The 63404-nt window shown below is 31.0% G+C and overlaps 2 protein-coding genes across 5 annotated transcripts; both read left to right on the forward strand.

Moving 5' to 3' along the window:
* The first annotated feature begins 898 nt into the window (after nt 1–898).
* LOC121120615 (uncharacterized) lies at nt 899–23863 on the forward strand. 3 transcript variants are annotated; one of them, XM_071889530.1, is made up of 4 exons: nt 899–1134; nt 23130–23231; nt 23302–23387; nt 23450–23863. In XM_071889530.1, exons 1-4 carry the CDS (start codon nt 925–927, stop codon nt 23478–23480), a joined length of 429 nt encoding a protein of 142 aa, XP_071745631.1. In that variant the 5' UTR covers nt 899–924; the 3' UTR covers nt 23481–23863. The 3 variants fall into 3 exon arrangements, 2 of the variants coding, with proteins under 2 accessions (XP_071745631.1, XP_040571424.1); XR_011780860.1 differs by having other exon boundaries at nt 23130–23243; nt 23302–23863; XM_040715490.2 differs by having other exon boundaries at nt 23302–23863.
* A 16351-nt stretch (nt 23864–40214) lies between these two features.
* On the forward strand, nt 40215–47258 carry LOC121120412 (actin-binding protein WASF2). Of its 2 annotated transcripts, XM_040715275.2 has the most exons (6): nt 40215–40487; nt 41618–41703; nt 42386–42760; nt 43173–43553; nt 43631–43720; nt 46475–47258. In XM_040715275.2, the coding sequence occupies exons 1-6, from the start codon at nt 40319–40321 to the stop codon at nt 46619–46621; spliced, it is 1248 nt and encodes a 415-aa protein (XP_040571209.1). In that variant the 5' UTR covers nt 40215–40318; the 3' UTR covers nt 46622–47258. The 2 variants fall into 2 exon arrangements, with proteins under 2 accessions (XP_040571209.1, XP_040571210.1); XM_040715276.2 differs by lacking the exon at nt 41618–41703 and having other exon boundaries at nt 40238–40487.
* The last annotated feature ends 16146 nt before the right edge of the window (nt 47259–63404 follow it).

Consider the following 63404-nt stretch of genomic DNA (forward strand, 5'->3'; position numbering starts at 1 on the left):
CAAAAGTTATATTTGTATCCCATCTCTAAAAGTGAAAAAAATGTCGGAGCAGCAACAAAAAACAACGAAAAGGCTATAAAAACCTTTGGTATTTCCATCCGGACTACCTACAACATCAAGAAGTCAGTTATAGGCCTATGCAGCCAAAGAAGAACCAAAACGTCTGCAGGAACAATATGACTGATTTCTGGCCTGCCTTCATGTGGCCCTCCTACAGCACTGACATCAACCCTCTGGACTTTGCAGTTTAGTGGATCTTGGACAAGAATACCAGCAACCCTTGTCATCCAAATTTGGATTCGCTCCGAGCTCCTATTATGCCAGATTGATACACCATGGACACAACATTCATCCTCAAGATATCCCACTCTGTTTGCTCTGATGTTTTTATTCTTTGTGGAGGAGGACATATTGAATACAAGAAATAGCAAAATATAATATTCAAACAATTCAAAAATTGGTTTTGGGTTGTCTTTGATTGAATTCATAGAAATCTCGTTTTTCTAAATTTAGTCATACTACGGCAGGTTTTGGGTACCCACTCTGAACATATATTGTTACTTATATTTTTTGCACTAAATCCTTTTCATGTTGTCTTACATATTAGTTTAACATCCCTGTATGCTCATTGATAAAGGTAGATGGAGATACAATAGCATTAACTACCGGTTACTCACTTATTATTACAATAATTATATTATCTACTTAATTAATGCCTCCCTGCGTTTTCATCAACCACTTGCTCTTGAGAGAAGAATATTACTATTTTGATGATATAAAGAAGAAGGAGAACAGAAAGAGAGACCGTAAATAATGATATCAAAACTTTTAAGACGCACGCTCTACCCCCTTTTGAAAAAAAACACAATAATAATATGATGTTTTGTAAGGAGTTCACTTGATCATGAACAACCATCCCGGTGCATGATATCTCACTCTCTTAATATATCTATAATTGTGATTCCTCAGGGCAAAAACATGGCGAGGAGTATTGTAGTTTGGATAATGTGTTTGTCATGTTTTGGATCTGTGTCTGTTGGGGATCCTGGAAGAGTTCTTCGCAAAAAAGTACCTGTTTACCGTAGAGCTTCGTCTTTTTCGGATCTTGTATTTGGGAATAAGGTTATCGATAAGGTAAGGCCTAAATTTAGTGTATGTGCTCATTTTTATTCAACGCACTATAACATTAACATCAAAAATGTAACAAGAGGAGACTGAGGACGCTTGCAATAGGCCCTTTTTCTCAAATATAAGAAAAGCAAGAGTTACATAATTTGTATCACAAATATATACTAACATGAAGATTATTGTGGCGAAAAAACAATAATTTTTGTCGACTAATCTAGTAGATACGAGATAAAAACTGAGTTGGAGGTAGGTAGAAATAATTTTTAGGGGGCAATATTTTTGTATTAATGGTGCAGTTAGTTTTTTTTTTTTAAATAAAATTAATAATCATTCACAAAGTATTAACTTTTTTGAAAAAAAATGTCATAACTGCATAGCCTTTCTCAAAAAATGCATTGGGGGGAAGAACTATGTATAAAATTCACAATTATTCACAAAAAAAAAATATTTTTAGGTAACAAATTTTGAAAAGTAATTTCTTTTTTTTTAAATACATTGCTAATCTCAAGAAATTAATCAGAGCTACTGATAAAAAATAATTTTTTTTGGAATTAAGTGAGGGTGGGGTGTTCAGCACACCTCCTTGATTTATAATCAGCTTTTGATTTCAACACTCTTGTTTTTTGTATTTTAATATTAGATCTTGTTACCTCAATTCAACATCAAAAATTAAATTCATTTCAATTTTAGACCGATTAATTCATCGACGTCATTAATTACATGTATAAATTTAACACAAGTAGGTACATTCAGTTGTATTTTTGATGTGATTACCATTAATATCTGTAGGATGGTGCATATTTACTACATACACTTTTAATAAGTAAACAACGTATTTCAAAGTATCTCATTGGTCAACTTGTATAAAATTTTCACCAAATAATAAAAAACTTAATGTGATGTTCGGACATGGATTTGTATAAAGTTTTTGTTGTAATTCAGCTAGATTTTTCTGGCATTTTGTAAGAACTAGTTAACTGATAGTAATGTAGGGCAATAGAAACCTGTAGCCATATAAATAGGATGATCACCTCCACAGTTGTTTAGAAAAATTTACATTACAATTTTTTACACCCCTCCTCTCCAATTTTTTCTAGGAAATTGCAGCAACGCCCAATTAGGAAATACGTTTTACTAGCCTCGATATTTCTTTTTTTGTAATAACCAGAGTTTTTTTCATATATTTTGAAATACTGAAAACATTTTAAAGGATATAACAACAAGATAATTAAAACATATAAATACACACAAATATTTATAAAAAATTGAATACTTTATCCTAATTGTATTTAAAATGACAATATATTTAAAAAATATATTTATTACTCCCTAGTCAAGCATGGAGGCGGATGTCTTCATATTATGGATGTAGAATTGAACTTTGAAGATCATTGCGTGATGATATAATATATATTTGGAAGCTAGTGTGAAAAACCCATTTTTGTTAATCGAGTCTCCAATTTGTTTCTCGGCCAGGTTGACCAAAGCGGTGTAATCAGGTTTTAAAACTTGACACTCCAAGAGAGGGTGTGAAGTTTTCTCTCTTGCTGAACTTCAGAAATAAAAATAAGGATTATTCTGATACCTCCAGTATTCCTATCACAACTCTATACACGAACCATTTCTCGAATTGTTTAAGGCGATGATTTGCGTAGCCAAAAGAGCGGAGAAATTGAAGTTTCTGGAATTTAATACTGATTTTACCACATCAAATGACGAAAGGTACCATAATCTTGGAATTGATTTAATATTTATATTTTTTACCTGACTTCTGAATAGGAGATCATTTAAAAATTATAGTTTGTATCTGTTTTCCTCTGAATGCAAAAACTTCCACAGCATTTCTCAAACCGAAGGATCCATTTCTGTAAATGCATCAACTAGAAGTGGCCATAATAGATAAGTTTTTGATAAATTTTTGCAAATAAAAAGTTAGGGAATGTATAAAGTAGTGCCTTTATCTACTATCAAAAGTGCATCATTATTGAACAAATTGTTGCTATAATAAAAATTTGTTTGTATTATCGGTACTTCGATATTTTTTCTACTAAAATATGAAACGTTAAAGCCATACACCTACGAGGGTATCCTTCAGATTTTGATGATAGGGAAGTGGGTCCTTACCTCTTTTCTTTGAGAACACCAACTTATAAAAGAGTATTTGTTAAAAACCTGAAAAATTTGGGGCTATGTCCTACATTTTTATAACGTATTATTTCTGCAAACATCAGTTCCATTGACTAAATGTGTCAGAACTCGGAAAAACCCGTCCTATGGACAATCTTTGCAAAATGACGTCATCATATATATCTACCAGTGATGCCATCATATGTTAATCTTCTATCACTTAAAAAAAGCCTAATTTCGACTTAAATTATGACTAAATTAAGAATAATGGAAAATATTTAAGTATTTTAAATATACTTTATGTTTTACTAAATTAATTCAAATGGTAAACTGAGATACTTTACTTAATATTAGTTAAAAAGACAGTTTATTAAGGGTGCTTTAAAATTTCGAATACTTTTTAAGGATTAATAACAGGGATATGACCGTACTGTAGTATTTGTGGGACGGGATGAATTTTAAATCCCATAATAAGAACCGATAAAACCCTGTTGGTAACCTTATAATACCGATATATAGTAAACAGTACCTCAGCTGCTGTAATAATTATTATATAATTTTTGAGGAGTGAAACCTCCTTCTATACTACATTCAAATTATCATTGATATATAGAAAACCGGATTAAACATTTGCGTGTGCACATAAAAGATGGCTTTAAAGTATATTTAAGGATTCATATAATAATTTAATCATTACAGCTGCTTGTAGCTGATATAATAAAAAAAACATAATTACAGCTAAGCGGCTCTCAACAATGACATTCTTCAAATTGTCATTTTACCATTTCAATTATTGTTTTTTTTTTTAATATTCATCATTCTACGTAACTTTACTGACCATTAGTTTATAATAATTGTTACACAACTATATCACAATTACACGCTGAAAAGTGTTCTTAGTACTAGATATTCGTGATTAAAATGATATAGGTAGAGATTGTTCTATGTAGGTATGTATGAACGAGAAGGAACTAATTGACATATCTCGTAAATTTATTGTAATTTATGATAAAGCCCTAAAGGGTGTGACTTAAGGGGAACTAAATACATCACTAAGTACTATTGTTGCTATTTAAAACCATATTCAATAATAATAAATGTGGTGTTTTTTTCCGCTCCTCTTTCACAAAAGAATACTCTTATTAATATTATTGAACCTCTTAGATCGATAGACAAGTTATGTCTATAAAGAAATTAGTATATTGTATACAATTTTTGCAAGTATTTGTTGGGTGTGGTTTTTAATTGTCAAGGAAGGAGGTTCTTTGAGGGGAGTAGTTATTATTGACAACACGTCTTGAGTGATAAAACATTATTTAAACGCTTATATGCATCGCAGTGTTACTCTACTAATATAATAATTTACAATGCATTTATTTGTTTAGCTGTCAATTCCTTCGTCTTACTCCATACGCAATGACTATTCTTTTTGATAAATAAATATATGTAATACGATTTTATTCTATATTTATAATCTGTTTTTAAAAAAACAGGGATATAATTCATTGTTGATCGAGTTGATACCTTTATTTTATCTTGGAACCTACTTCCAAAAGATGGATAAAATTAATCTTTTTTTTTTTTAAGATTGTCAATCTCTTCTTAAATATGGAATTATTATTCCATTTAAATTATTCATTGCTTAACAAGACCTAATTTACATTCAACTAATCAAAGTTCAGACTAGGGCCAAGAGTGTAGAAGAAAACAATTTGACAGCTGATAACAAAATACATTGCTAATTTCTGTGTTACTGAAATTCCGTTCTGTGATCCCTCGGCAAAAACATATGATAATGTATATTTGTCATATTATTGATTATTAATCATATTAATAAAGCAGAATTTGGGTGTATGTATGTATGCAAGTGAGTCACCGGGTGTGATGTATATAGTGCTCCATGATGTATATAATAAACATATTTTGATCTAAGAAATAACAATGTAAAATGTTATTACATACTAAAGATTTTAATCATTTCTTTATTGCTCCTTATTATAGAGAAATTCCTTCTATTATCAATTAAGTTTCAAAAGTTCAGGGGATCTTATATAAATTCAGACCCACTCGAACTCGCCTGATAATTATGTTTAAATTATCGATAGATTTTTATAAGAATGTCTTTTTTTCTTTTTATGTTTTTGTTGTTCATTTACCTCTCCTCATAATAAGCAATTCATGATATAAAAAAGTAAAATTATACTTCAGTATCAAAAATAATAATATTAATATCAAACAAAAATGAATATTATAGTTTTTGTTACGAAACAAACAGATTTTCTCTCAGAAAATGCTCTCTGTAATACGGAGTTTTAGGAGTATCACTTTCGGGAAAGTCATAAGAGGAATATTTCTGTTAAAAAAGATAAAAGAGACACATAAAAATCGAAAAAATATGATGAATATATTTCAATTATATCAAAGATAAGTCTAATATTATATAATAAAATCTTTTCTATTAATGCTGTTTTCCTAGTTTTTATCAGTCATTATTTATATTTTGATAAATTATCTCATTTATCAAAAAGTTTTTGAAATATCAAAATTTCGAAAAAATAAATTGATTTATTTAATGCACGTTGCTATGTTTGTATTTGTCTATTTTTGTTCTTCCATCCTTTGCTAGTGTATCTATTCTGTACTTTGAAAATCCTTTTTTTGAAATTAAATTACATTGAATGGGCGATGACGATCCTCAATTCTACTCCGATTCTAAGAAGGACATTCATTTACAAATTACAGTCTGCTACAAATCATCAGTGTTACTTTTAATCTTTCACAATTAGTGATTATTTTATATTTATTGTTCTCTCTTCAAGAATTAAACAATAATGATGACAGCGTTGACGAATAAAAAAATATTTTCAGATGGCAATTACAGAAAGAACACAATCTTTAAATTACATATTTTTTTAACCTCCGAAGATGAAAATTCTTGTCATTTTAGGGACGTTAAAGAAAACAACACCCGAAAATCAATATGGTACCCCCGAAACAGAGTAATTCCTGACATGTCCTTTCTTTCGACGGAGTGGGACTTTTGTCTATTTATTTTCTCTGATAGTCAATCACAGCTAATCTCAAAAAATGTCATGACAACAACTATGATTTACAACCCTATTTTTAACTCTCCAACTAATCCTGAGCATATTCCGTCTTTTATGAACGATAGTAATGGCTTTTATTAGATACTCCCTCGTCAATAATGATAACAGATTTGAAAAAATAAATAAAAAAACAATCCTTGTCATATTGCCAGCTAAAAAAAAAAGGACTTTTGAAAGTCAATTTTTGTGCAACAATAATTTTTATCATGGAAACGATCTTAAAATTTCCTATTTCTTTAACCCCTGACAATCCCTTTAATACACAGGGATAAATTTTGTTATTTTATATTTGATCAGGGTCTGTGCAAAAGGAATGACGACATCGTCATTACCCCTTATATATTTTTTTGAGAATTTACAATGATCATCCAGGTAACGTGTCCATATTTTGATTTTTTTAATATAAAATATGGACCAATTAGTTTCTATTTTAGGGGGCGAGGGAGTGAGAGGTTAAATATTTTCAAATTAGAGATAGGATTTTAATTTTTCTTTATTGTTTGATTTTAATTTTTTTTTATTTACGGAAAATCCCTATTGATATTAAATTAGGGAGCTCAACTCTCCTCTATGTACGACCTGAAAAACAACTTAACCCATAAAAACTTTGGGTAATTTAATGAATCTATAAAAAACTCTCTGGACGCGCTGTACAGGTTGTAAAAATGAGGATCTGTCCCATCATATGAAGACAGTTGGTCGTTCACCCAAGATATAGTAGCAAACAAGGCTAATAGAATTACAATGTTAGACCATCATGTAATCGGGCTTACTAGAATTTCCAATCTGATGTATTGTACCGCCTGCTGGCAATACATGCACATTTTGACAAAACGTACAACCACTCAGATTTTGACGCAACCTTTATTCCCTCTTGTACCAGGTAGGCCACCTGTGCTGTTTGGTCACAGAGTTCTTTCGAAACAAAAAATCAAAATCCACTACTGTTTACAAAAAAAAGACGCCGTAATCCCACTAAGACCCCGTGACCTATTTTCCCATAAATGCCTTTGATATACTTCTTGAAATCTATCTCAGAAAAAACTCCACACCGCTGTTTTACTATTTTCTTTTTCATACCATGTCGTTTTCCAGAGAGTATCTCCACATATAACTTCTCAGCTTCTTCCACGTTAATTTTTTCCGATAGATTATGTAAGTGGCTTATCTGTCCAAGGCGATTTATATATTTTCTAAAAGAGAGTCTCCGATATTCAAATATAATTTTTTGTGTCAGCTTGATTTGTTGAGTGTATGATTCCGTGGATTGAAGCTGAGTTTTTAATTTTCTAATCTTGCCTTCCCTTTGGCTTCTTTCACACTCTATATCTTCTATTGAAATTCTTTTAACTCCCTTAAACAAGGACTGTTTGCGTTGTTTGGATTATTTTTTAGTCTATCTATATCTTTTAACCTTCTTCGGGAGAACCCATCTCCTTTTTTGTCGTCTAAGTGAGAGTCTTAAAGGGAGTGCTTTATGGTCCGTTATTCACTATTTTTTTGGCGAATTCAATATCATATTCTTCTGATCTTGGTGCTTGATAGTAAGCCTCAACTTCTTCACTGAAGTTACTTCTTCCGGGTTAGTGATCCTTTCTGCATTTGGAATTATAAACGTTCTTTTCTTCAATCCTGTTGTAGCCTTGATGTGCTCATCATCTTTTACTCCAGCAACGATCCCTTTCATTCTTTTTCTTGTGAAAACATTTGATCGTAAGACAGTTTTCTTTTTCATAAACTTTTTCTACTGTTTCATGAAGATAGTTCCCTAGTTCCAGTAGTGATTCTTGTTGACAACCCCAATCTTAGCGTCCTGTAAAACTAATATAGCATGTATCATGCCAAAAATATCCTGAAAGGCCACAACCTTTGCCATAGTGATTTGTTTTATTTTCTACAGTAGAAAAGGTTTGTGTGCAGTGAAAAAAAAAAACCTCCAAAAATAAGACACTCGAATATGTAATACATATAAAAGACATGTGTTTTTCAACCTTTTTTTATTAGTTTTTTTTTTCACAAAAATAAACTTCCGCCCATACCATTATCAAATGATATATTGCATTTAATAGAGCTTGTTGCCATGTTTTCGAACAAACTTTTAAAAGACAGAACAAACATCAATATATACCCAACCACATCCCCTTTAAATATTAAATATATATTAAAAACGTGCTTAATTAGGCAAGGTAATATTTCTTGGAAACGGCAAAAAAAAGGATCATGTATTTTTACAATATGTGGTCTGTCTACGATAATGCCAGCACGAATAATTTTTCTTACAATTGAGATTGTATTCTTCAACTACATTGATCTGTACTTAAGAATTACTCTGATCAATCTTTTCGGGGCACTGCAAATTGCAAAAATGTATCTTCAAAATTAAAAAAACTAATTAAAAATTGATAAATTACGTTTAATTTGCCATATCGGGGTGAAATAAAATTTTATAAAGCAAACAATGGTTTAATTCATCCCAAAAATTTGAATGCGGTTTTTACCTAAAAATGTTCAAAATTTGTCTAAGAAATATTAAATGGCATATTTCGTATATGAAGTAAAAGATAAGTTGGAATTTTTTTATTTCCTTGCTTTGGTTTCAAGATTGTTTTTGCCTTAGCCCACCACATACTAATATTTTACATTCATTACCTTAATAATTAATTGCACTCCTTTTTTTTTTTTTTTTAATGTCCATACAATAAGTTTTTTTCTGTTTTGTAGTGTGAATCTAACATTTTCATTCATATTTGTGAGATGCAACTTTTCTGGATACATAAAGAGGAGGAAAATAAATAAATAATGATAAAAGCTTTGGAAAATAAAAAAGCCTGTTCATATTTCTAACTAGGAAAAACCTCTCCCCTCTTCTAGGAACTATTTTATGCACTTCTGACACTTAGTATATTTTTTTTACTGTCTCCTGTTTGTTTCTCTAATTAAAAAAAAAAAAAAAACCGGCCTGGCTTAATAGGATATTGAAAAAAAAAAAAAAACTACTTATAAGTGTCATTTTAGCATGTTTTTTTCTATTTTATCAATTATGACATGAACATGGTATCAACGTCATGGAAACAGGAATTCAATTCCTTATTCAAAACTTGCTCTAATTGAATATTTTACACCCTTTATACTTATGTATATACAACAATCCATAAATAGAAGATTCAGGTGTTGCAAAAAATCAAGATCTTTGATGATTTCCTCAAAATATCCGTTCCTATTTATATATATATCGTTATTCGCTTCAAAGTCATTAATAATAAAAATAACAAAAAAAAAAAAAAAAATAGGTGCCATTTAGAGATTAGGATAAAAGGCTTACCTATATCATACACAAATGAACAATTTAGATCATTTTTGTTGTTGTTTACTTTTTCATTTGAAATAGATTTCAAGACATATCTAAAAATGGAATTGAATGGTAGGAAGTAGATAGATTCGTAAATGTGTTTTGTCATCACTATAAAGATTAATAATATACGTAGTTAATAATAGTTTTATAATAATAAAAATACCACGCCTGTATACTATAAATCATTTTGATATGTACATAGTGTCTTAATTTCAACGGCTACTCTTCATGTTATGTTATGTATAGAGATGGAATTTTCGTAAAAGCGCGAAAAGAAGTTAAGAGCCACACATATTGTACTGCTGAATTATGATCTTTGCTAATATTAGCTCCCTGTTATGTAATTTTGTGGGGAGAATATGAATTACTGCTATAAAGAGGATTACTTCTAAATTTGAAATAGACCCCCGTAGATAGAAAAAATTGTAATAATTTTGAAATTCATATAAATTTATTGTATTATGCATTTTAAAACAATTTACATCAAATATATGCAAAAATAGTTACTTCAAATGGAGAAGTTAACACCACGAGAACCAATTAATTGAGATGAGTAATTTTTAATGAAGAAACTACCTTTACACACTGGAAAACGAAAAACGATCGTTGTATATGCTCTTTTTTTTCATTAATCATTAGGTTGAGCTTAGATTTGTGTACGCTTGTGGGGAGAAGGTAGAAGCGTTTCATATCTGTATTTCTGAATTACGACACTAGTTAATATCAGCTTCTTGTTATATGATTATGGGAAGAGAAAATGAATTACAGCTATAAAAAGCAGTTGTTTGTGGTCCTTCTGAACTAAGCATTATCGCTGATCTATGATGTACATTATTTTAAAAATGCATAATAGAATATAAATATATATGAATTTAAATATAATTATAATATTTTCTCTGCACTAATGTTATTTTAAATCTAGAAAGTTCTTCCCTTTATAGCAGTAAATTTTTTTCTCCCCAAAAAATCGTATAACAGGCAGCTGATATTAGCAAGGGTATTAATTCAGTTGTAACATATGTATAGCTCTCTCATTCTCCTGACGCTCTTTTTTTTATTACAAACTACTCAACTCTACCTATTAAATAATGACAAAAAAAGAAGGAGCACAAGCAACAACCGTCTTTCCTTTTCTAATTGCTTCTTTAGTTATGTATTGTACAACCACATGATCGTAGCAGTAAAAAAAAAGACTTATATTTGTAGAGAGTGTTGGACACAGTCAGTCACGTAGTCATACCAGTGGTGAAGGAATCTCAGGGCCTGGATTTAGAATGGGCCTTGGGATAAAGTGTCGAGGACCAATTTTGATTCTGGCAATGAGTAGAATTTTAAATATATACACGCAAAGTTTACCTTTCACATTTGATTTTGGAACTATTACTAATGCGTGACACCATTCAATGGACGTGTGCCCTACTTTACTAATCAAACCCATTTTCTCCACATGATCAATTTCCTTCTTTACTTCACCTCTATAGGCAAATGTGTTTTCCGGAAGGAATTGCATTATGTATATAACTATCCTTTAATATTATTTTCATTGCTTCTAACTTTTGTCCATTATAAAAACCATAATCAAATTCCCTCATCAATGACTATTTAACGATGACGACTCATAATTATTTTATGTACATAAATATATTAAATTATATATTAATGATATAATTCATTATATACACAACTTCATGGTCATCCCCATATTAATAATGAATCTTTTATCAAGTACATTCTGTTAGAAAGAGCCACGTTTCAACCTTTTTATTGAACTACTAAGAACCTTAAAGATAAAATTTGAACAATAATCGATTTTGAGGTAGTCTCCAAAATAAAATCCTTCACAGAATTGAAGTCTCTAACCTAACTCAAAATGCGTCTTATTTTTTTTAAGAAACGTTTCTTTTCATTTTTAATTTTAAAATGAGGAAACCCTATTATTTTATCATCTATTAATAATAGACTCTAGTAAATAATCATATTTTTGTTATTTCTAAGCATAATTATAAAAAAAGAAGTATTGTAATTGTAAGTTCCGGGGTGATCTTGATAAATAATTTGTCAATAACATCGCATTGCAATATTTATAGATAACTCAATTACTTATGAGGCAGTACATTTTTCTTTCTGCGTTGACTAAATTGATATGGCATTTTTATTTATACACTCAATTGCAATTTTTTAATAATCTTTTTAAAACTTGAAACTATTTAACTATTACCTTTTTTATACAGAGATAATTTATTTGACATTAATTATATTATTACACTACTTAGTAGTCACAGGTCTAGGGCCCATTAAAAATATATACGATTATTTAGAACAATAATCCATTATGTAGTTTGTCTACAGTTTAAGTAGAATAAAATTTATATTATGTATATATTTCAATTGATGGAGGTGCACAATGTAATAATTACAAATTACCCCCTGTAATTACAAATCAAGTTTGACACGTTCCTCTGAATAAGTAATTAATTACTATTTTTGTTACTAGTAAGCAATTACCGCATAAGGAAATACAATTTATTACAAAATAAATAAATTTTCGTTATTTTAGTATATTTGTGTTGCGTTGCGTTACTAATTCGAAGGAATGTAAATATTTGAATTGAGTAAAACAGATTTATAGTTTGATTTAAAAAAAAAAATTCTAAGAAGTCCAATATAGAAATTGTAATTACGAATGAGCTAATCTAAAATTTCATTTTCTTTAGTTTACTTTATGACTTAACCTTCAATATATTTATTAAAGGACACCTCAGATTTAGCTCTGAAGTCTGTACATTGTAGTGCACTCGGCATATTCTAAAACTAATGTTGTTTAAATTATTAAAAAAATATTTACAATGATTCGAAAACAGGATTGTAATGAATTTAGACCGATACTTAATATCAAAGCAAATTTTTTATCAAAATTACGTAATTGTCAATTTGATTATCTCCAAATTGGGGAAAGTTTCCTATATTGCAAGTTGAAGTAGATTCTGAAATCTTTAGTATGAAATTTCTAGTCGCTGCTAACAAGTCATCATCCTTATATCCTTCAATATGAGACCTCAGATTTTTTTTAAGGCTCATAATTTTTGATTATCGTTCGGCAGGTAACATTTATAATGGGAAAGCAGGATAATTTTTTTTTTTCATGATTTCTTTTCTAAAAAAGCTAAGGGCGTTTGGCATTATAATTTTAAGAAAATATAAGATCCTACAGACACACCCGCTTTCCTTGAGTCTAGACTTGATCAAATTAGTAATATTAAATTAAAAGATATGGACACCGCCGACCATTTATTAATATGCAGCGTATGACCATTCATCGATTCTATTTTCTACTCATTATCACTCGAATTGCAGCTATTTTTTTAATTTATAAAAATGGTCATTTGAATATAACTTTTATTATGCCCAATAAAAAAATTGAAATGAGTTGGGGAAAATTTGTTAAAGAAAATCAAATCAAGTCTCAAGTAATAGTTTTTGAGTCCAAGTCCTTTATTGAGCTTTCAAAATATGGAATTGAATCCTAGTCCAGTATCACGTCTCGAGTCCAAGTTTCCACCTCTGGGCATGTCCGTATTCTATATTTTGTGGAGTATTCGACATTACTCGGACTTATTTGATAAATTATAAACCAAAGTTGTTCAATGTCTTCCTTACAATCATTCATCATGAAGTCAATTTGAAAAATGTCACTTTTTTGTATATGGGTATGAATAATTATGGTCAAGTTTAAATTTAAGCATGTATTTCAGAAATATTTTATAGGAAATTCAAAAAATAAATGAATTTAATTAAAACAAAGATAGGAAAGACTTTTATTTTTTCCGACTTTGGTCTTATGGAGTGATATTTGTGTTTATACAATTCCTTTCATAGCTACTGCGTATTATTTATCAAATAAATAGTCATGAGAGGTAAGCTGCTCTCTCCCAAGACGTCTTTTAAATTGTAAGAGTAACAATGTTAATTGTCAGGTTTTTTTAACGTACCGAAAGTGCTTAAAATAACTGAGAAGATTCACATCAATGTATTTACTGTCCTATCCTTAATTGAGATATATCAATTATCTAAAAATATCAATTAATTGATTGCAGAATTTGTTAATTTTAATTTACAGTCACACTATATTGTAGAAATTTGATTTTTTGATATACAAAGTGGTGGTACTACCCGACATTACTGGGAGTTATTAGACTTTGTTAAACATACAATGTTTATTTAAAAAAATTATAAGAGAACTACCGATAAAAATTCAGTCTTACTCACCCTTTTCCATGAGCAAACCCCCATCTAGTTACTAAATTCATAGATGTTATACGTTCTCTCCACAAAAATGAAAAAATAATAATAGCTTGAGAAAAAAATAACATTAATAGGACGTTATGGTTATGAGACAAGGAGTGCAGTAGTCTTAATAGCACCACCTAGAAGTGTAGCTACACACGCTCGATGCTAATTGTGAAATGGCTGCCTGATTTTATTTACAAGACTACATTGTTATTTCTAAGATCAAAAATATGTGTATGATATACATTAAGGAACACTATACACAGTTTACCCTACATATATACGTTCAAAACTCATTGGAGATTTCATTATTATGACTAAATTCTTCTTTCTCAGATCAAAAATATGTATATGATATATTTTCAAACATATCAAACTTTTTTTTGCTTGCTAAATAGCTTTGAAGTTAAATTAATCTTACTTTTTCACAAGTAAGAAGATTTTTTATATAAAAAAACAACCATATGTTTAACTCAATTCAGTCAAATTGTATCAACTCTCTGATTACTCAATTTGTATCTCATAGTTAGTTATTAAAATGTTCTTACTTCCTAAGTGGATCATCCTTTTAGATTTAAAGAAGCCAGAGTGGATATTATTATAAATATCCCACAGAGTAAAACGTTGTTTAACTAATTAAGATTAAAAATTCTCCTAATCCCCGAATGCCAGGCCCGAGATATTTTTCCGACAATATCGTTCCGAACATATTTTAAAAAGTGTAAACAAAAATGAAAAAATTCATTTAATGAAGATTTGCAGTATTTTATCAATTAATCGGCGAAGTGGTCAATTACGGATTAGTTGCCGATTAATTGCTGTAATGGGTATATATTTTTTTGCCTTATACAAATTATAGTTTCATTTTCTTCACACTCCCAAGAGTTCCATCTATAGACGTTGTTATCATTATTTTTTTTTTTTTTTTTTTGAGATTGTGTTAAAAAAGTTTATGTACTTGGTGTTTTTTGCTTCATAATTATTTCAACTGTCTTGTCGCATATTTCCTTTATAGAACAAGAAGTATTAACAGAAATTGCCCAGAGTTATAAGACAAAGACAAACATACAAAATTTGGATTTAATAATATAGAAGGTAACTACCCCAGAAATCCTCAATGTTGCAATCTGTTTTTCAAAAGCACAATCAACTCAATATTTTGAGTTTTTCTGCTCAAGAATGAAAGAAGAAGAATAAGAGCTTACAAAACATAATATGATGTCATCAACCTGGGGGTACTTTAGTCTCTAGAGCGCTACCTGGCTGAGTTTTAACTAAATATGCCCCTTGCTAAACCTCTCCTAAAGTCACATTCATATTATTTTAAAATGTAGTTCCTCTACTTTTCTTTTCTTGAATAGTTTGTTTTAAAAAGAAGAACTCATCCGACACAGCAACAGACAGACTTTGCTTCAGAATATATAAACTTTATGTAGGTTTTTGTGGGATCGGCAGTCTTGAGTTCTGCTAATTATTTTACCTATTTTTAAATTCGATTTGTATAAAATTCTGAGAGATGAAACTCATGGCGCGTGTCAAGATTATGTTTAGTTAGTTGCATCTCTTGGAAGAACACACATCAACTTTCAGCCAGATTGGTCTGTTTCTTTCTGTTTAGCATTCGTTTGAATCGAGGAAGCAGAGTGATTTTAAAAAATGGAGAAATTTCTTGTAGTCTTACCATTTTCCAAATAGACGTTAAGGATTATTCCTAGCAAATCCACAAAACAGTTGCCATAATCTTTCCGATCGATTCTTTGATTCTAACGAATCCCAAACAGAAAGATATAAATCAATCTAGCTGAAAGTTGGTGTGTGTTTTTCCAAGAGGTGCTACTAACTAAACATAGCCTCCATAAGGGTACAGTAGTGCCATTTCTTGACCTTTGCACGGACTTTTCCAACAACCCTTGTAATGTGTACAACATATTTAGAGCTAGGAATTCTTAATAACTGCATCTCACAATTAATATTCAATCCTTGAAATAAATAAATAATTATAAACTTCTTTGGCCGTCATTGTTGAGTATTATAAAACAAAACCCCCTCCCTAATATTGAATCCTTGAAATACCTGTTTATGTTTTACTATGGACATAATTATTAAGTTTTTCATCATTATACAAATGTATGTTTATTTTGTTAAACTCATTGTTGACACATTCTAATTAAAAGTCCTATCTGACAAATAATTTGAAGCAATGCACAATATTTTTTGCCATGATTTAATGAGATATTAATTATCGGTAAAAAAGCAAAAACGCCGAGGTACAGATGATTGTATAGTACCTAATGCAAAGGACTACTAGAGGGTAAGGAATGGAGACAACGTTGAGTAATCTGTTAGCTATAGTCCTTTAATTTCAGTGCTCATTATTTATTCTGAAAGCCAAAAAAAAATCAAGAATCAATGAAAGATAGTTAATAAATGAATATTATTTGAGGAATGCAGTCAACAGCTCTGTCTCAATTTCGTCTGTTGTCCTTTTTTTCTAGGTAGTCCTTGCTAATGAAAATAAATAAATATGGACCAAAAATGATTAGTATGGATCAAATGGAGTAAAACTATAAAATGGAAATGTGTCCAGGGAATACCCGTATCCGTTGATTCGTTCTCGAAAAATCAAAACTAAAAATAGCCACATATTACACACAAAATATTAAAAAGTACGGATAACTGTTTTCTCCCGTGTATTTGTTTTATATTTTAATAGAAATTGAGGTGTAATTTTTAGTGTTGTATGAGTACTTATGCACACAAGTGATGAGTCATCATTTGATATCATACATGGAACGCACAATCTTTTTTTTTTGCGCTCTAAACTATCACAAGTGGCGCTAGAAAAGCAATTAAAAAAATAGTATATGGGGGTAGTTTTATGAAAATGACGTCATATACTGATTCCACATTATTAGAAGAAACTCAGCATAGAAATAAGTAAAGGGAAAAAGGTTGGAACGTGTGCCCTTTTTCTTTTTTGTTGATTCATAATCAAATCGTCGTGGTGTTAACTCTCTCTCTCTCTGTAAGAAGAATTCTCGCTTAGTTTTGGTGTATTTTGTTATAATATATGTATTTATATTAATAAGCAAAGTTTGTCTGTATGAATTTTGGAAAACGAGACACCGGTGCTCTGTATATAGTGCTCCATCATGTAAATTATAGAAACATATTTTGTTCTTATTAAAAGCAATGTTGCCATTTTAAGGAAATATTAGAGGTGTGTGTGTGCAAATAGGATACATGCACACGCTTCCAATATTTGTGTTATTTACTGTTCTACAACGTGTACAGGGTGCTCTTTATATAGTGCTCCATGAGGTAAATCATATGAACATATTTTGTTGTATGTGTACAATGTAGTCGTATTAATGAAATATTGCAGGCGTGTGCGTAAAATAAGAGCACAGTTTCTGTTTGGTTTCGTGATTGGTCTCTAATACATATATTCCTTATTTATGTGTATTTTTAGTGTATGTTAAGATTTGAATAAAATATAAACGCTGCTATATTGAAATGAATTTTGTTTGTTTTTAATAGTGAGCCCTCATTTAGACTGAAGTACGTATCAGTCATCCCTACATATCAACTTGTTTTTCTCAAACTCTTATTATTATTCTTTCATTCTTGAACATGGAACACGTCTTATGAATTGAATTAAGTATTATTGTATTGAGTAGCTACGTGGGATTCTTCTGATCAAAAAGTAACACTGAGGATTTCTGAGGGAGTTATCTCCTATATTATTAAAGTGAAATTGGTTCTTTAGCCGGTGCCTAATTACTCTAGGCGATGCACCGCTAGAATTTAAATATAACCGTAATATTTTTCTTGTGCAAATGCTATTTTAAAAGTAAAATGTCCTCTTCTTAATTACAGTAATTCATTTTCTCTCTACCCCACTCCCAAAGAAATCATATAACAGAGAGGCAGATGATGTTTACAAGGGGCTTTATTTAGTAATACCAATAGTCGGAAATCTTAAAGGTAGGTTTGCACGGGTGGTCCATTAAAATCTGAACGATTACTAATTCAAAAATTAATGAAGGTTGAGGAGTGATTGAAATAAATTCATATTTTTATATATTAAAACATAAACAATTATTTGCAAAAAAAAATTAATCTGAGCTCTCTAGCTTACCTACAAGTTTAGAAAATGACACTTGCAGGTGAATGTAGAATTTTCATTCGCGCACTCCAAGTAGTGGAGCATATCCAGGACCACCGTCTACCCCAACAGAAAGTCCCATACATTGGAGAGCAAGAAGGGGTATGTCAAACTGGACCTGAAAGCTAAAGAAAATAGCCAGGCCAGTCCTTTCAGTACATGAGGGCCCGTGCAAAAGATCTTGGATTTTCACACAAGATTGTCCAGAGAGCTATCAAAAAAGTGGATGAAAAGATCATTGTGAGGGTAAAGTGACTATTTTTCAAACCAGGAATAACAAAAATACATCTACTACGTTGCAAGACTATTTTGAGTTATTTTTAACTCTATTTTGAAACTTTTGGCCCCCTATAGCCCTTATCCCAACCCCCTCAACTGCGCCTTTTGGAGCATGTCGAACAGGAAAGCCTGCAGAGTCTTTCAACCAAGCACCGAGGCACTCACAGCCATTTTTAGCCAGTACTGGGACACCATAACAGAGGACTACATCTGTCACCGCCTGGAAGCCATTATTGTCGCTAAGGACGGTGACATTAATGTTTAAGACAGCTCAGACAAATATCAATTTATAGTATTAATTTGTTGAAATTTATTAGTTAATAAAAAAATTATATCTTGTTTAACTTTAAAATTCAATGTGTTCATATTTTAATGGACCACTCTGTGTTTTAGTGAGGTACAAGGGTAAACACCAAGTGGTACACGGTGCATATTAACTTGAATATATTCAATAGCTGAGTGTTGTTTTTATGATACTAAAAATGCCGTAAATTAACTTTTTTCCTTCATAACGTACGCAACCTCTGCAGAATCCACCTTATCAATGTAATTAAAGGGTGAGTTTATTGAGGTTGTATAGTTCTTTATGAAAGATAAATACACTCTCATTTTTTGTCATTGATTAATTTCAAAGCATTTCAAATGAACAATTCATTTAGAACAGTATGAATCTTTAGGGGCGTCTCTTTATCTAGCGTTAATGCTAATTGCATACTTAGATGCGTGTTGTAATATGATATCTCTATGTTTTACGAAACACAAAATATAAGTACAGGGTGGTGCAGAATTAGATTTCCATAAAAAAACATTACTGACAGATTATGTTTCTAAAAAAAGTATGTAGTGGGGCATTCCTTGTCAAGTGAACAATGCAAAAACAATACCAAGTACCCAGATGTTTCATGCATTTATACAGTAACCGGATACTTTCCTTAGAGTTCGGGAATACAGCGACGAAGCCGAGTCGCAAGTTGAATCAGTGGTTCATACGGGATACTACTCAAAATCAAAAATTTACTTTCCATAATTTTATATATTTAGCAAAACTTATATTTTAGTCCTTTGAAATAATAAAATACTTTATTTTGATAAATGAATGATACAAATACATATATATGACAAGATTATGATTATTTAAAAGTTCGAGTGGATAGAAAGGAAGAATGATACAGATCACATATGTTTTTTTGTTTTTTTAAAAGACGGAATTTACTATTATGGCGATTATGACCTTTTTCATTTATAAGCCTTAATGAAGATGCTCCAATTGAGATCCAAATCTATTTTTTGCACACATACCCAATTTGAGTAGGTTAATACGGGTGCCATTTTTTATATTTTGCAATAATGTTTTCATAATATTTGTTCCTTAATAATTTTTCTATCAACACTTCAGTTCAAGATGGAGTCCAAGAATCAGCACTTGTCAGATCTTCTCAATGCACAACTCTTAACTGAAGATATTTGCCATATCATTCCCTGTTTCAGGCAGGGAATGTGGCTACTGTCAAGCTGCTTAAGGGGGGGGGACAAGACGTTGTCAGGAAGCATATAAGTTGTAGGTACAACAAAATACGCACTAAGCTAATTGGTGCAAGAACAAATTGGCGAGATTCTGCTAATACGAAATATGTCCTCCTTCATTCATCCCCTGACATTTTGCCTTGTAACTATGCTGTGTGGGGGAAAAGTTGAGAGGAAGGTTTCCTCACAAAAATCTGGCAACAATTGAGCTACAATTGAGTGGGAACGGGCCAATATGTCCGATGATTTTGGTGTTCAAGGCGCTCAGGGGAAGTATACATACAGGTTATTTAGGCTGCAAAGGGGATATATTTTCAGAAATAAATTATGTATCTACAGTTAATCTCTTGCAAAAAGAACTATTGACATCACTTTTGTGGTTGATGAGAATCAGCTTGTTCAAATTTAATATGGATAAATATTCCGAATTTTGTCTTCCAACAATTAGTTAAGAGAACTATAATTCTGGACCAACCTGTAGTATTGTTATGTTGAGTCAAACTTAGTAATTATTATTAATTCTTACAAAACATTGTAAGGACGTCTTTAAAATCTACCAAATGTCTTATTTCGTCATTTTCTCTTAATTTAATTAAAAGTATGGATTTCTTGAAAAGTATTTCAATTAAATTGAATTCCCTTCATTTATATAGTCATTTATCTTATCACTTTTGCAAAAGGAAGAGAAAAAAAACCCACCTGAAATATCCAACCTTAAGGCAATATTCTTTGCATCAATTCTAGTGCAAAAAACGGCACTAATCTCTTGATTTCCTTTAGTCAAACGTATATAATAATGGCATTTACAAATCATAATGTGTGAATAACCTTTCAAGATCCTTCTCTATGAGCGGATCCCTTTGATACGCCAATCAAAATAAATTGAGTAGTAAGATTTGGCCTTCCTGATAAGTCAAGTATAATAGGGGAGACCGGGTTCAGTTGTAAATTTCCTTTTTCTCGAACATCAAAGAGCTACAGTCACCAATTATGCCAATTGTAAAATATGGTTAGAATTATAGTGTAGAGAACCAAATAGGAAACATTTATCCTTATTAAATTTGACACGCTGATTCGCATAAACCACAAAAGTAGAGCCAATGATTCTTTTTGCAAAAGATTAACCCTAGTTACATTTTTTTTTCTTCAAAATGGCAACCCCTTTTGATACCAACATTGAAATCACGACAGCTTCATACTTATTTCTCTACTCTCTCTTGATTTTAGCTTTGAGATCTGCCACATTTTTGTGAGTTGTTGCACTAGCCTTCTTCTCAACTTCTCCCTAGGCAGCATATTCGAGAGGTGAAAGGTCAGGTGATGAAGGAAACCCCATTTCCCATCTCCAGAATCCCACCAAATTTTTCTTGCACTAATTTTGGGCCAATGAGCTTCTGTATGATGGAGCAGAATGTTATTGCTCGTAATTGTCTTCTGGGCACTTCTTGTCCAACCAGGACTTACTAAACTTATTCATGACGTTCAGGTAGAAATATTTGTTGATTGTTAGCCCTTTTTCAAGCCAATGTTATATTATACGCCTGCCATTAGAAGCAATGCCGTAGAACATCATGGCCGAAGTGGGATGTCTTCTCCATTAGCTTCTTTTCAGGCTTCCTGGAGCAGGTAATTGTATAGCAAATAACTCCAATTGAAAGTTGCACGTCAAGAAGATCTGACACGCCCTGCATCTTGGACTCTATCTTGAACTGAGGTCTTGATTGAAAAGTTGAGGGATAAAAATTGTTAAGTTTTAATTGTGCGTGAGCAAACTAAAAAAACATATTATCTGCAAGGTGGTGTGACAGTCTGTAGCTTATTCTTTAAAAAATGGTACATGCTCGGAAAAAGTTTGATATCGTTTTCAACGCGAGAAATATAAGTACATGATATTTTTATTAAGTAATATTATCATTCATAGAGTTGCATTGTTTTTTCGAATGACGGTGTGGTGCCACTTTCTGTTGCTATGTTTACAAAGGAATATAAGTAAACAATGTTAGTGCCTCAATACTGAACACGCGGATACCATATAAAAAGATGCGTTCAAATAAGAAGTATAAAGATACAATTAATCAAAGTGAGGTTTCCGTATTGCTTCTTTTTTGAAATAATACAGGCAGTTTTTATTATTTTTGATATAATTTACATAATATAAATTATTGATTACTTTCCTATCAGTTGATATAGTTCCATAAAAATTCAAAACTCAAACATTGATGATAATTTCGAGATTTTATAGCGAAGGGATTAGCTGCAACAAGTGTTACAATTATTCCTCCATCTTATATTCTTCTTTATTACTTTATAAATGTAGTTATACATCAGTATATTTATTAGCAAGGACAAGGCTTTGGAGGTTAGTAAGAGTGGATTTATCCAATCTGTAATCTTAATCAGTCCTCTATAATCCGATTATACCTTCAACACCTTGAAAGTATAGCTTTTTATTCCTCAAAAATGTTATATGCTATATTGTTATAACTTGAATCTCAAATTGGATTTTTGAAACTGTTGCAAATGTTTCTAGCTGCAGGTACAGTTGTAATATTATTTAAAATGCAATTTATGGAAAACTACTGACTGGTATAATCTTTTAATAGATTCAAACAACAACATTCAGACGTTGTTATGATGATGTGTTGAACCTTGGTGCGGTTTAGAATAACCAGCTCCAGATATTTGGTGCTATCTGGCTTATCTTTAGATACACACACTCGATGTTACATGCACAATGACTACAAAATTTAATTAATTTGACGACATTGTATTTTCTTAGATAAAAAAAATGTATAAACATTAAGGAGCACTATTTACTGTGCATCTTGTATAAACGCTGAATACTAAATGCAAAACCCCTGCAAAATATCATTAATATAAATTAATTTTTATTTATTAGATCATAAATATGTATAGAAATATAATATATAAATAAAAGATCATCAAATACAATCTACCCTCTATACACACTTGATGCTACGTGCAATAATTCACTAGTTGTATTTTATTGTTAATTCTTAGATCAAAAATGTCTATTTTTCATTTCAACATACATTCATATAGACAAAATTTGCTTTAATAATATAGATTATCGCTTTAATAATTAACCAATGTACTTTGAACACAAATAAAATTTTGGACTTTTTTTTTCTTTCAGAAGCCCAAGGCTCAGAATGATAAATATGAATTTAGACAAAACTATCTCTTTCAAAAATTACATCTGCGTGTCCCGGATTCTGGAAGAACAAGGACTATTCATGTATAGAAAAGAGTTAAATTTAAATATATCAATACAACATGACTATTTATTTATCTTTTCTCATTTCTAGAAACCCATCAAAAGCTATGAAACATTTCCAACAATATATGCAGTTGATCCAGAAGAATCCTTGAACATTGATAAACCCGGATCTCCGTATGTACTCATTCATAAAATATTTTCAAATAACGAAAATGAAGTGGCTGTTACAAAATTAGAAGAGATTCCCCCCGATCTGGATCCGGATGAAGTATGGCTCTCTGACGGAAATCTCCTTGTTTTGAAGGGTGGCTATTCCAAGAGTATTGAAATTGAAGTACGCCCTCCACAACTAATCTCGTCTTCAAAAAATTTAGGACTCAAATTTGAAAAAAGGACACGGATTTTAAATGCTCCAAGGAAAAGAAGACGAGTGGCATATAAAAGACGAAAAAAGTTATTTTAAAATTCATTTATGAAATATTTGTGGATCCTTTTTAATGAATGATGATATTGAATAAGTGACTCAAACCATCAAAGAAATAGTTCTTAGTAGAGAAGAGATCAACAATTCATTATACTTAATAATCATCCAATAATTTATATCTATTTTTAATGAATTCATTCTTACAAATAAACCATCTCTAAATATACGACTTTAATTTTCTTAAATGGTAGACTCAAATGATAAGGAATTTGTAGTGACTTCAAATTATGGCATAGCGTTGGAGCTTGTCCTAATTTTTTACCCTTTGTTAGTGAACTGGGATATTATAAACTCCTGAAATTTATAAAAACGCTTCTTGTTCCTTTGAATCTACGTTATATCGCCTATACTTTTCAGTTTTCTCCTGAAACATTTGATCAGATTATATTCAGTTCTTTTTTTATCTTAATAATGCCTTATTTAGGATTTATACATAAATTTAGTAATTTAAAAAAAGGTTTGGTGAATTTAATTAACTGTTTACTTAAAAGTCGTTACTTCGTTTTTCCTTTTGATTTTTTTTCAATGTGAGTACTGTTGCGTCCAACGCTATCTACAATATGTAATATTGTTATAATACACGCAACCTTATTAAAAACTCTAGTGAATTTATTTGAATCCCAAAATTGGCATAGAGTATTGGTTCTTTTATAAAAAAAATTATCAAAATATAAATTTAATGTTTTTACATTAACAATAGAAAATTATATTTTGTTGAAACTCTAATCTATTGCTGTTAATATTGTTTTAAAATAAGGAATTATTTTTTCTCCATGTTTCATATTCATAAAAGTATTTTTAGGATTTTAATAGATATTTACTACTATAAATATAGATATAATAGTTTAAATTTCAATGACACATTATTACAATCGTTCAATTGCATATCATATAAATAAATGTGTTTTATTTATGGATTTTTTACTTTGTTTACTAAATGTGTCATTAAAAGGATGTTTACTAGGGTGATGCAGTTAACCCTGCATTATCAGAATCAGCAGAACCTAATTTTGGTACTGCAACTATATAAGTAGAACATAATTAAAAATTTTTTTAGCAAATTTGGTAAACGTTTATATATAGCAAAATTGCAGTTTCTAAACGTCTATGAAGCAGAACTTTTTTACTATGGATTTTATAAGAAACACGTTGAATAAAAACATACTTCTTTAATCAAAAAAAGATTATCTTTTTCATATTTTTATTTGTCTTTTCACTTTCCTTTATTGTACCAATCAATAAGTGATCGCACCCAGACATGTATTAAAAAAAGAGTACATTATTAAACTTCAGTTAAGAAAAGAAGAAGTAAAATAATAATAGTTTTTCCCTATTAAAGATTTTCTTTTTTACTAATTATAACCTCTTTATAAAAATATGAATTTATAATTAAATTAATAACTACTTCATATACATATATAAATAGATAGATCATACCTCAATTTTTAAATTCCAACTTCTTTTTTGATTTTAGTTTCTTTGATTTGGAAGAAAATATCTTGAGGCATGACTTTAGCTCCAAAGTCTTTGCTTTAAAGGTAGTAATTCTGATACTATGTATTTTTTGATCTTATTTGTAACAAAATAAAATATATTGAGAATGGTACGAGTTCTTCAGTTAGTTACCACAAATGTGCCAAAAATACCTTGATTTCTGCATATGCACAAATTTTATCGATCTTCATATATGTGGTTGAGTTATTGACTGGTATGAGAGCATTCAATGGTGCTGCTGAAGGAAGTGGAGCTGTATACTACCAAGACAGGCAACTACAAATAAAATCTCTTGATGCCTAGTCACAAATTCAAAAATTCTTGAAGCATATTTTTGCTGAGCAGATCGATCTTTATAGCATAAAGAAGCTTAGACATCCACCTTGCTTTGCTTAAGACATACGCTCAAATGAACTATTTGAAACATTTATCATTACCTTCAATTAAGTAGGGAATCATAAGCATTACTAGTTTCTTACAGTTTTCTAACAAAAGTATCAGTGGACAACGTTTTCCAAAGCAGAAAGAATATCTTCTCTTTCTCTTCTAGTCTATTGTATAGAGATGGATAATTGAGGTCTTTGATATCCCAACAACATAATGACTTAGACTAAAGACTAGTTTAACCCAACTCTCAAATATTGACCAATGAAACAAAAAAAAAAAAAAAAAAAAATATCATAATCTTTTTTTATTCATAAAAATATTTTACTCTAAATCTTGTTTTTAAAATAATGCTCAAAAAAAAAGTATTGGTTCATACATGTATTGAAATTGCGATTGTGCTAGAGGTAAACGTTTAAAAAATTTGCTAAAATTTTGTAATTGTGTTCTACTTACATAGTTGCAGTACCAAAATTAGGTTCCGCTTATTCTGACAAGGATTTCTAATTTCGGGGCAACTGCATCATCCTAATGTTTACCAATGGAAAGTTAAAAGGAATCCCAAATACACAGAGACGTTGGTCTTAGTCGATAAATAATTTTGAGTGTCAATATGTATGTATGAGTTATAAAATTAAGTTATGACTTAGAAAATTAGGCCTTGTTAAATTTAAGTTGCCTACATTATGACATCATATATCCGCCCCTATTATTTTGAATTCAAATGATGTCACATGATATAAATGACTATTTAATTTACATAAATGCCGTCCCAAAAACAACTTTTACTTAATGACGTCATCATAGATATTAGGCAGTGACGTCATTATGTGTCAACCTTTGCCTATTTTTATAAAAATAATACATACTTTAATTAGTTTTTAAATTAAGGAGGATTACAGACTATTATCAAGGTACATGAAAGACACGTTATTATTTGTTATCCAAATTCAATTGGCGATGTGTTATATCAACTAAAGCGCTGTTGTGGCTATGATGAATTACTTAATAATTAACTATGCAACCCTCCATGAATTCACTCCTTTAATTAAATTCACATAGTGACTTCAACGACGTTACTGCATACGTCACGAGGTAAAATGAAACATTTTTTTTGGTATCATAAATAGTGACATCTTATGTGAAAAACTATTCTCATAGCCAAGTAAATTTGGACAACATTTAATCACGTGATTGTTATTTCATTAAAAAAAAAGGACCCAAAAACTAAACAGAACCAAGTAAGAATATGAGAAAATTTTTTGCCTTATAGAGGACATTTTATAAGTCTTTTTAACCTTAATTTCTAAAAAATATGTGACATTCTCTTTTTTAAAAATAGTATCAATACAATTCGATACTTACCTAGAAGCAGTTACATTTCATATTCTTCTTCAACTTCAATAATAACGACTTTACGAGTAGTAAATTCCTAATGCTTTAGATACACAAAGTTTGAATGTATAATCGTATAATCAAATGAAAGTACTCAATTATGTTTCATGTATAAAATCTCAATATTTCGACATTTTGATGCAAATCATCTATTAACTCAATATTCCTAGATATATGGAAAATATATCCCAGGAGTTATATTTCTGACCTGGACATTTAATTTTACCCCAGACTCCACTCATGCTTAATCTGGCCCTGGATGCTACAGAGTGAGATCAGTTCAACCTATAAAATAATTATCTATTTCTAATAAATATCTAAATAATAGTGGAACAATAATAACTTTGAACAACTTGAGACTCGCTATAACCGTTCAAAGACGTTTCTCGTTTCTTGGCGCATAAAAATAATTTAAAATAGTGCAATTTACATAAATTATGATCTTTTATAAGAACTCATATGCCGAAATCAATATAAATGTATTTTTATGACCAAAGAATAAAAATATATTTGAAATAATAAGGAAGATTCACCTGACCAAAATTAAATTATAATCATCAATAGAATAGTCAAAATATAAGGCTTGATTACTGGTCCATCTACATATAACTTATAACACTCAATCATGGCTCATAAAAAGATATCAACTTTGAATTTCTTCAGGTTATTATAATAGATACGATTTGTTCACAGATTAATTTAATATACATATATATTTTTTTAGAGTTCTTTTAATATACCTTTATGACTGAGGTGAGACAAAGTGACTTATTTGCAAGTATTTAAAGTCCACGATAAGTCTCCAATCAAGTCCTTAGTCAGAGTTTGTATTATGGTTTCGCAATTCCTAGGAAATTGTACTTCATTTAGAACTTAGGAAACTTTTTTTATTATTATTGGGGTTCTGGGAAACTCCAGGATGAAATAGTAAATAATAAATACTGTAAATTTATATAAAGAACAGATAAAAAAAAAAAAAAAGAAAACATCCATTTTTATCCAAGTGCAAACGATTCCAAATTAATAATCCAATCATTACAATTCATAAATTAGAAAGTGAAGTTAGTATTAAATATTTATTTGTTGATGTTTGTTACTTATATGTAACAATGGGATTTTTGTTGATAAGAAAAAGAAAAACGGTTGATGAATGTGTTCGGTTTTTTCTTCTATGGTTATTATTTAATAGATCTCTCTCTGAAAGAATAATTAAAGCTTACGGCCTTATTATTATAATATCAGGTTGTCCAATAAAATTTGAGCAATTACTAATTCACTAATTAATTAAGTGTGAGGGGTTGAAATTAATTTATATTTCAATTCAATAATCTATATTCAATAAATTACAAAACAAAACAAGCATGAGCTCTCGAGAAAATTATATTTGATTGTGATAGATGAATTTACATTCGTGCATTCCAAGGAGTCGGGCGTCCCCAGGACCACCCTCTACGGCATCAGCAAGTCTGAAACGTTGGAGAGGAAGAACTGCTCAAAAAAGAGCATACTTCTTCCGGAGAAGTTAAAGAAAGCAGTCCAGGTCAATCCCCTCAAGTCCATGAATACCCATCCAGGACATCTCAGAGTCTCACACCAGCTTGTCCAGAGAGCTTTCAAAAAAGTGGTTTAAAGGAGCCTTTTAGGGTGGAGAGGCCACATTTAACACCAGCACTTAAAATAAAATATCTCCTCCGTTGCAAGACTCTTTTGAATAAGTCTTTGAAACTCTTTTTTCTACATTTTTGGCCACCGACAGCCCTCATGCCCACCCCCTTGACTACATCTTTTAAGTGCATGTCTAGAAGAAGGCTTGCAGTGAGCCTCCTCCAAACACCAAGGTCCTCAAAGCCACTGTCAGCCAGCTCCGGGATGCCGTGACAGAGAACTACATCCACCGCCTCAAAGGGATTATTGCAGGTAAGGGCGGCTAAATTAATGATTGAGATAGTTAAGACTATCTATTTATGTTATTAATTTTGTTGAAATTATATTCATTATTAATAAGTTACATATTGTTGAAGTTTAAAATTCAAATTGCTCAGATTTTAAGGGACCACTCGTTATATAAATACTGTCAAACCTTTATTAAGTAGTGAGAAAGCAAAACCGAGAAAGAACAGGGCAGTTACCACTTAAATAAGGTTTCCTATTTTGTAACAATTCTAAATTTGAAAAGTCGATTAGACTGCTTAGTGTTTTGACACGGTTAATACAGGTGGTTGATAGTCGAGGTTTTACTGTGTTCAAATATAACTATAATATTTTCCCTGCACTAATGCTATTTTAAATGTAGAAGGTTCTCCTCTTTATAGTAGTAATTATTTTTCTCCTAACCAAATCATATATCGGACAGCTTTAGGGCTCTTAATTCAGTAACACCATAAGTATCCCATGCGGGGTTTCTTCGTGCTCTACAAATTTCTACTATTTCTGCCCTATGCTCAGCGTTCACATTAAAACCCGGTCTTGGTCTCCCCCTAGCATCTTCTATGATATGATAAAGTTTACGTTCCATTCGGAACAGATTATCTTTATTCTAGATAAATATTGTTTTCATATTTGAGTACCTGTGGTCAATCAATTAAAAAAATTATGAATTACAAAAAATAATATAGATTTTTTTAGGACACCTTAAGCATAATATAATTTATAAGACATAAATCGTAAAAACATTTTATATAGTTAATTATAGGTATAAAGCAAACTTATATTATGAAACAATTAAATGCAATATATGTAGGTAGTTATTTTGTTATCGAGAATTTATCGTATGTATACAAACATGAGAAATACCACAAAACTAACTAGTTAATATCTTAATAGTTCTCAAGGATAGAAACAATCATGTATGTATTATTTTTCAAATACCGTAGAAAATTATGATAACTTAAGTTAACAAATTTTTCTCTAGCATTGAAATAGTGTGTTCCTGATTGTTTATAGCTCATTAAACATAAAAGGACCTTTAAAACCCAAAACTGTTGATTTTTGTCACCTATAGAGAGTGGCATTCCATTTACTATCATTAAAAGGACTAACCTTAAATTACTACCATAATATTAATTGTTCTCAGATAATCATTTTCTTTTTATAAAGTTATAACTTTCACTTTACGACAAACAATAATTTTTGTCATTATAATCAAAAATGGAGAGTTCGAAAGATAGGATTCATATTTCTTCATTTTTTTTTTTTTTACAAATCATTTTTTCTGATTTAAATAAGTTAGAAAAATAATAATTATAATATTTTTGAAAGTGAAAACCTATTGCTACGAACAATATTTTATGTTTTTTTCGCATATCAAGATCTTTAAATGGTAAAAATAACATTAAATCATATAAATGGTATAGAAATAATTATTCAAAAAATCACACTGTTGAAATTTCTAACTTAAATGACATTTTCAAGAGATCAAAGCTTTAATGAACGCATCATCTTAATCCAAGGGCAATAATTTTTTTAAATTTTGTTGACTAGGTTAACATATAACTAATTAAACAAGAAAATCTCTGTTGATCAAAACGTTTGTTAGAAAATTCAGATTTATATTTGAACTAATTAAATCATCACTGCTAGTTTGTTAAGGATGTACTCTATAAAAAATTTCTTGAGATAATTAAGTAACAACATAGATAATAGATAAATTTAACATAAGTTAACCTTCCGTTATTGAATATCTTTTTTATAACTCGGTTAATGAACTGAAGAGAAAAAAAACACATATTTAAGTACGTGAATTTGCCCTATAATTTTTTAACTATTTGATACATTTTGCTTAAATTAAATTTAATATCAATTATAATGATAAAAAGACTTAGATAATTGTTAAACATCGAGAAAAAATAAATACTAATTTAAAATACTTTTAACAACATCAGTTTGGGGCTTCAACCAGTTACAATTTGTTATTATTTTTTTAAATTTTTGTTTATGACAAAAATTTCTATGAAATATTCATTACTTTATGTGAAATTCGGATTCAAATTAGTACCCAGCAGTTTTGATGAGATTACCCTGGGATGACTCATTTTCTGGAAAACTTTTCTTAGGAAAATTAACCTTGTGGAAAATTTACGTGAGTAAAACTGTCTGTGAGGAAAGTTGGCCTCTTTTTAATTTATAAAAAAATAATAAGGTTTTAAAAAACGTATTATTAAGCAGTTATATATGATTTTACTGTAATTTGATTTAGTTAATATTTCCTGATATGATGATACTCATTTGAGGGGATTATTCGAAGTGTAATTGGTGATTTAAAAAAAAAGGTACATTATGTTTTTTAAAATTATAATTATTCATATGAAATAAAAGAAGCCAAATTTTCCTGACGTCCAATTTTACCCAGAAGACACATTTCAATTTTAAAAAAAAGGCATTCAAAAAAGGTTTGATTTTGTACCAATTTACTTTTTAATATTTATTAAGAAATTTAATAAAATAAGCTAGTTAGGTTATCTCCTAGTCTAAAAAAGACTAAGACTTATAAATCCCGACCCAAACCCTCATTGTTCCTCTTCAACTTTCTTGAGTACAGTATACAGCACCACTAGTTATTACTTTATATTAGGGCATGCCAATACATCAGAATCTGTAAGAATTGGATTTTTGAAATATCGGAATTGGTGCAATACTGCCGATAATACCGTTATCTTTCCATAACTATTTATATGGAAAATATGACTTTTTTGAGCTCATTTTTGGGGACAAAATTAGGGCTAAAAGTCTATGACACTTTTGTTCTCCTTGTTTTATGTTCCCCACTCATCAGTAACATAAATGTATTACTTAGTTACACAAGTGAATTATTCTGTATTTTTGAAGGTTATTTGTAATTAAGGTTATCTGTATATATATAATATATTTTGTGTGGGTATCCTTATAAGTGGCCACCTGGTCGAACTAAGATGGGGGGTCATATAAGGGGTCTTATGCTATACCCAAAATACAAAAGCCGTTTTTCGTAGCATAAGGAGACTAGATAAGTACCTGACTTATATATCAAAAAGTTGTAGTTGTCTCAAATAACAACTATACGAATAACTATGTTTTTCTAAATTTATACAGAATCAAAAAAGTTTTGAAAAAAAAGAAGAAATTGGAGAAAATTCCAAATTAGTTTTTTTCATGTGCAAAATAAGTTATAATTAAATATTGACTTCCTAAATTAAATAAAGTTTCTACAAATTTGTCTGGAAATATGTTTCTATATAAAAAAGCAAATTAAAAATTGATGTTTAAATGAAATTTGAACCGATTTTTTCCGACCTAACTTAATGGACAATTTTTTCGTTCTCAATTTATGGACTGATTTTTGAGGTCTCATCTATTATGAGGGACAGTTTTTTTTTCTAGATTAACTGTCATTTGATTTCTCAAAAAATATCCCAAGTATACGATATGTTCTAGGAAAAATACTGTATATATATAATATCAATTTATTCATTCGATTATACAAGCAAATCAGTTAAGTAATACATAATAAGTCGTAAAGTTATAAGAATATTCAAGGTTGGAAACTATACAGGGACCCATTTTCTTTCAGATTCAGCTAAAATGCTCTGGATGAAAAATAAAGATATTTTAATTATACACTAATTCATTATGATCCCAAATGTAATTCATCTAATGAGGTAAAACTATTCCCAAATGATATTTGGAAAAAAAAAAAAAAAAATGAACAAGATTTGAGAGGCCTACATATTGAATAAAAACAGACCGTATATATCGCAAAGCCTGTTAGAGGCTCCCATAAGAGACAAGGGACTAGGTTGCCTAAATACTGAAGTAAGCTGGAAATCATTGAATCTTTCTTGGTTCAAAAGGCTGATTCTTAGTGAAGACTTTAGGGCACATTATTTCTACCAGCAGTTGGGCTACCATCTAACATTACGACTACACATGGGTCAAGAAGAATTGTGTAAATCAGTTAACAATTTCGGGCAGAGAAGGACTCGATTCTCCCAATAGCTATCCCAAGACAAACTACTCAATTCTGATGGAATTACTTCTTTTGGACAACTAAGACAACATAAAAACCCCACTCTCACCTTGTACAATTTCCTGGTAAGAGGTCACGTCATGAAGTTTTTTTAGAGCTTCAAAGATAAATAAAGCTGCTGGGAGCCACACATTACTGGTCTCTGGGCCATTGGAAATGTCCCCGGCAGATTGGTTAAAATGGTAATAGAAAGGCGTTTAAGGCATAAAAACCCAGAGATTTGTTGAAGAAACAGCTACTTCTTAGTAACTATTGACAACTCTGTAATCAATAACGCAAAGCGTATCGTTATTTAAGATACATTTTGAGTTATTGATAACAAAGATAATCAGAAGTTGGTTCTATCCCTATTCCAAACACTGCCGGGAGCTATTGGAGCTACGAGACAGGTTCAAGGAAAGGGTTAAGGAAGGCTATGGAGTAACACTGAATGAGAGGGACTAGGTTTTCTTGATGTCGTCAGAAGCTGACGAAGACATGAAGATCGAGACACTTATTACGGGTTTTCTTTTAATGTTTGCACAAATAAATGCCCCGGAGTCCAGTTAAACAGTTCAGTTATGCCGAAATGAATTGAGGAGGACCTAAGGGGGCTCACATTTCTCCACTAACCTGTCTCACTAGAGTCCAAGGACATCGAAAGATGCCCTTGAGTCACAAATGTTTATAGATCTCATTTTTCTTTATTAATTACTTATGCCTTATTATTATTTTTTTTTTGATGATTGACCTGTTTTGTATGTGTGGGAGGGGGGGAGGTAGAGGAATAAGAAAAAGAAGATGGGTAGCTGGGAAGGGAAATTAAAAGAAAAAGGAAAAAAATGAATGAAATTTCCATTTTAATAACTTAAATTTTCTTAATTTTATACACATTTTAGAAGCTTCCAAGTGAAAATGAATGAATTTATAAAGTTCTATAATTAATTATAATTTAATTTCTGTGTGTTTAGGTGTATTTTATTATTTATATGCGTATATTTTACTTATTTATTGTTAATGATTATTTTCGCCGGTTTGGTTGTAAATAAAATATAGTAATAATAATAAAATAAAATAAAACTAATGCAATATGAAATTATACCAATACAAATAAAGTATATGATTGTTTTAGATGTGCTTTTAATTTGATAATTACTAAGGTGGAAGGCCTAAGATCATTCTTCATTCATTAAAACAAGAAGAAGTAGATTTTTATGTTCTGCAAGAGTTAGGATCAAGGATAGTTAGAGGGAATCGAACGAAGTTACTTTTAATAATGCTCATCCATATCAAAAATATATCATCGAGTTCAGAATTCTGTATTCCAAGAGAGACGAGGGCATTAAAATTCGTACAAGCTATCTTTGTTTAAACTTTGAGTGACGTCATTGTACTTTAAAATACATACTATGTCATGTTATTAACAATTCATCTGTAAAATCGGTTTAGGCCGATTTTTTTTAAAACAAAACAAGACCAAATTTTTTCTTTGGACCGATCTAGACCAAATTTTTCTATGAAACCGGTCCAGAACATAAAAAAAGTTACGGTCTCAGACTGCTATAGGATTTCCAGACCGAAACCCAACACTGATGTTAATGTATCATAGACTTTATCCAATTTTGTACTCCATCGTTATTATCATAGTACGAGAATTATAATTTTCAAGATCTTTCTAGACAAAAACGATACATTCATATTACATTTTAAGTTTATGTAATTTATAAAAATAATTTGTGAATAAATTATGCAGAAAACAATACAATTTTTTTGAATAATTTTAACCATTGTAAATGTGATTTCCTGCTCCCTCCTTGGCCCGAGCAACGCCGTGTAACCCTTTACTATTATATTATATAGGTACAAACTATTTGTTGATACTAAAATTCTCGGTTTTTCCGAATTCAAAGCAAAATTAATCGTGTCTATTTGGTTAAAGAAAGAACCATAATCTATTTATACCTCAGAGTAAGACTGCAGGGCATGGAGACCAAGAGGATAACATGACTTATAGATTAGGAAATCCGGTGGGAAAAAATCATTATTGTAAATAAAAGATTTGATCTACTTCCTTTTATCCTTATCTTGATACCGAAAGCAATACCCTGAACTAGCTTGAGACGAAGGCGATACAGAGACATTAGAAGATCGAAACCTGCCTTATATATCTCTGATCTTCTATGTGACTAAATTATGCAAGAAAAGTAAGACATACACTAGACTAAAAGTACATACAGCAATTACTATTTTTATATTATTTATATTTTTAATAAGGCATATTTCTTTGTTCAAATATAGCCTAAAAATAACCACTTTAATATGACTTTGAAGTAAAAACTGTAAACTGGTTTTATAAAAATTCAAATGGTTGATCATGCTTATGTCATTTAAGTTGAGGAATAATTGTCATTGTCTAATTATTTACACATTATAAAGGATTTAAATATTGATTTTCATAATTCTAACGAATTAAAATATAGTTTGCTACTTAACATTTCTTTTTAATATTTTATGCCAAATAAGTACATATTTAACAATTATATAAATATGATTATTTAACTCTTCAAATAAAAATTTGTTCGAAAGATAATTAATAGTTCAAGTTCATGTATCAGAAATGTATCACTCAGTCTTTTTTTAACATTATGCCTATTTATGCAGAAGGCAAGCACTTTTCTTCAAAGAAATATGTATCGTTTCTGTTGTACTAGTCAATTGAAATTTAAATCGTTTTCATTTATGTTTAAAATAGCATAGATGCTGCTGGATGTGTAATTAGAGCGTTTTGTTTTCATTATAATTATCTTTTTTTGGCCACACAAACAAATTTTTTTGCTACATATAATTAAAAAAATTATATATTGGGAAGCTTTACGTCCTCTCGATTCATTTTTTGCCAAGGTAACATATAGAGATTTGAAAATTGTCTAAATCTTTGTGAGTGTAAATCGCAAATATAAGTATGTATATGTATGCAACTTTGATAAATAACATATTTGCAGTCAGAGATCACGACAAACACTTGCTCGCTAATACATTTGAAATGTGGCCTTACAACACAAAAACAAGGCAGAATCATTTTTATCAAGCTTGAGTGTGAAATACATTTATATTCTTTGGCAAGTAATCCTCCATTTCTATCAACAAACTATCCTTATTAGCCTTTTGAAAGTAACTATAAGTGCACTTATAATAGGGAAAATTGATTGTCATAATAAAGTAAAAAAAAAATTAATAGAGTTTATTACAAGGGCTATATCGGGGCCAATATCAGTCCACTTTATTAAATAAAGATTCTCAACTAGGTATTGCTATAATGATTGGTTATCTTATTTTATTCCACAAATTAGAATACAAAGTCTATAATTAACTTAAATATGGGAATGTAACTACAGGGTGCGCAAACTATCTATGCGCACTCTCTTGGGCAAAAGCATCACTTAGACAACTAATTTTGTTTTGTTCGATAGCTTGTTCAAACCTGCACCAGTTGTAAAAAATAAAGATTAATTGACAAATTCCCTGTCTCAAATATTTGGATTAGGGAAGAAGCCCTTATTGGAATCTACAGAGGGAATGCAACATACCAATTGCTCGAACAATACTACTCAATGTGACGTTCTTTCACTAGGTTAGGAGTGAATTTAAGTACTCTAAAGGTGATTTTGAGACAATAACAATGTGGCCTGAAGTCAAAAGGTTCCAAGACAAATTTGACAGCTTCATTTTGCCGGAATTTTGGCCTCCAAATTCGCTGGATCTGAATCTGATGGAATTTTTGTGGAGCACGATTTAACGACAAAACAACCGAACCTACTACAACACCATAGACGAACATATCATTCTGATCAAGAAGGAATTCTAGGATTTGCCGAGGGACCAAGTGGCGAAAGTTGCACATCACAAATTTCAAAATAGGGATTATAAACAAATAAGAGCAACAATATTGCTTCTACTTTTTTTAAAAATGTATACTCACCAGGATTTCGACAGTTTTTTGTTGTGAAAATCAATGCAATTTTTAGTTTAGTGTGTTTGTACAATGATTTTATTTTCTGTATCTTCACCATAAGTTATATTGGTTGTTTCTTTTATATTTCTTCAATAAAATCTATTATTATGGTTTTTCCAGTTACGACATTTGGTTTGGACCCCACAATATATAGCAAAAGAATCTTGGATGTAGTCAAAATTCTTTAATTTTAGTAAAAATTTAAATTATGCTTACATTTATAATTCGGTTGAAGGGGGAAGCATAAGTCATTGTTTTGGAGAGCTTGGCCCACTAGAGTCCGCTTTAGTAATAGAAGGTCAATCACTGTTAACTTCATCAGCTACAATTAAAAGAATTTATTTGTCAACAAATGTTTTATACGCGATGATTACGAATGAACACGCAACCTAATATTTTATTATTTACTTGACAAAATAAAAGCGACTTTAAATTTGTCAAAGACAGGACGAAATGTTACTAAACAATTAGAAGTTAATAATTTCTCCAAGTTCATGTCAATCTAAGCTCAAATGCAATTAGACTCTAGACTCATCCATTATAATAACTCGAGTAGTTCACGTCTCATTGAAACCTTTCTTTTTACAGTAAGTTCAAATCCATATTTTTCCAAAATTGACTCTTCTTCTCTAGAGACTTAAATATATTTATAAATATTAAGTACTTTTCAAGGAAAACTATGTGCAAATACAAGTATGTTTACTTATAATTATAAAGCAGATCTCACATTTGATTTATATTAATGAATAATAATTATCCTGTCATACCCGTAAGTGCTAAATAAGCAAAATAATACTTATATTTTAGTAATTTCTTTTAAAATAGTCATAAATTACACCATTAAAATATTTATTATCCCCGGAACTAGAAATTGTATTCCTGTTCTTTTGGAAACGGAGCATAAGTAATAAGTAATTACTTAGTTTATTTGACAAAAAGAAAAGAAAAAAAAAAATGTAAAAGCCATGAGATGATATATCAAGTGAGTCGTGAGAATCGACAGCTGAGTAAGCAAGGTAACGCCGTGTAAGATAACCCTAACTATAAAAATCAATATTAAGAATGATTTTAAGGGGTTTGTTTAAACTCAATAGATCTAACACTATGGAAAATAGCTAAAAAAGCTCACAATCTTACTATCAACTCTCAAACTATCCCAATAAATATTACGACGGGAAACAGTGTTAACTACGAACCGAATCTTGCTACCTTTTCCGCAAGTAATAAAAATTGGGATAATATCAGTCAAACCTGCATAATAATTTAGTAGTTATATTGTGTTTTTATGTTATTGAGGTAAAAAAGGGAAGTGTGTAAAGGAAAAAATAAGTTTAGCAATTAAAGGGTCTTTCATTAACAGCGCTCACATTTTTTTCCCAATAAAACGACAACAGTTTGAGATATCGACAATTTCTTTATATGCCGTTAAAATAAATTCAAGTTAATTTATGAATAAAATTCGATGTTGTTTGAATGACCACCACGTACACGTTTTACGAAGTCCAATCGTTGAACACAATTGTCGACTACTTTTCTACATAAATTGGCTGAAACTGCAGCAATTTCGCGTTGAATATTTGTTCTGAGCTCATCTAGTCGATGGAATATTGGTGTACACCAGGGCTTTCACGTGACCCCAAAGAAAATAGTCTAGAGGCGTTACATCGCACGAGCGAGGCGGCCAATTGACCGGTCCATTTCTGGAGATAAGACGCTCACCAAACTTACTCTTCAATAAATCGATTGTAACATTTGCTGTGTGTTAAGTGAAACCACATATCGTCCAAGTCCATGTCTTCCAATAAAAAAAAATCGGTTATCCTGGCGCGGTAACGATTTCCATTCACAGCAACGTGGCGATTGTCATCGTTGACGAAAAAGTACGGCCCAATGACACCGCCAGCATGCAATCCACACCAAACAGTAATTTTTTGGGGATGTAATTGTGCCTCATGAATCACGTGTGGTTTTTTTCCCCGGCCCAATAGCGCATATTTTGTTTGTTAACAAAGCCATTGAGCCATAAATGTCCCTCATCGCTGAAGATGATTTTACGTTGAAAATCAGGATCATTTTCGAATTTTCCTTCAGCTCATTTTACAAATTCCCGACGTTGGAAGTGGTCACGCAGCTTCAGTTCTTGTGTCAACTTGATCTCATACGGGTGTAGGCCAAAATCTTTTCGCAAAATTCGCCACAACGGTGTCACAGAGATGCCCAACGATTGAGAACGGCGCGTAAGAGACAAAAATTTCTTTGTCTCACTGGCACAGGAACATTATGAGCGTGTATGTGGACTCAAATTTTTTCACCAAACGTTGAATTGTTGATTTTGCAGGTCGATTACGTTTACCATAAATTGGCATTAACGCTCTTAAAGTTTGGATTAAAGACTTACCTCTTTTTTAATAAGTTTTAATAATGTGCAAGCGTTGCTCGAGTGTGTACTGCTCCATAATGAAACTACAACTATTTCTGAGCACAGCTGTCAAAGAAACAATAACAAATATGACGTCGTTTTCGAAACCTATTAATGTAAAATGTGAGCGTCTGTTTTGAAAAACCCTTAGAAAAGGAAAAATGGTTGTAGCGTGTGCTCTTTCTTCTTTTTTGATCATTAATTAATAGGTCGTTGTGGCGTTAAGTTCCCCCTCTCAAGTATGTATTGTCGCCTATCTTTTGTTTAAATTGATTTAAAAATGCGCAATAAACTTGGTATATATGAATTTAAATATAATTATAATATTTTCCCTCCACTAATGCTATTTTAAATATAAAAGGTAGTTGTCTCCTTCCTCCGTAAAAAAAATCATTTAACATGCAGCTACTATAAAAAAGGGTTTAATTCAGTAGTACCATATGTCTCGCTCCCTCATTATTTTCGCCCTCTTACAAGATTCTTATCTCTAGAATGACGTATTGCTATCGACAAGTATTGAATAAATTAAAGTGGGAAAAAAAGATAATATTCCTGATGTTAGAGTTCGTGCATTATGTGTATTACATTTGAGCATTGGGGTATGGCAAAAAATGCCAAATACTTTCTTTGTATATGTCCCTTTAGGTATTTTAAAATTTGAGCCACAATTATTCCGGTAATTAAGCTTATTATGAATTATTTTTATTTATATCTGACATAATAATAGTAGAGTATGGTACTTTGAAATATTATATAATATAATTTTTTCAAAGTCTAGCTTGTTAGATAAACTTTTATTCTGCTGACACACTCCTTTACATATTTATTGATAATACATGTATACTTCCTCTAAGAAATACTTACAATTGGAGTAGCAATGTAACAGAGCTGAAGGAAATACCTTATTCAAGAAGTGTTAAAAGTTTAGCAAGGAATAATGCCACTTTATATACATCAAGTAAAACCCACTCAACTCGGTCGCTTAGGTCCAGAAAGTAAGGATGCAAATCTCCATGTGGACTCCTTGGAGGAAATGAACAACAGGACCATGGTGAATGTGATTCGACAATTGAGCAATTTAACTGAGATTGCTCATGAAATATTTTGTGAGTATTTTGGACTGTAAAATGAAATTATCAAAACAGAGGAAGTTTTTACATATTGGGGAAGGGATCTATATAGATATAGTTGTGAAGAATATGACGCACTAGTATGTAAAAATAAAATAAACTGAAAATTCAACCTGGTAACCCTGACAATTTGAAGAATATTTGAGAGGAGAACAGCTTAGCTCTCGCACCGTTTTATTAGGTAAGCTATGATAAGCTATTAGTCGGAACACAAATAAGGGGCGTCCGCATGGGGTGTGCTGGAGGGGGAATAAAGCTCCAAATTAAGGAATTTTTGCTTTTTAATAGAAAATTTGAAATTTGTTTTCAAAAAATTTAATATTTGAAATTTAAAAAAAACAAATTTAATATATGGAATTTAAAAAAAAAAATATTTGTAAGTTTTTTAAAAAATTTAATTAATTTTTCAAATCTAGTTTTCTGTGAATAGCTATCAATTTTTGATAATTTTCTAGGAAAAAAATTCTGCTGCTCGTCTCCAAAATATTCTTTAAATATTTAGGGTTACAATGATGATTTTCCGTTTCTTTTTTTTACATGCCAGAAATGCAGAAGTCCACCTTTTATGAGCTCACACACTCCATACTTAGGTGTTTCATTAAGCCTTAAAAAAGGGTAATAACATCTTTAGAAAATTAAAATCTTGTTTAGCTTACAAATAAAAAAAGTATCACACCCGCTGTTGGTCATATTTATTATTTTTCATTGAATTATTTAGAATAACTAAAATCCTGTCCATTCAGGTAATTTATATTTGACAAATTGCATTTCTTAATTATAAGTCAATGAAAAATTCGTATAAAATCTATGAAAGTGAATATTTTTTTCCCCCGCTATGTGTTGTTTATCAATATTGCAATGATATCTTATTTGTAATTATTTGTTTTTAAGTTTTTCGAAATCCTGCATGGAAATTGTCAGAACTAATTTTTGAGGGTTACAAGTAGAAATTACATTTAAATATGATTATTTTGCTACATATTTTGATTAACTGAAATAAAGAAATAACCTTTGTTTATCTTAAAAGTAAAATGAAAAGAAAAAATCATTTTGTTAATATTTTGGGCTATCAGATCGATATTAAATTATGATTATATCTTCTATAGTATCTTTGGAGAGTATGAGCGATGCTATTCAGAAAAGAACAGATGATGTAGGAGAGAGACTGGAAAAGCTAACCCTATCTTTGGAGGTAATTTGTAAAGTGATTTACATTATAAGTTCACTAAGATGAGTTGAAATTTTTTTGTCACAAAAGCATGCCCATTGACAATTATTTTTATTAAAAAACCATCAAATAACTGCAAAATAGGCATTCTTTTAAAATCATTAAGAACTATGATACAAGGTTTCCTAACACTTTAAAACCAATCAGGAAAACAATTTTTATAGTTTTCACATCCAAAAATATTGGGCAAAAGTATCAAAACATAAAAGTATTTAAAAATATGATTTTTTTGGCCAGGTCTAGTATAACATGAAAAAAATAGTGTTGGATGCATTGCACAATTTTTAAGTCCGAGACTCTGATAATTTCGACATAACATATGTAATGGCCTTATCCCTATCACCATTAACTCTTCTTTCAAGATTAAAGGATCGTTTTTATGTAGTTTTTAATTGTCCTTTTGAGTAATGACACTAGATATTAGAATAATCCCGATTATTCCAATATTTTGATTTGTTTTGATTATGCAAATTCAAGTCAAGTTGAATTTTCGCAAAAAAATTAGATTAATCTCCTCTAATATTAAGAATTTTTGTTTGCCCGTACTTAACTGGAGTTCTTTTCGTGTTTGAGTGCTAATTGAATCCAAGACTACTAGAACAAATCAATCAAAAAAGATTATATATTATTATATCACTGTGATTAGACAATGAAGAATAGTAAAACGAAGCGTATTAGTGGATTTACGGAAATGGTTTTGAATGATGATTCATGGTCGTCAAATTATGATACTTCATCTGGATTTTTTACTCCCGAGTCTCGACCCAAAGCAGTGTCTTTCCTCTACGAATCGAATTGTGATCCCATTCCTAATTTTGAGATATTGCAACCTTATACCAATAATGTTGACTCCATTGCAATTTCCAAGAAATACACCAATCCAGATTTCTTTTTCTACATTTGGAGGGAAGCAATGCTTACGGAGGCTGCTAAAGCCATGATGTATGCCAAGAATTCAATAAGGAAGAATCGAAAAAATGTGGACCGAAATTATGTTCCTCATAAAATTATTCTCAAAAGGGTATAATTTATTAATAAAAGATCGTTATGTGTCGTAGATTGGGCAGGGTTAAGATATTTTACACTATCTTTTTGATGTTCCTTTTCTTGGTTAGATGGAGTTGCACTGATTAAATATTAGTAAATATTATAGTATTACATTAATATCAGACCCAGGAATCTTCGTTGAAGTCCATATGCATAATGCAGGTGCATTTCCTTCTCTAGGATCGACGGAGACGCAATTTTACATTCATAGAGTTCGAAAGAATAATTTTTCCAAAGCGCGTTGTCCATTGGATTATGTCGTTCCATTCAAGACAATACTAATTCAAATTACATCAACGGTCACTACTTTGTTTTAAATTTCCGCTACTTAACCCTTCCCAGAAATCTACTATTATAGGAAAGATTTATATTTAGTGTACTTTTAGGATATGATCCGCCAACGAGAGGAAAAAGCCGGTAATGTTGCTCTACTTCAAATTCCAAAAGAAAACTTTAGACAGAGCAATGAGGACCTCAAAGTAGAGTCCGCTGCTCCTACTCCCCCACCTCCGCTATTGACCCCAGATATCCCTGTAGATGATGACTTATATTATCAGTTTCCTGATACACCAATTAAAGAGGAACCCGAATCACCTACTCCTCCAGTATCCGAAGACTCCTTCCCACTTCCACCCCCTCCTTTCATTCCTGATGATAGCCTTACCCCACCACCTCCTCCCCCACCGCCACCTGTGCTTAGTCTGCTATCAGCTCAACCCTTACCCTCACTCAAAGTTACAACTCATATAGATCAACTTCAATCCGTGGTAATTGAATTAATTATTTTTTTAAAACATAATTTACAAATATTTTATTTAATTAAATCTATGGTTTAACAAAATAGAATTTGAAGCCTGTGCCACCTCAACAAAAGAATACTTCATCTCATCAAAACTTGCTTGAACAAATTCAAGCTGGGAAGACATTACGAAAGGTATTCATTTTACTGTTTTCTCTTTTAATAAGATTCAACCCTATTTCAATTCGCTGGAATATTTATCAACATAAGAAGATAATGACCAAGGGAGTCCGTAGGATAATATACATTTTTGCTTGGTTTTTGGATTTAAAAAAAAATCACGAAAATTAAATTTTCTTGTAAAAATCAAAAATTCCAAAATCATGGGAGGTCTACAGCCCCTCTAGCCCATATCCTGCGGACGCCCCTGATGAAGTACCCGTGTAACATCTTAAGAGTATCATATTTTTAATCCAACTTATATGTGAACTCTTAATTTATCATTTAATTCATGAAGCCAATTCGTTTGGGATGGAACTTAATTAATTCCTTAGTTGTCAACAAATTTGATAATTAATTACCATATTGTTTAAAAATTTGTTCATATGTGCTATAAACAAAGTAGAAAAAGGAAGACCACTTAATCAATATTAATCGAAAATATAATCGCCTACTCAACAATGGAGGGTTCCATAAGTTACTTTATAACTAACTACATGACCTCCATGAATTAAATCTTTTAAATAAATTATTACTCGGTAAACTCCACATTGTAAGAAAGTAATCTTGCACCCAAATTTCAGAGAGCTCTTTTGACACCGAGGTAAGTTCAGTGTGAGGAAAGTTAACCTAAGACCATGTAGTTATTTGGAATATATCAATTATGATTAGGATTGTGTTGATCCTAATTTAGAACTGAAGACTACAGTCCCTTCTAGTTCAGTTTGATCCGCTCCTGTTCAGTCCTCCATACCAGGCTCAAAAACTAACTTTTTTTCTTTTTCATAAACAAATTTAATCGTCCTATATTTTACTTATTATCCTAGTAAAAAAGTTTCTAATTTAGATAAGAACTTAAATTGCTTAGGCTTAACGAAACACATTACTTGACCCTTATATTTTTTTTTTTTTGACGAAATTGAATATATATATATATATTATATATATTCATAATTTAATTTATCACTCCATGTAACGATTATCTCAAATTATCTAGATTTTTATTTTATATTTATTTTGGATTAGTCATATTGTTTGCGAATGTCGTTCTTATCAAGTAAATCCAACATATTAGTAAAATGGCATTTGGTAATTTTCTTAATGTATTCCTAGTCTAGTCTATTTGCCCATGATAAGAAATGTAAAAGATGAATCTATATCTTATTTTGAGGGGGAAGGGAGGGATGGGGTTATCTTGGTCTTTTTTAATTTTTGAAAAAAATAAAAACTTTGGGCCGCTGCATAATATGATTGAATAAATAAAAAAATTTCTTTGTTTTCTCATAATGAAATTTCTTTCACCCTTCTCCCGACGCCTCTGAATAATGATATATAAACATGCTTTTTCTTGGGGATTAACTTCCCTTGCGATGAACTTGCTTCGGAATAAATTTTGCTCGGGATAAACTTGTTTCGATATGAACTCATAGTTGGATGAACTTTCCATGGGAAAAAAGAGTACGTTAAAACTTTTATGTAACTTAAAAAAATGTATACATCATGAGAACAAGTAACGTCAAGAGTAAAATCTTGTGAAGAGAAAAGTTTCCATGTAGATAGCAAATCTCTTTCAGCCAATATGCACGTTTCGCTACTATAGTTTTGACAATTAATATGAGTAAGGGGGATTTTTAAATAATTATTGATCGATCATATGCAGCCTACAAATTTAAATATTTATCTGCCAATTATTTAAAGATATTATGATTTAATAAGAATAAAATATATTTGTAAGAAGTATGAATTTATTTTATTGACTGATGCTTATAGTATTATTTATAACGACGACCTACTAAGGGAAAGTAAAGTTTTTTATTCATTTTAATGTTGGGGAGACTAAACTCCCTAAAGAGGGATAAAATTTGAATGCACGTAACGGAGATTTAATAAAGTAAGTCATGGTGTAAAAAGTCACAGACTTAACAAAGAAAACGCAGTTTTCTTTCCGTTTAAAAATGGCTTCTTTTAAATTATCATTTTTTTAATTCCTTGTATGAAGGGAATTTCCATAACACTTTCCAAGCCATTATACTGAACAATATTTTTTTAATCTTTATTGATACATACATAATACTATAATATGAAATTGCTGAAAGGAATTGCTATATATTAACATTAATAAAAATTTTAGCTTAAAATTAGACTTCCTAACCTAGATTTATACTTAAAAACAATTAAACATTCCAACAATCAAATAACTAATTAAACCAATCACACATTAAACCCCTCAAAACATAATAATTAATCCATTGATATCCCTTGATACAAGCGTTTATCCCTTATAACAATTGTTTTGAAACTAGTCATTTACCTAGTTGAATCTGACAATTTATATTTGACAATGTCGATAGCATGATCCCAGGAATCACCACACGCCCAAGTTACTTTCAAAGAAAAAACATAATAGCTATTTGTAGAGGACAAAACTATTGTTCTTAAGTTTTCTCTGAGAATTGTTTCTACGGATTCCAATTTAAGAGCTTATGTGCTCAAAAGAGCAAAATGTATTTGCATATTTTCAGATCTTTTTTTTGTTTCGTCACACTTAGCACAATAACTCACAAACTAAAGGACAGATTGTCATAAAATTTTGACAGCTGTCTTTTGAAGGTTAGTACACACTCATAATTAGGGGAATGAAAATAAAATAGCGCCGTCTATGGTGAACTCTGGGACTTTTCAGCCCATTTATTATACTACTTATAAACATTTACCTAATGTATTTTTCAGACCAACTTTGACTCGGAAGAGAAAGATATCAAGCCAAAGAGTTTTATCAATGTGGAGGATATTCTAGCACATGTTTTAGAACAGAGAAGAGATGCAGTCATGGATGATGAGGAAAGTTCTTCAGATGAAGAATATTTCCAGTTTTAAATATATAATTACAACTAGTATATCTAAGATAATGAGAGACAAGGTATATGGAAGACACAGTTTTTGATTAAAAAAAAGGCGAAGGGAAAAACTTTGCAATTTTGTGACTTACAAATATAAGAAAAGGACTATATCATGTATCACTCATTAACGGATATTCAACGCAAGGAGGAAGATGGAATCAATGTGTGTTGCTAAACGTCAAATCTCCCTGACGTGGTAGAAAAATGATGTTGTGAATATTGTTTAATTAAGATTATTCCATTAAGAATATTGTAACATATTTGGTGACAGCGATACTATCAATAGGGATGTGAAAATTATGTTAATCCCGTTGAGAGTAAATAAAAAAGAGTTTGGACATATTTGATAGACGATATACTTACTAATGGAGATCCCTATAATGCTCCTTGCTCGTTAATAAGTTGAATTTTTATTATAGAGATAAATAATTAATAAGTTGTTTAACTTATTGCAGGTTACCCAGAAATATATTCTTAAATGTAAACTCACGAGTATTTCCACAGTTTTCACATCCCTAACCATAAATTATAGTATTCCATGCTTCCTCCTAATTTTCTTTTCAATCTTCAAAATTGTAACAAATCATAGTCATTAAGAGCATTCATACATCCTTCCTACAACATTTTCTTATGCCACCGCAATTTACAAAATATGCCCATCCCTATTGATGACCTATGATATATCTTGTCTCTAAATATCTGGGATATATTCACATATATGCATCAGGGGCGTCCGCTATAAATTTTTTATCTATATTATTATTATTTATATATTTATATTTATTTTATTTCAAATATTACATTTTTTTAAATGAAGTTTTAAATATTCACAGGGCTCTGAATTAAATTTCAAAAATCGACAACTTTTTACAAAAAAATTCAAAAAATAACTTTTAAATTTAGAAACTTTTGACAAAAGTTTCAAATATTAAATTTTTGGGAAAAAATATCAAAAATAAATTTTTTTGAAATAAATTTCAAAAATTAACTGAAGGACATTTTGAGCTTTATATATTATATACAAGTGTTTTTCGTACTTATAATTAAAACATTATTTCAACAGCTAAACTAATTGTTGTTATTGTATCCATAAAATTATTCCGTGTAGGATAATTTGCCATGAACATTTTAGTTAATATTGAACCATATTTTTCGAAAAAAACTCCCAATTATACCCATTTTGAGAAAGTTAAATGTTTTAAAAAATTATTGAACTTTTTTCAAAATTAAAATTAATTTTTTTGAAAATTTCAAAAAATAATTTTTCTACTAAAGAAGCACAAATTAATTGACTTTTTTTGGGTGGGGGAGGGATGGATAGAGCCCCTGTAGCCCACCTGTCCGGACGATCCTGTGCATCGATATAATATGATTGATAATAACATAACATTGTACACTATGTTTCTTCATTCACTGAAAATATGTATTTAATTTCAATACTTCTAATAAAGTATATCGTTATCTTGTTGCTATGAAAGACTAAGTAGTTAATTACCTTTTATATAATATATTTTTTATTTGAAAATATAGATCATTTCATTTATATTAGGTAAAATAAAAAAATAATAGTTTGAATGAAAAATAGAGCATGAAATATTCAGACAAAAGACAAAATAATATTTCAAATTAAAATGAGATTAACATAATCAGGGACATAAAGGAATTTTCCTTTTTACCAAATTTTTTTTTTTTTTTTTTTTTTTTTTTTTTTAAAAGATGTATTTATTTTTTTGAAATTTAATTTTTGAATTCATTTTCAAAAAATAATTTTTTAATGAATAACTGTTATTTTGTAAAAATTTTTTCAAAAAATTTAAATTTTCATTTTTTTCCTAAAACTTTAATATTTAAAATTCATTTTTAAAAAAATTTAATTATCTGTAAATAGCTATGCATTTTTGATTTTTTTTTCCAAAAATTTAATATTTGAAGTATATTTCCAAGAAATTTAATATTTGAAATGTATTTCGAAAAAATTTATTATTTTGAATTTATTTGCAAAAAAAAATAACTTTTTGTGAATACCTATGAATTTTTGAAATTTTTTCCGAATAAACCGCCTTCCCCCCATAAAAAATATATATAATTTTTCGGAGTCCCTGATAATGTAAACCACTTATTTAAAATTAAATAAGATTTGAAGGAACTTATACGCGGTATAGATAGCCACAAGATAGCACAGATGTATGAAAGAATTTTGTGCTTGAGTCTAGTAAACTAACAAAGAGTTAAACAGTACCGACACCCCATTACTATAGTTTAACTGTATTATTTTGTTGACATACCTTGATATGATTCTAAGTTTTAGTAAGCCTCTCTTTTTTGGCTCGTGACATTTTTCAGCCAATGTTAAAATTTTAAAAGGGTACTTAGTAAATCAAATTTTTGCATCTATATCCTCAATGTTCGGCAACTAGTAGTCTAAGGACCACTTGTTATCCATATAAAAATTTGAGGCATTATTTATCTACAGGTATATATTATTTCGTATTGGTGGAACACGTCCCCTCCGGATTTTCTAACATTTCAAAATAACTAGAGATGAGAAAGAAAAATATTACCTGCCAGAATGTTAAAAAACAAAAATTAACGTGTTCAATATGAAAATTTGAGGAATTTATTGGGGGAAAAGAAGCTTAGTTTTCATTACATTTTATTAGATTTTCTACAATTAGCTATCAGAGGAAGAAAATAAACCCATTCCTTATAAGGAAACGAATATACAGATAAATTACTACAACGTCAATCCTCAATTCTACTCCGAGTCAAATCGTCGAATCATAAATTACTTTTATAACTCTACAATCAATCATCTGCGATCCTCTCCATAAACCATGACCTCACTATGGTTTTTTCCCCCTGAAGAATATCCTCACAGTATTTAATAATATCATTTATACATAAGGTAGTCAGTACTGATTTTAGACATGGATAGTGTTGAGAAATCCATGTTTTAGCAGAGGGTTATTGAGTGAATTTTAAAGAGTTTGAGGTTTTTTATTCAATCATTCTTTTATATTTTTCTTAAGGTCTCATGTCGAAATGAGGCACCTGAACAATTTTAGACTATTTTTTTCAAGCCTTTCTTTAAATAAATATAAGTAATTATTCCGATTCATCGATTATTCATATCATATAATGACTAAAAGGAATTTTTGTTAATTTTTTTTTTTACATATAACCAGAGCCCCCTTTAAGAAGAATTACGTGACGAGATTTCAGCGCCCCCTTGTGATAGATATCAAATGGCCAAAAGGAACTTAATACAATAATTGAATATTAAAAAATAAACTTATTGAGCTTAATTATTATGAAAAAAAGGAATAATTACTTTAATAAATATTTCTTTAACTTACTTAATCTCACATACACATTGTTTGTCTTCCGAAGGTAGAAGAAGCTATTCTATTTTCTTTGATAATCGCAGTGTGCATTCGTAAATTTATGTCCATTCTTATACAAACATACTTAGACACAGTAAAAAATAAAATTTTATCACATTTGGTGGCATTTATGGACGACTTAATTAATGGAACCGCTACTTCAGTTATTGAGATTAGAATATTTTTCAATTGATTTACATAAGATTTGAATAAAGCCTCTATTTTTGAAATCTGATCCAATCAGTTTTTGGCGCAATATATTAATTGGACAACATATACCTAGTTCCTCAACGAATCTTAACTGAAGTGAATTATCAATGGTTTTGTTCGACCAATTTTTAAAATATGAAGACTTGCAACTTAAAAAAATGATATGGCTTGAATTAAATACCGAAAAGAGGCGTATTTTTAAAGACTTAAACTTTGATTCTGCGTCCCAAATTTTTACATCTTTCTCCTTCAACTTTTTCTTTAATTCCTTTATTTCTGCTTCGTAGACTCCAAATTAGATTTTACCTCAGGAGAAATATCTGTAATACAACATAAAATTATTATTTTCTAACGATAAAGTAACTAATGCAAAAAAATAATATTAAAATAATATCACTATAACAAGTTTCATCTTCTACTGTTGACGAAATTAGATTCATGTTCACTAAGTTTATTTCTCTAATTTTGGAAGTAGGAGGTTTCAAATAGTGAGTAAAGTATGTATGATCCTGAAATTGTGGAGATCTTTTTTTACTTGAAATTCGAAATAAAAAAGTTGCTTGAGATTTCCTTCATTATTAAATTTCAGCATTGTTCTCCAGAATGAAAATGGTTTTGTTCGAGTTTTTGGTGAGCCTTGGAATTTTAGGTTTTAGATGTTTAAAATTTTTGGAATGGCTGAGAGTTGGAATTCCTTATTTCTTCAAAATGATTAGAGCACAATCGAGAATTATATTATGGTTTCCAAAGATTTTATTTCATTTTTAGGAACCAATGCCTTCCAAGGAATTTGTCCTTTGAAAATGAAAAAAGCGGCATCCCCTCAGCTCAAGAACGATTCCTGTAATCCCTGGCTAACGACAAGAGAGTATAATTGGAGTATTTTACCAAATATTTCGCCTTTGTAGAGTTCTTCATCTAAAATAAAGCATTAAATTTTGAATGTTTTTGGACGTGACTCAAACACATAAGGAAGTTAGCTATCGTCAAAGCGGATAGCCCGTTGACTTTACTCTACTTATAGGGCTCTGCATATAACTAACTCTACACAAGTGTTTCAAGGTTAATAGAAATTATATTAACCTTGAAGTGTCTGTTACTTCTACCATTAAATTATGTTTCGGAATTTTAAATTCTCTTAACAAAACCTCGACCTTTTCTTCACTAGTTATAAATCATTTTCGTAAATACATACATATGTTTGTAATAAGTAATTTTTTATTAAAATATATAATAATCTATTAATTATTGTTCTCCAGATAGATTTGATTTTGGAATGGGATATTATATATTAACTCTATACATAAGTGCGTGTCTAAAACTGAACACTCTGAATTTTTTTTAAATAGTTAAATAATTCTTAATTTTTAAAGTGGTCGACGAATTAACATATTTTACATAAAAGATGAGAGTCTTAGACATATGTCTATTCAATATGGACGCCCATGTTCTCCACTAATAACTCCAGCCTGGACCGGAACTTGCTGCTGGAGTTTTTCCCCGTGCGGAAAGTTCCAAAATTGCGACTCGACGTCTCTCCATATTATCGGCTGTTGTTTCTCTGTTGCTATTTAGATTTTGCTGGAGTTTTGTTTATAATTAGTCAAGACCCTTGCCTCGAAGTATAATCCGGTTTCAACTCAATAAAATAACAAATATGTGCATGGCGTAAAATTTAAAGAAGTGTTCAGTTTTAGCCGCACACGCCTGTATATGGTTATTTTTTTTTCAGGGGAATCTGCAGGATTATATTTTGAGAAGGGCTTGGTTTCCAAATATATTCAACTTTTCGCAAAAAATTTCAAATATTAAATATTCCTGAAAAATGCAAAAATTCTTAAATTTGGGAGGGGGGAGATAGTCCCTCCAACTAATCCCCTGCAGACACCCGTCGTTTTAGTTATGATTAAACAAAATGTATTATTCAGCTACTGTGTTTTTTGCATGACGTTAACCAGACGAAAAAAAACCCGATTTTTTTCAATTTTTGACGAATTAAAGACAATACTAAATGTGACAAAGATGATCCAAATATAAATAAATGAAATATTACTAAATTATGTACAACGAACATATCCCCTTCAAACCCCCTTTGTTAATGCAAAATCAAATATTAGTAAAGGCGGGTGACCAGTCTTAGTATCGGCTCTTCCGACTGTCAGTACTAGAGCTGAAATTATAAAAATAAATACATATGAAAGATACCATCAAAGACAAGAATATAATAAGTTTTAAGAATTTAAGTTAATTTATATTTAAGTTTTATAACTAAATTGTATTAACTGGATAGAACGACATTCTTAAAATAAAAACGTAAAATGAGAAAATTGAAATTAACGAAAAATGTAGTTGTTGTTCTTTTTAAAATGAATGATAAAACCCTTGGTGGAGGAACTAATATAAGCTGTTAGAAGCAGGGAGAATGTCTTAAATACGAAAAACAGCCTTCAAACGGTGTACCAATACAATGTCGCACAGATGACCCGAGCCTATTTTAAAAGTTCTGTTGGATTTAAACAATACATTGAATGGACTGAGGTACGTAGGAAACAAAGCGGGCTTGATCAGCCTGTTTTTAATTAACACACGACTCGCCTTTTTGAGAGTATCTAGAGAAGTCTGGACTTGGCTAGAAGGCAGAGTAATAATTCTCAACAGAATCTGCTTTATATTTCTCTCTTATTGAAAGGGTCCCTATCGTTCGGACTATTTGAGGAATCGGCCAAAGACATTAGTAAGCGGGGAGCTTATCCCAACAAATGGTGTATTGGTGAAAATGAGGTTTCTGGTAAAGATGGGATGGATGCCTTAATCTCTGCTTCCACAAGGCTAACATAAGAGTTCTATGAAATCTTTCTAATAATCCATTCGACTCGGGATGACAAGCCGTAGTGAACAAACTATTTGGTATGAGAACTTCTCCCAGTCTCCTCTAAAGTTCTCCCGTAAATTGAGCTCCTCTGTCTGAGTGAAAAGAAACCGGCACGCCGAATCTTGATATCCACTATTAAAAGAAAGACTCCAAATTGGTCTGAGCGTTACTATAACACATATGAATAATTTCAGTCCATCTTGTGGCCCTATCAAAAATTATTGAAAGATACCTGCAACCATTTGACGAAGGTGAGGGCCCAATAATATCTAAGTGATTTGTACAAAATCTTGGAGGATCAGAAGAAAACGGAGTAGGGCTATAAGGCTTGTTTGAGTTACCGCTTTGTTCTTCTGACAAAACAGGCACTCCTGTGTCTATTTTTTGACGGTTTCTCTCAAATTAAGCTACACGAATGACTTGGAGACCTAAAATATAAATTCAAAGCATGTGTGTGAAAGACCATGAACTATATAAAATATTTTTGTATGTAACTTGTTTGATGACACTAATGCTCTAAAGTTGATTTCCGTCCCAAATCTCCTAGTAACAAAATATCTTGCTTTAAAATCCAGGCTACGTGGGTTGTTTGAAGACTAGTCTTATAATACCTCTTTAGGGAGGGGAAACATTTCTGATCTAGCTGGAACTATCATTCACACATAGTTGTCATCCACCACGCTCTTTTTCCCCGACTTGTGTTTAATCTGACCTTGAAACTTAGATATAAAGGAGAAACGTCTAAACTCTCTTGCTGTCCATGAAGGGTTCCTCGATTCCAATGCCGAAGAAAAGGGGCTGTGATCGAAAAATATTGTAAACTTAACCCCTTCCAGTGACCAGTGGAAATGTGCTAGGGACTCTTGATTGGGAGCAGCAGCTTATCAAATACCAAGTACTTTTGTTGTGCAGGAGTCAACTATTTCGACCAAAAAGCCAATGGTGTCCACGCACTTCCTATCCATTGCTCTAAAGAAGCTCCCATTCCGATCAACGACGCATCTGTTGTAAGTGCTCAAGGGGCAATTTCCTCTCCAAAGGTCAAGAGAGTTCCTTCAGAAATAGTATTTTTATTTTTTGGAAAGGCTTTCTGCTGTTTTTCCTCCTTCAAACTTGGGATACTTTCTTAATAGGGGGTGTATGGTTCCTGTGAAGTAAGAGAGGCTCTGTAATAACCTTGTATAATATTGAACCATCTCCCAAAGGCCTGAAGTTCTTCACGAGGCTTGGGAGAAACTAAGATTCGAATAGCCTCAACTCTACTTGAAAGAGGTTTAATTCCTTCAGCCGAGACGTGGTAGCCCAGAAAATCTAAAGAGTGTACAACCCATTTTCATTTATCTCACGAGAGATAGACACCGGCTTCTTGGAGCTTCGACAGCACTATAAAGCGTAACCCTCAATGGTCCTCTCTGGACTTGGACACTATAAGAATGCCGTCCAAATAAACAAACACTCCCATAACATTTCTGAATGAGGAATCCATGAAGCATTGGAGAGTCTGTGATGCATTTTTTGATCCTAAAAGACAATATTTGAGTAGAAGAGCTCTAAGGGTCCTTTATATTTTCCAAGTGGTCCATTTAAATTTGAATATTTTGAATTTTAAAATTCAACAAAGTATAATTTATTAGTTTAGAATAGAAATTCAAAAATGTTAATACTATAAATAGATGTAGGTCTGAGCTCTCTTTATCATGAAAGTAGCCCCCCTTAGCAGCAATGAACGCTCCCAGGGAGCGGTGGAAGGTATATTCCTCTGTCTTGGCATCCAGTGATGGGTAACACTGGCTTTGAGGGCCTTGGTGCTTCGATGATGAACACTACAGGCCTTCTTCTCGACATTCACCCAAAAGGTGTAGTCGAGAGGATTAGCATCAGGGCTTTAGGAGGGCCAAAAGTGTCAAAAAAGAGTTCAAAAGAACTCAATTGACTAATTCTGAAAATAAAAACAAATACGACGGTCCTTTGAAAAGTCCGTGCCAAGTCCAAGAGATGGTTGTAATGATGCCTTTCGAGGTTATGTTTAGCTACTAGCATCTCTTGTAAGAATATAAAGCAACTTTCAGCAAGATTGGTCTATTTATATCTTTTTGGCATTCGTTTGAATATAGGAAGTGAAGTTATTTCAAAAAATGGACAAAAAGAATTTCGTTTGTTGGTTAAACATTACTACATGATAGGCAAAACCCCTCAGGAGACTAAAAAGAAGCCTGATAAACATTATATGGACTCTGCACTTTTGATTATAACAGTTTATTAGTGATTTTAGAAATATCCTAGTTTCCATATGGGTACAAGTGACGCTGAATGTTCTGGAAGCCCTATTGAGGTTACAACTTCAGAAATAATTGATCATCACTATGATGTGGGGATGGAGGACAGAAGAGTGAAGGTGCGTGAGATTGGTAGTAATTTGGCTATCTCAAAATGGAACCCTATTTCCATTAATTTTACGACTACAACTGCTGAGGTGTGAGCTGATGCATTGTCGTGATGGAAATTGACTTTTTTGTGGGGCAATTGAGGGCGTTTTTCTTGCAGGTGGGTTTTCAAACGGTTCAATAATATACACCTTCAATAGTTTTATCCTTTTCTAGATAGTTGATGAGGATGATTCCTTAGAAATCCAAAACATAGCCGCCATAATCTTTCGTTCCAATTTCTCGACTCAAACGAATGCCGAACAGAAAGAAGCATACAGATCTGGCCAAAACTTGGTGTGTGTTTTTTCAAGAGATGAAGCTAACTAAACATAAACTCGATACACACCAGTAGTGTAATCTCTTCGGACTTTGCTTGGACTTATCAAACGACCCTGGCGTAACAATTTATAAGCATCACGCATTGAAAAGCGTAAATGATTCAATTATATACCTAACAAAATTGTCAAAAATATAGAAAAAAACCCTCATCAAAATGTCATGTCAATAATAAATTACGATGCTATAAAACATAGTTCAATTATTTAATAAAAATTTGAAATTGGAAAATTATACTCACCATAAAATATAATATTCAGTTATAGTAAGGATTGTATCTTTAGTCATTAACAAGATATATGATCTGTCAAATAAGCCATTATTTGTATATAATCATGATTTTTTCTACTTTTGATACACACTTGATTATATACCGGGTGGGATTAGTAGAGATATTTACAAATCCATTTATATACAAACGAAGGGCCCCTCTATGAACCTAATCATTCAATCCAACCACCCTCAGCCTGAACCACGGCCTCCAACCTAGCGTGGAACCTTCTGCAGGCCTTGATCAGGTGATCTTTATTGATATTGTTCACAACCTCAATAATGGAGGCTCTCAGAGAACCCAAATTGTTGTGAGTACGCATGCTGGACTCCAAGATGCCCCACAAGAAATAGTCCAAGGGATTGCAGTCTGGGGAGTTATGGGGCCACATTTCCTTAGACCGGAATATCTCCAAATTGAGCAAAAGCCAATTTTGTACCAGATGGTTGGTAGAAATATGGTCTTTCAGCTGCAATTTGCAAAACTCATTTGTGATTTTGTACACGGTGGCAGATGACAACTTGGGAAAGTGGATGATCTCTTTGGGCGCACGGCCTGCACAGAGGGCGACAATGGACTAATTCATGGGGAAGTATCAAAGCTATAAAGCGATCCATTCACGATGAGAAAAATATTTTAATATTTCCAAAATGGGATCACTTAAAAAATACAAAATAGAACAAAAAATCTTTGGAAATACATATTTCTGTAAATTATACAATGAATATTTTTCTATAATATATATTCATCATTACTATCTATTATGAATATGTTATAAGGGCCTAAAGAAGACTGTTGTTTTTAATCATTTTTCATCCTAAAAAAAAGAAATATATCAAGCTCATAACAAGACACAGAATCCATAAAAACAATTTTACATAAGTTTTACAAAATCTACCTTTCATTTGAAGGATTGTTTTAAGGGTAAAAAATGACTCTGGACTTAAATATTTGTAAATTACTATAACCCAAGATATTTAATCATTCAAATGACTGAAAGAAAAACAGTTTTGGATTCTGCACTAAGATATGAATGCTTGTTTTGGCTTGATTTCATTTGTACAAAAGGAGTGTTCCAACCACGGCTTGACAGGTTTCTCTTCCATTGAAATTGTTCTTTTTTTTCAACAGTTGTTATCATTACTACACGTGGACCAAATTGATGTATCTGGACTTTATAACTCGAATACTTTTATTCATTTTTTTTGTTTTTTCTCATGACTCAGTTTTTTAATCAAGTAAAACATTAACCGACAAGGGCTAAAACAAGACGGATGTTCTTATATGATTATAACTACAAAATAACCACTAAATAGCTACTCATATGTATAAAGCATTGATTTTTTTAACCTTAGAATATGAATCTTTGGGCAATGGAAAGAAATTAATTCGGAATAGAAAAATACTTTTCATGGATACGGGTATATGTAATGATTGTCAAAATATCAAATCGGATTGGAAAATACTCTGACATCTGCCTGTGTCTAGTGTCTAATTTACATCAATCGAAAAATATTCAAAATTTGAATCACGAAACTATGCCAATACAAGTTAAAGTATTTGCATGGATATATAATAATCTTCATGAATATTGAATCATTTTTCTAGGAAATTCCTTTTTGGTTTTTTCTCTTACTTCAAAAACAGTTTCGCTAATGATCGATCGTCCAACTATGTGTATATTTTATTTTGACACTCCACATAAGAGTCATTTGTAGGACTTACCCCAATGATACTTTTTTTTATTCTGTTTGAAGGTCAGTAAAGGGTTTCTGATCGTATGAGTATCCAAAGTAGTTTATTGGACTACAATTTATTTTAATTCAAAACTAAAAAACCAGATTACATTCCTCTGCATCACTTGAGAAATGAACTTTAATGAAACTTGGGAAATCTATTAACATAAATTGAAAATTAAGACCTCTGAATTTCTTTTTCGAAAAAGATAATTTTGAATAAAAAAAATTCATGTTAAAAATTGCTATAGATGTCACAAAAACAAGTTTTAAAGACTAAAACTTTTCAAAAGTGTTGGAGTCGAAGTTGTGAAATTGGAGTTGGTTTTTATTCCAAACTTCCCATGGAAAGATTTCTTTTTGAAAATTCCGAGAATAAAACATTTATCATTCTAAATTAGATTGAATGAATAGATAGAGTTGTTATATTCATATTTTTTTGATGAATTAATAAGACGATAATTACAAATGAAGTAACATATTCAAATGTCTTTGAATCATACCAGAAAAGTACACTTTAAGAACCTATAAATGACTTGTTATGGTTCCCATGACTTGGTTAGAGATCAATTGGAGGCATTAATTCACAAATCGAGATATGCAACGCCGATAATTGGAGTCCCTTGAGTGACTACGTAGTGCTGCCTGTTTTGATTTGTTTGGATAATAAATAAGGCTGACGAAGAGACAAAGGCCATCGTTTACAGTTTTCCTTGCTCACGTCTCCTCAAACTTGGAATTCTCTCAGTAATTTGACTCACTACAACCAACCGTTTCTTCTTCTGGTACATCCTGGATGATAAAGAAGTGGTAATCACAAATATATGTTACCCATTCACTTTCTGTTCCAGAACAGCTCCCATTCTAATATCAGACGTATTTGTTGTTTCGTTTTTAACAAAATTGAGTTTTACCCCGTTCAGCTTGCGGGATTTTGTAAAGCAGGGATGGCCCTTAGTTTCGATGTAATATTTAACTACGTGGGCTGGGTAAGATTCAGTGAATTTTTTATCATCAAAAACTTCAGGGTATTGAGATTGAACCCATTGGGCTTATGATAATTCTGAAATGACGCATGGATCATTAAAATACCTTTTCTTGTTGAATAGTTCAATATTCATCTTGTAGAAGTGAAGAAAAAAATCCCCTATAATAGGGCGGCCTCTGAATAATACGATCACTTTCCATCGGAAAGTTCCTAGATTTTTTGTTTGTACCCTTAAAGTTTTAATACCGAGAACTTCTACTGGATTCCCTCCATAACCAAAGATAGGCTTTATTTTCACACGAATAAAATCTTTAGAATTCGTCGGGTATGTATTAGATACCTGGGCACCCGTATCCACAAGAAAATTAATTGAATTTCTATTGTCTTCCATTAATAAGAAATTGGAAGGTTTATTTAATGCCTCGGTCCCATGCAACCGAGGAAAATTTAGTTTTTTTTTAAATCAATGAGTTAAAATGATAATAAGGACCAGAGCATACATTTGCATTCAATCCAAATTTTGAATAATAATAACAGACTTTTTTAAATTTTGCAGATGTTGAGGACTTCGAAAAACTCAACTAGGTTTCCTCTTAATCAAAGGTGCGACAGTGGGAGAAGAAGATGGATCCTTGAAACTAGAAATATAAGTGTTTGTTACTTCTTTTGCAGCCATATACATATCTGTTTTTTTCTTAGTCGTAAGTGTTGATTGGGCTCTAAAATATCACTGTTGTTCCTTTGGAGCATTCTTTATTGGTGCCACTTTTGTCAAACTTTCACGTAAATCCTTTAGGTATTCCTCATCCAGAAGACGTTCAACCTTATCTTTGACCTCCATATTCAAGAGCCCAGAAGTATCAACCATCATGTTGACTACTATTCTTTTTATCCTTGCGGAAGATGATAGCCCATATCGGACTAATATGGATTTCTTTGTTCCCTCATAAGTGAGATTCTTCTCACTAGTAGGAATAATATTGAAAACCTAACGCGGCAATGCTGACGCCATAAGACTGTATTTAACTTTGGTATCACAAATCCCCATCAATGCAAAATCAAGTTCAATTCTCTGGAAACAGTGCTGAACATCTGAAGAGCAGAACCTAGAAAGGTGGAACTCCGCAACGACCATTGCTAAATTCGCCACTTTCGTTTTAATCGTCCATGTTAGTTTTTGGTGAGACAATGTGGTGAAATTTACTTTCTCCGTATTTTTCGCATCACATCGGGATCACCCATATTAAGTATTTAATGTTCAAAAATCTACTGATTATATTCTATATTAATAGTGAGTAAAAAAGGAGAAGGGATCAACTTGATCAAATCAAGCTTCAACATTTACTAATAGGTAGAAATATTACATAATTTAATGCATCTTACGAAGGAGTAAAGAGCTAATAATGATTATTTCTTATTCTTTTCGACGGGGTCGGGGGAGTAGTCGACAGTGTAGGAGGAACAGTGCCGTGGGCTGTTAGTACGGCTGTGGTCAGGCAACAGGGACTTGTCCACACTGCTGCCGATTTTGCCTGAGTAACTACAATGAAATCTCCAAACATCGTCATCGAAGAAGTGACTCCTGAGGAGATTAAGAATTTCAGAGACATATAGGAGCTGAAGGGCAAGTGGAAAGATGTGCTCACCCTTCATGGCACACAGGGAGTGCATCATATCGAGGTTGTATCAAGGGGACGACGGATCGACCACAAGAGGTACTCTACTGCTCAGGCACATTCCTACAAACTTTTTTCTCTTCAATCACCAGAACCACAAAACACGACACCAGAACCTGTTTCGTCTGTTCCTACTAAAAAATGAGGTGTTGCTGGTTCCATTCATTTTGATTTTCTCATATAAAATCTGGTTTTATGTTTTTAATATGCTTTAAGGCCTATCTTTTTAACTTGTAAAAAAAGAAATAAAAATCATCAAATAACACCAAATAATCAAGGCCTGAGTAAGAGTGTGGTTGAACATATGATATGGTGTCTGTGATAGAACTGTGTGAAGTTAAACAAATGTGGGGGAGGCCCGTCTTATGATAGAGTTGTTTTGCCTATTTCAGACGTGTAATAACATCCCTAACAAAAAAATATAACATCCGTAACGGGAATGTTTTGTGATTTTTTCTTTAATAGGAAAAAAAAAAGTTTTTCTAAATATGCTTTTTGGTTACCTTAAATATTCCCTAGAGGATGGTATTTAACATTGTTAGTCTTTAAAAGATAAATTCACAGAGTTTTCATCATGTTTTCAGTGAGTCCAAGAAGGTTGTAACATCCATAACGAATGATATTTTGTCACTTCTCTCAAAATCCAAAGTTCAACACATTCCATATTACAGGCTTATTTTTATACCAATATGTGTAAATAAAATATGTATATTCAGTTTTCTAATTGTAATCAATACCTTGCTAATGTTAAGCTTAGTTTCCCAATTTCACTCTGAATGTAATGTCTATAATGCTGGAATTACCCTAATATTAACTATTTGATGTATTGTTCGACTTCTGTTTGTTGTTTGACTTATGTAGAGATTGTGAATGGTGAAAGATATGTTAATAATATGTTTCTCATAATTTTCGTAAGTAATTTGCTTATGTTCAAAGCCCTACTAATACATCGATAATCCCATCAAAAATAGGTCAAATAAGCACATAAGCACATGTAAAACGCACAAACACAGATTTGACTAAAGAAGAATAGACAACAATATCAAATACTACAGCATAAATATAAATGTTAATAGTACATACTCATATCTCAGGGCCGAATAAAGTCTTTTTTCATAATGTTGCTGACGTAGGCACCTAAATATATATTTACAATAATGAACCTGTAGACTATTTTCACTAAGAATATCTATGTGTATTAGGGTGAGCCTCAGTTTCAAAAAAGTGATTGAATGCCTTTCAAATTTTAATATAGTTTGTGGATAAGCAATTTTATGATAAATGCTAGGGCAAAAATCATTTCTACTATACAGGATAGGGATTTAAGTGTGGAAAGAATTAAAACCTGAATATCGGAGAGGCTTCAATCAAAGATCTTTAGATCAATGATAACAAAACATAACCTTTAATTTACGAGGTCAATTTGTTGACCCTCCCGAATTGACACTATTTGAGCCCTTTCAGGCCAGTAAATGATCCAGGAGTCTTTTCTTGGTTAGTGGGCTTGCCCTGAAACACTTTTTAACTAATCTTTGGATGTGATTTTTGTAATGCAAAAAAACTAAATTAAGAAATTAGAAATGGAAAAATGGTTGTTGCGTGTGCTCTTTTATATTTTTTATTCATTATTTGATAGGATAAAACCAGGTAGCTGATATTAGAAATGGCTTTAATTTAGTAATACTATAAGCATTGCTCCCGCCTTCTTCTCGCTCTCTAACTTTTCTTTATAAAATGATAACCTGAATCCAGCCTTGAACAACGTGTCATACAGTTTTCCTTTTGTATATCATGAGTTTTGAAATGACAAAGGAAGAGTTTCCAGCGTGGTATTTTTGATTTTTTCCATGTCTACCAAAGAATGATCTTATTTATTATTGAAATTGATTCTATTTAAATAAATCCTGAATACATTTACATTTGAAATTGTTTTTTGATATCATTTTATCATATGAACTTCACAACTTTTTTTAAAAGTTGAGATACTTTTTTTTTCAATCCAGAATCACCCTATTTACTATTCACATATTAATTGAAATACGTCGCATTTGCTCTTACTGTGTAAGTTTAAAAAAATTATACAATGAAAAGTCGCTTTGTAGCTATGCCTATGTATATGTTCAAAAAGTATAATAAGTAGCTTAAAAGCCATTAATATGGATCAATGAGCAAAGTCAATATATCTAAAGCAATGAACATATGCTCTGTCTTTTAATATAATCATATGTGTTTTTTTTAAAAATCATTTCATTGGATACGGATGTAGTTTTGATTCATTTTACACTTTTGGAGCATGCTACCTGAAAATAGAAAGAGAGTTTTGGAAAAGTTTAATGGGAGAGAAAGAAAGGAAACTGGTTCGAGTAAAGCTATAAACCTAGTGACAAAAGAAGACCAAGTGATCAATATTTGTAGAATGTAGGGGTTTATGCAACACTTTTTTTGTCCACTAGAGGTATTCAGTAGACTTGAATAATGCTGCATAACTAACTATACATCCTCCGTGAATTCCCAATTTTAGCTGAGTACACAGGGTGAATTCATTGAAAGGAAGAATAAGTAGCATATGTCATGAGGGAAAATGATAAAGTGACTTCATGAATATGGTAAAAGCGACTTGCGTCGTGAAGAAAAGTAAAACAAAACGACTATACGTCTCCTTAAACAAACAGCTACATTTAGCTGCTCTTTATAAAATTGTATTGTGACAGTCTTTTTTAATGATTGAAGACGGCAGTCCTCTTAATTTCACTCCAACATATCAGAACTAAAAAGATATAAATTTCGCTCCTTGATGACGTCACTCAACTTTATGCGTCCTTTTTTTTAAGTCAGTTCAGCAATGACAGTCCTTATGACGGA

This window comes from Lepeophtheirus salmonis, chromosome 6 (genome assembly GCF_016086655.4).
Source record: "Lepeophtheirus salmonis chromosome 6, UVic_Lsal_1.4, whole genome shotgun sequence".
Taxonomy (NCBI): Eukaryota; Metazoa; Arthropoda; class Copepoda; order Siphonostomatoida; family Caligidae; genus Lepeophtheirus; species Lepeophtheirus salmonis.

Coding starts and splice junctions, on each gene's coding strand:
- LOC121120615 (XM_040715490.2), top strand. CDS start 925: ATGATATCTCACTCTCTTAATATATCTATAATTGTGATTCCTCAGGGC. Junction 1,135..23,129: donor GGAATAAGGTTATCGATAAG/GTAAGGCCTAAA, acceptor TTTTTCTTTCAG/AAGCCCAAGGCTCAGAATGA. Junction 23,232..23,301: donor GAAGAACAAGGACTATTCAT/GTATAGAAAAGA, acceptor TCTCATTTCTAG/AAACCCATCAAAAGCTATGA.
- LOC121120412 (XM_040715275.2), top strand. CDS start 40,319: ATGCCACTTTATATACATCAAGTAAAACCCACTCAACTCGGTCGCTTA. Junction 43,554..43,630: donor TAGATCAACTTCAATCCGTG/GTAATTGAATTA, acceptor TTAACAAAATAG/AATTTGAAGCCTGTGCCACC. Junction 43,721..46,474: donor CTGGGAAGACATTACGAAAG/GTATTCATTTTA, acceptor TGTATTTTTCAG/ACCAACTTTGACTCGGAAGA.